The sequence below is a fragment of the Lissotriton vulgaris genome, chromosome 8 (genome assembly GCF_964263255.1).
Source record: "Lissotriton vulgaris chromosome 8, aLisVul1.2, whole genome shotgun sequence".
Lineage (NCBI taxonomy): Eukaryota > Metazoa > Chordata > Amphibia > Caudata > Salamandridae > Lissotriton > Lissotriton vulgaris.
Genome location: NC_141696.1, coordinates 18,291,775 through 18,363,863, shown reverse-complemented (window position 1 = coordinate 18,363,863; position 72,089 = coordinate 18,291,775). Strand labels below are relative to the sequence as shown.

The window sequence follows — 72,089 nt, the reverse complement described above, 5'->3', positions numbered from 1 at the left end:
AATGTTGATTTTCATTCATTTGCCCTTCATTATGTTTGATCAAACAAACCTCATCATGAGAATCTGACTTATTCACAACATGTTTTTGAACAGTTTGCATCCATTTTTCCGATTGTTCCAGAGACTTTGCAATAGCAATTGCCTCTGATAATTTAGGATCACCTAATTCCCATAATCTTTCTTGGGTTTTCTTATTTTTTACGTGAACTATAATCTGATCTCTCAACATCTCATCACGCATCGCACCAAAATTACAATGAATAGATAAAGATCTTAACGCTGTCATAAAATCATCAAAAGATTCTGATTCTAGTTTTGCACGAGTGTAGAATTTGTATCTATTAAGAGCAATGTTAGAAACGGGTTTAAAACGCTTTTCAATTCTAAGAAGAGCTTCTTTATATACATTAGTACCTTCTCCTTCACCCAACTCAGGTGGAATAGGAGGTAAAGCTCTAAAAGTCATTTGCCCCTCTGAACCAAGACAGTGTAATAAAATACTTTCCTTCCTTTCCGCACCCATGCGTTCACCATCTATTGCCTCCATATAGTTGAAAAACTCTTCTTTCCAACGAGTCCAAGGAATTGGTGGATCACCCTTGTTTTGTAAAAACTTTTCAGGTGGGTCAAATTGCATTTTTTTAAAAAACTTATAGCTCTCCTTTTTTTTAAAATAAAAACAAATCAAGCTTAAGAAAAATAAGTAACCAAGTTAATAAAGAGGAACTTACACAATGTCCTATATAAGTATTATTCAATGCTACTTAGATTTTTTTTTTATACAGCAATGCCTTTAACTGTATGTATAACTGTATGTATTTACCCAATTTTTTTACAGTAATACTTGTAACTGTATGTAACTTTTTTTTTGCAGTAATACTTGTAACTGTATGTATTTAAATAAAATAAGTTGGATAACAGTATCTTCAACTTCACGTTTTGTTCCTTCGAAATAAAAATAAATTTAAGAAGTACCAAATCTCCTACTATAGTTTTTCCCTTTCTTATCTTCAAAATTTCAGAATAACGTTAAAGAAAGAATCGTTTCCAGAAGGCAGCGAACCAAAAACGGCAATCCGCGGTGATTTGCTGCTATGGTAACAAATCCCAATCCAAAATGGCCGCTACGCTGGACGTTGCGCGATTACGTCATCACGCGAACACGTCCTAACGTTGTCGTCACTTTCGCCGGCTTTGTTGTTGACGGCGAGTAGAACGGACAAGAAGAAACGTTCTTCTGCTTACGCTTTGTCCTCCTCCTTGCAGCAAGTGGAAGGGAACAAGAAGAAACGTTCTTCTGCTTCGCTGAGGAAACGCTTAAATCCGCTCCTTGTTATTGCGCAAGCTCGTCCCACGCTCCACTCGATCTTGTGCAATGAACAGCTGGTTGATTCTCGTGCAGAAGTTACACAACGCCGATCCACCAGCCAGAGTCCGCGAATTTAAAGGTAAACATTAGTAAATTTGATCAAAACCATCAAAATTCGATATTCTTATGTCGGTAAGAGTTATCACACTCAGATTTTCTTCCTCCTTGCTGAAAATAGGCTGGCAAATCTTTTAAAAGAGTTTAAACGATGTAGATCTTCATTTAAAGTTTTCCAGCATTTTGAAGAAAAATCCAAAATAAACTCCACCTCTGTGCTGCTTCCAACAATCAATCCAAGGTCACCCTCGTCGCCAATTTTGTTAAATAATCCACAGGAACAGGTTTAGGAACAAGTTGATTTAATGAGCAGCACAGCAATATGTACATCAGTCTCTTGGATCCAGGAACAGTGCAACTGACCAGGAAGCAAGAATCTAGTGGTGTTCTAAGAACACTTAAAGAATAACATGCAGGAATTAAAGGTACAGGGAATATGCAAAGGAATGAAATGTAACAGGGCCTTGTTTACAAGGCAATGTTAAACCAAATTAAGTTGCTTTAAGCTGCCTTGTAAATAAGGCGCAGCCACTACTGCCACCACAACATCGATAAAAGTGACGTTGTGGTGGTGATAGAGGCTTCTACATGTGCCCCTCTGACTTTTCCCACTGCAAGTCTCCTTCGAGGAATGCGCTCACAACTCCCTTCGACGAGGCTGTATGGTACACAGTCACCATCTGTCTGCGCAGCTGTTCCATCCCAGGTCCCTGAACGTCTAGTTTCGGTTCTATGGGTTCACCTTTATTCCCTCTTGGGCCTCAGTTTGGGGACCTCTAATCCCAAGGGACTGACACACAGTAGGGCAGGAGCTCCTTAGAATCATGTTATGTGCGTGAGGGTTACTCCCGCTCCTTCCATTTTCACAGATCACCACTGGTGGCTGTGGTTTGTAGTTTTTCGAATGCAATGTCTGCGCCCATGAATATTGAAGCCAATGACCGGGGACAAGCAATGCCGCTTTGTGTTTTCTATGAAGAGCATGATTGCTCTTCAACAATACGTGCATGGCTTGGATAGAATTTTTGTGAGAATCCGACTGAGTGCACAGGTGCCCCGTTCTAAAGCTGCCCTTGGTGCTTCCATTATATGAAACCGCGAGCACAAGATGGAGGCGGCTGCTTTCTACAAGGACACTACAGGGTAGACTTCTCCTGTATGCTCCTGTCTCAGGTGCTGTCTGGGGTGAAGGAACCGTCGGAGCAGCCCCAGGAGGATGTACTGTGTGATGACACCTAAGCACCAGATCACACAGTGCATTGTAGGAGGAGGAGTCGCCCCCCGCTCTTCAGATACGTTTCTGAAGAAGAATACTGCCCCAACCTGGTTAACCAGGAATATTCCTCAAATACAGAGCCACTGATAGGTTAATGGACTGCTCCTCAGCACTGAAGAGTTGGACAGCTAGATGGAGGACCATTCCAGCTCCCTGAAGAGTGACCTCATTCACGACTGAGGTGCTTCCTGAGTATAGATTCATGGTGCCTGTCTCCTCAACGCGGGCACAAACCATGCCTCCCTGCTTAAGCTCAGCTTGCCTGCCGTGCATCTTCTGTGTACCTTGTCAGCTCAAGCCCAGAGACTTCAGTATACCAAGAACCCCTTTGTGCACCTCACCAGGGACTGGAAGAAACATTCATTCAAAACATGTCTACAGGTGAGCTTAGCGACGACTCTGCTGGTGAACATTCTCCCTCCTTTAGCCCATTTTTTGTTATTTTTCCTTCTGGCCTGGATCTATCATGCAGAGGTCTGGCTGGCTTGTGAACGAACTACTTCTAGGACCTTGAGGAGGACATGAGTGACTGTGTGCCCTTGTGCATGTCAGCTCACTGGTCAATGTTAGACCTGGCACCATTGGCGTGGGTCTCCCTTCCATTTTTCGCTGTTGTCTGCTCTGTTTTTGCTGTTATTAGATGCTCTGGGCGCTGTGCCACTGCCATTCAGTGCCACAGCACAAATGCTTCCTGTGTAAATATGACTGTAAATTGTTATATCCCAGATTGGCTTCTTTAGTTTACCTGTTAGCCCCTAGTAGCGTGGCTGGTGTGTGCCCAGGGCTGGTAACCTAAATGCTGCTGGTGGGCCTGCAGCGCTGGTTTGCGCCACCCACAGAAGCAGCTTGTAAAGTGTTCCTCAGACCTGCCGCTGCAGTGTCTGCGTCCAGTCCTGAACTGCCATCTTGGCTGTGAAGTGCCCCCACTTCCCAGCCCCTGAACCTTCTCTTAGCATCATGTCAGTCACCCCTATGGTAGGTGCATTGTGTGTGTACGGTAGGACATGGTTTGATATGTGTAGCATGTCCTGGTAGTGAATCACCCTTCATTTTGTTTTTCACTGCTGCAAGGCTACCTGTTCTCCATAGGCTAGAATGAGCAGACTGGCTATTACATCCTATAGTCTTATCTGACTCAGGGAACATGGTAAAAATTCGAGTTTAGTATGCCTGACTCAGAATGATGAAATACATCTTTTAGTGAAGTTGGTTTTAACATTCTGTGTTTGAAAATACCACTTATTTTCTTGCCTAAGCCTTCCAGTGTGCTCTGCTGTTATGTGTATTGGCTGTCTGGGTTCAAAGGGGCGAGGCAGGCTGAGTCAGACCTGGGTTGAAAAGAGAGTTCTGCATTGAGTACTGGCTCCTTGACCTGAATAGGGCTGTATCTGAATGCTGGCTCCACCTCCTACTGTGTGTCTGATGGCAGACCCCCTCTTTCTGAACGGAAGGATGCAGCCTGGTAAACAATGTGCTCCAGGCCTGAGCAGAACTGATTTTGGCTGGTGTTAGTGACTAGAGACTTTTTAGAACAAAAACTTTTCGGGTATAAATATCTGTGCCCAAACCCCTGATTTGGGTATTGCTCCTGGATGTCAGGAAGAACCTCTGTCCATTTCACTGAAGGAATCTGCAGGAGGGGACTGTCCTTGTGCTTGTGTGGTATTTCTTCAATTGGCCTGCAGTAGTTCCCCTTGGAATTGGAAGAACAGGGAAAAGGACTTCTGAGAGACTTTTATTTTGCTAAGCAATCACCCAAGGACTAGAAGAGAGCTAGCCTCCTGCTGGAGTCACAGGCACATCTGATTCCTCCCAGTGAGGATTTCTATCTGCAGGTGAGGCCCCTGTGAGTTCCAAGGCGTCTAGTTCTTCTACAGAGAGGAGAGTGCTGAAATCATTGCTAACGCCCGTTTGCGAGCTACCGCAGCTGAAGAGTGTAAGAAAAATCATTGCGCTGCTGCCGCCGAGCGCTCACAAACCAAGGATCATTGCATCGCATGCTTGCGGGCCACAAAGTGCTTGCTAACCCCAGAGATCATCGCATTGCACATTTGCGGGCTTTTTGAAAGCTCGCTAACACCGGATCATCGCATCGAGATCATCGCATCACGACATCACAGAGAGGGCCCCGTGCGTCCGCCATTTTCCTCGCATCGTACTCGGATTGGCGCTCCCTCTCAGGCGCCATTTTCTTTCATCACAAGATCGCACACGTAACAGGATCAGCGCATCATCCTCACTTGTGGGGAGGATTCTATGCATCGCTGGCCTAGCGTGAAGAAGTCTGACGCTTTGTCCCGCATGCACCCGCAGACCGGCGCATCATCCTCCCTTGCGGCAAGAATTCAACGCATCGTCAGCCTAGCGTGGGGAAAATCATCGCTACAGCTCGTTTGCTTGTTTAGCTATGAAATCCAGGTACATTGTAAGTAAAAGGGTCGCAGAGACCACTGCTTTGAACTGAACCCCTATTTGCACACTTTGAACTCTTTTTCCAGCTTTTCAAGAGTACCCCCATTTTTCAGTATTGTGTCTTTTTACCGTTATTGGTCTTGTGTTAAGTCTATATATAAAGATACTTATTTTTTATAACTACTTGTATGGTGTCCCTTTGTAGTGTCCTTCACTGTGTTACTGTGTATGATCATAAATGCTTTACGCACTGCCTCTGAGATAAGCCTAGCTGCTCGTGCTACGTTACCACAGGGTTGAGCAGGGGTTTTCAAAGGGTGTAGCCCCTTACTCTGACTTAGGAAGAATATTCCCTACTTGGAATGTGGCCATACACTGCCAACTAGAGACCCCCATTTCTAACAGTCGACTTCGATCAGACCGCCATCCGCCCTCTTCGACTTGGCTCTTTTTGCAGGGTCATCCCCGAACTTTTTGCCTTCCTCCTATATTTCTTCTGACCTGTTGTTGGTGGGTTTATGACTCTGGGCACTTTACTACTGCTGATCAGTGCTAAAGTTCATATGCTCTCTATTGTAAATTGTTGTAATGGATTAGTGACTCAATTATTGGCTATTCGATTTTCTTGTCAGTCCATAGTACAGTGCACCATGTGTGCCCAGAACCTGTAGCTCAAATGGTGCTGGTGGGCTTGCAGCACTGATTGTGCCACCAACAGAAGCAGCTTGTAAAATATGGCTAAGGCCTGCCATTTCAGAGCCTGTATGCAGTCTAGGACTGCCATGTTGGCTTGACAAGTGCAATCACTTGCCAGTTCCTAAATCTTCCCTTTTCTACATATTAATCACCCCTACGGTAGGCCCAAGGGCAGGGTGAATGTATGTAAAAGGTAGAACATGCCCTGATGTGCGTGGCATGTCCTGATAGTGAATTACAGCCAATTTGGGGGCATACTATCAAGGGCATTTATCGCTGCTTTAGCAGCACTTTTTGCCGCTAAAGTGGCGATATTTACATCACCCTATTAACAAGCTTGCGCTAAGCCTTGTTAGCACTGGTTTCCATGTTATTGCTCCCGTTTCATATCACCCTGCATGCCATCGCTAATGACTCCCAAAGTAGGCGCACCGGAGCAAAACAACATGGAAACAGTTGAAAACAAGGCTTCTCTGTATTTTCAAGCCAGCAGCAGATCTGCTTAGCAACAGGAATAACCACGCTAACCCCCTTATCGCAGACTTTTAACACCTGCTCAAAAGTGGACTTAGCCATCTACAAAATAGGAGGTGGATTGCAGGGTTAAGGTCACAGGGGCGTATTAGCAAAAAATCCGTTATCTCCAATATTTATCTCTGCTTTACAAGCGATAATGGCACTTTTTGTCTCTATTGCTGGATTTCATTAAGTCTCGGAGATAATCGTTGGTAATAATGTGCTATCTCAGCGTTGGAATCCAGCGATAGCTGGCGATAAACAAAATAGGGCTAAGCGTGCTTTGAGATATTTATCGCAAGTTGTTGATAATATGCCGATTTGTTTTTCACTATTGCAAGGCTACCTGCTCCCATAGGCCAGAATAGGCATTTTATAATCCTAACTGACCCAGGGAACAAGGTGGAAATTTGAGTTTAGTATGCCTGAATTCAGAATGTTAAAATACATCTTTTAGTGTGGGTGATTTCTACATTCTGTGTTTGAAAATATCACTTTCAGAAAGTAGGTATTTTCTTGCCTAGCCATACAGCATGCCTCTGCTAGGTTTGTGTATTCCATGTCTGGTTTGTGAGTGACAGGAGGCTGGAGAGGTTTGTGGCTCCTGCAGTCTGATGGGTCAGGGCTCGGCTGAGTAGGATCTGCATTGAATAGAGACTAGGGGGCAGAGATTTCCTTTTACTGACCTGAGCCCTCATTGAAGAGAGAGTAAGGGGAGGATATTTCCTTTCAGCTACCTGGGCCAGGTCTGCTCTCAAACAATGCTGTCTCCAACTCCTGCCAGGAAGATGCACCCAGGAGGACAGAACTGGTTTTGACTAGGTACAGATACTCTCTGCCTTCAGAGACAAAGGATTTAACCCAAACCCCAGAACTTTAGATCACTCCTGTGAAATCAAGAGGAACCTTCTCCAAGGAGAAGACACCGGAGAAGCTGAAGGAGAAGTACTGCCCCTGTGCTGTGACCTCTCTGGGGTTGTTGGCCTGTGGTGGTTACTTGTTTCCAAGGAAAGGAGAAAAAGCCTTTGGTGTTTGCTTTGTCATCTTGAGGAAGATATCCAAGGGCTTGAACTGAGCTTGCCTCCTGTCTGAAGTCTCAGGGACACACAGATTTCACCACCAGTCCCTCTGAACTCCCTTGCTGGGAATTCTACCTGCAGTGAGGTTCCTGCTGTTGTTTGGGCCCTCCGAAAGACTGCTTATTGCTGGGAGCTGGAAGCGCGGTGCAACGAAGAGAAGCGTGTCGCCGCTGCAGCAGTTGCCGTCGCATTGCTGAGGAAGCACACAGTAGCTGTTCGCTGTCGCAACACAGACGAATGTGTTGCATCACCGGAGAAGTGTGCCACCGCCGCAAAGGTTGCCTTCGCATTAAGGAGAAATGTGTCATAGGGCCTGCGTGCGGCTCCAAAGATCATCGATTTTGCGGCACGGCTGTCGGGCGTGTACGCATCGCATAAACATTGTCGCATCGCATCAAAGACGCCATTTTGTCACATTGCACCGGGTCGTCGCATCACATTGAGGAGCCATCTTGTCGCATCCCACCGGATCACAGTAAAAAAACAAAGCACCACCTCCTCTCCGGCAAGAAACCGAGGCATCACCTCCCCCGAAGCAAGGAACTGACGCATCACCTTCCCTGCGACCCTTTTGTTTGTTTTGCATGACGCATCCAAGGTACTTTGAGATTAAAGTGTCGCTTTTATCATCTACATTGAACTAAGCTATTTCTACCATTTGAAAGTCATATTTTTATTGTGGATTTTTGTTGTTTGGTCTTGTGTTAAGCTGGTTTGGTGTCCATTTGTAGTGTTTTCACTGTATCACTGTATGAGTTTCTAAATGCTTTACACACCGCCTCTGAGATAAGCCTGTCTGCTCATGCCAAGCAACCAAGGGGGTGAGCAGGGGTTATTCAGGAGTAAATCCCCCTTTCCCTGACTAGAAGCAAGGGTCCATATTTGGACAAAGGTGTATACTATTTCCAACTAGATACCCCAATTTCTAACATTGGTGGTCAATAGTGAGGATTTGGACTTGCATTTGTGACTCATATACAGTGAATTTTGTACACTACTAGTGAGTGCAGACCAAAACGCAACCACATACTGTTTATTCTGTTTCTGGTGTCCTCCTGGAAGTATTTTAGATACTAGGACTCTGGTTAGTTGTTGCAAAATTAACTTAACTTCTGGCACATGTGCATACGCCATCAACCTGTGGAATCTACTTGACACCATCTCTCCAGATGTCGCATTCCTAACAGAAACTTGGATGAACGCCTCTTCAGCTCCAGACATCACCATAGCCATCCCGGAAGGCTACAAAATCATCAGAAAAGACCGCCCCATCCAAACAGGAGGGGGCATCGCCATCGTCCATAAGAATTCCATCCGTGTCTCAACCACCTCAGACGACAGCCTCGCTATCGCCGAACACCTTCACTTCCAGATCCACACCAACCCCAAGACCACGCTCAGAGGCACACTCCTCTACAGGCCACCAGGTCCCCGCGCACAATTCAATGAAGACATCATCGACTTTATCACCCCACACATCCTCCCCTCAGAAGACTACATCCTACTGGGAGACCTCAACTTCCACCTGGAAAAGAGCAACAACAGCAACACCACCACCCTACTGGACAATCTCGCCAACCTCGGACTCAAACAACTAGTAAACATCCCCACCCGCTACGCAGGACACACACTCGACCCCATCTTCACCTCCAGTAATCACATCTCCTTCAGTCACACCACAACTCTCCATTGGACGACCACAGCTGCGTTCACTTTGAATACAAAAAGACCACAACCCACTGCCTCCCTCAACCCACTCTAAGAAGAAATTGGAACAAAATCACCATCGACCAGATCTCCACATCGCTTCTTCAAAACCCCCCTGCCTTTTCATCAAACCCTAACCAAGCAGCCATTAACCTCACACAATGGCTCACCAACAGCGCCGACAACCTAGCACCCTTGAAAACCCGTCAAATCAAACTAGGCAGAAAAAATGCCCCCTGGTTCAACGATGACCTTAAGAAATCAAAGAAACTCTGTCGCTCCCTTGAGAAGACCTGGAAAAAAGACCCAAACACTAGCACCAAGGAGGCCTTCAAAAACGCCACCCGTATACACCACCAACTGAACCGGACAGCCAAGAAATCCGCATTCAAAGACATCAACGCCAATAACAGCAAGGAATTATTTAACATCGTCAAAGAGTTCACCAACCCCACTGCTAACTCCAATGACATCACTCCCTCCCAAACCCTTTGCGACTCCTTAGCCTCGTTCTTCCACGACAAAATCGCTAACATCCACAACAGCTTCGACAACCAACCCGGAGACCAACCCACCCAACCTTCTGCCACGCCTTCACCCCCCTTGAACATCCTTCATGACTGGAACCCAATCTCCACTGAGGACACCGTTCGCCTGATGAACTCCATCTACTCAGGATCCCCCACAGACCCTTGTCCTCATCACATCTTCAACAAAGCAGACTCCATCATGGCACCACACATCCGTGACGTCATCAACTCCTCCCTCAACTCCGCCACATTCCCGGAAAGCTGGAAACATGCCGAACTCAGCGCACTCCTGAAAAAACTCACAGCAGACCCCACCGAACTCAAAAACTACTGACCCATCTCGCTCCTACCATTCCCCGCCAAAGTCATAGAGAAAGCTGTCAACAACCAGCTCGCCTCCTTCCTCGAATACAACAAATCACAGGACCCATCACAGTCCGGCTTCCGAGCCAAACATAGCACTGAGACCGCCCTTATCGCAGCAACAGATGACATCCGAACTTTATTGGACAATGGAGACACAGTCGCCCTTATCCTTCTTGACCTCTCCGCAGCCTTCGACACTGTCTGCCACAGCACTCTTATACAACGCCTCAACAACATCGGAATCCAAGGAAAAGCTCTGGACTGGATCACCTCGTTTCTTTCCGGAAGAACTCGGAGAGTCCGCCTCCCACCGTTCAAGTCAGAAGCCACCGAAGTCATCTGCGGCGTACCACAAGGATCCTCTCTTAGCCCCACCCTATTCAACGTATACATGAGTCCCCTCGCGACCATCGCACGCCAACACAACCTCAACATCATCTCATACGCTGATGACACCCAACTGATCCTTTCACTAACCAAAGACCCTAACACCGCCAAAACAAACCTACATGAAGGAATGAAAGAAGTAGCAGAGTGGATGAAGCACAGCTGTCTGAAACTGAATTCAGACAAAACAGAAGTCCTCATCTTAGGTACCTCCCCCACCGCCTGGGACGATTCTTGGTGGCCAGCCGCCCTAGGAAAAGCACCCATCCCAACGGACCACGCACGAAACCTGGGCGTCATCCTAGACTCCTCACTCTCGATGAACAAACAAGTCAACGCTGTCTCATCATCTTGCTTCAACATTCTTCGCATGCTCAAAAAAACATTTCGATGGATCCCCACCGAAACCAGAAAAACGGTCACCCACGCACTGACTACAAGTCGACTAGACTACGGTAACACCCTATAGGCCGGCACCACCGCAAAACTACAGAAAAAACTCCAACGCATCCAAAACGATTCAGCCAGACTTATACTAGACATCGCACGCAAAGACCACATTTCTGATCACCTGAGAGACCTCCACTGGCTCCCCATCAACAAGAGAATAACATTACGCCTCATCACCCACGCACACAAAGCACTTTACAAACTTGGACCCGATTGCCTCAACACACGACTCTCCTTCTACACCCCCACACGCCAGCTACGCTCTTCCAACCAAGCCCTTGCTGCTGTCCCTCGCATCAATAAAACCACCATGGGAGGAAGATCCTTCTCCTATCTTGCGGCAAAAACCTGGAACTCCCTTCCCATTCACCTCCGCCTCACGCAAAACCACCTTGCCTTCAGAAAACAACTCGAAACCTGGATATTTGACAAATAACTCCCCACCCTTCCTCAAGCGCCTTGAGACCCTCTGGGTATGTAGCGCGCTATATAAATTTTCTGACTTGACTTGACTATCTACACAATGGAGGAGCTACGTGTGTTCTGTAAGGAAAGGGTGCTGTCTGTGAGGAGAAGATCCAGGGAGGATCTATCGGCATCCCTATTTCATTATGAGTTACCTCGCTGGGCGCTAACACTGCCAGTTGAGTCTGAGGAGGAGGATTTCTCTGAAAGTGAGGGAGAAACTGAAAAAGATGGCTGGCTTCGGACTAGTGAGCAGAGGCTGAGAGAGCTTGATGAGGAGCTCAAGAGGGCTGAGGCCAAGAGGGTCTTAACCCAAGAAGAAGAAATGTGTGTAGCTCAGGAAGTGAACTTGGCTTGGTTGGAGGTGGAGTCCAGCTCAGATGATGGAGCAGGAACATTGTATTATCTAGTGCTGAGGGGGAAGTACACACACCCAGAGATGTGGCACCAGATTTGAAGGAGGGGGTTCACATACACCAGGGGGTTCAAGGATATGAGGTAGCTCCAGTGGTGCGCAGTGTCCCTGAGATGAATTGGTAAACTAACGCAGGGATTCGTGGTCCTAGCGGTGTGAGGGACACTCTACTGACTCTAGATGAAAGGTACAGGGAGAGCAGTTCCCCCATGGTTGAAATCCTGTTGTGTGAGTGTGGAGACCGCACAGAAGAGTGTGGGTTGAGTAACAGAGACAGTCAGTACTGTCTTGCAAATCTCAGGAGAGTGGTGTGGACCACATGTGCGAGGCACTGGATGGTGAGGCGAAGGAAAGTTTGGTTAACACCTGTGGGAGGCAGTGTAATCCAATTGTGGGAGAGCATATTGTAAGTCTCTGTTTTCCAGAGCAATCCCAAAACCTGTTGGAGTGTAAGCTCTTTGACCCCAGGGAGCTCACCCGGAAGGCAGACCTTTTAATGCATTCCAGTGACCCTAAGAGGCTCAGGTGTCTTCCAGCCCAGATTTGTGGGAGAGTAAAGAGTAGCCCAGTCAGGTCCTGTTGTAGTGGGAAGGTTGTAGGGCCTCATGTCCTGTCTCATAGGAGAAGGAGTGAGACTGGGATATGTCCCAAAAGTACCCAACCGCAGTCTCAGGGCTTGGATGGTTCCCTAAGGGAACACCAGGTAGGGAGCCTAAGCTGTACTAGTAGTCAATGTGAGGGGGATCTCCTAGTGTTAGGAGAACTTGGAGTGTCTGTCAGCAGACCTCCATCAGTTCTGGTGTCTGGTAGTGCCACTCCTAAGTGAAGGGTGCAGAAGTCCAGATTGATGGGTGAGAGGAGGAGAGAGTCCCCAGTGGAAGAACCAGTGGGTCAGGGACCATGCAGAAGGACTGAGTCTCCTAGGAGAGACCATGATTACACTACTTCTGTCCTGGGGGATCTTCACGCACTGTCAGCTGGACAGGGGTTGGGAGATCTGCACCAGGCAGACTGTCACACAACACATGAGTTATGTGTTACCCACGGGGAGGCCTGTATGCTCTCCAGGAAGTCCTGGTGCACCGGGCAGGTGCTCAGCCACAGGGGTTAGTCCCTCAATTAGGAAGCCAGGTTCAGGTGTTGCCTGGCATGGAGGGAAGGATACCTGTAATCAGTGTCCCTACCGGTTTGTGTTATGGGTGCACCACTCCAGGTGGGAGGATGTAGGACCCCTGTAAGGAGGGGAGAGGGCAGTCTCACCCCTGACCTCCGCCCAGTCTAAGGACACAGACCCTACGCTGGGATCCCAGTTGCAGGATAGCACCCCTGAACTGGTGGGCGAGTTGTGCAATACACATGCCATTGGTGCCCTGACAATTCTGGAAGGGGTACTGCTGCAGGTGGGAGGGTACAGAGCCCCGAGGAGGAGGAAGACCATATGTGGGAAAGCCCACCCCAGTCTCCTGTCCAGCCACTCGGTACAGACCTGGGGTTGGTGGGCCACTGTCAGGATGTCATACCTGACCTGACAGGAAGGAGAGTGGACCTAGGGTGCCAACCACCTGGGGCAAATGCCCCGCTCTCTGATGCCGCAGAGGTTGGAGAACCATGAAAGGCCTGGATCTCATCACTGACAGCTGTAAGTGGTCACTGTGGCTTGCTGTCCTGGTGGACAGGATTCACACACCAGGGGTGTTGGTCATTTGCGTACTGTCTGTCTGTTGGGACACACCTCTGAGCAAGCTATGATTAGGTGCTGCACAGATGGTGTCCACAGGTGAGGAGAAGAGTTCCCCATGGGTTATCTTAGGGGGCCCTGAGAGTATGAACAGCGGGATCCAAACAGGTTCAGATTGGCGTAGAATTGGAGTATGCCCCTGCAGTTGCGGGCCAGGGTCTATGTTCTATCGCGCAAAGCAGGGAAGCCCATAAAGGTAGTGATTTGTCTACCCTGCACTTTGGCTGGAAGGCGGTTGGTGCATGACTTACAGGCGCATGGGTCAGTACATGATATTATGTGGGGGTGGTGTGTGCATGACATACAGGAACATGGGTCTGTGCATGGCACAGTGTTGATGTTGTGGGTGGATGACATACAGGAGCATTGGTCTGTGCATGGCACACCATGGAGCTGGTGTGTGTCTGACATACAGGAGCCTAGGTTGGTGCATGGCTCCATGTTGATGTTGTGGCTGCATGCCATAAGGAGTATGGGTCTGTGCATGGCACACATTGAGGTGGTGTGTGTATGAGATACAGGAGCCTGGGTTGGTGCATGGCACAGTGTTGATGTGGGTGGATGACATACACGAGCAGAGGCCTGGGAATGATGTCTTGTGGGGGTCTTGTGTGCATGACATACAGGGGCATGGGTCTGTGCATGGCACACCATGGAGCTGGTGTGTGTCTGACATACAGGAGGCTAAGTTGGTGCATGGCTCCATGTTGATGTTGTGGCTGCATGCCATAAGGAGTATGGGTCTGTGCATGGCACACATTGAGGTGGTGTGTGTATGACATACAGGAGCCTGGGTTGGTGCATGGCACAGTGTTGATGTTGTGGCTGCATGCCATAAGGAATAGTGGTCTGTGCATGGCACACATTGAGGTGGTGTGTGTATGACATACAGGAGCCTGGGTTGGTGCATGGCACAGTGTTGATGTTGTGGCTGCATGCCATAAGGAATAGTGGTCTGTGCATGACACACATGGAGGTGGTGTGTGTATGAGATACAGGAGCCTTGGTTGGTGCATGGCACAGTGTTGATGTTGTGGGTGGATGACATACACGAGCATAGGCCTGGGAATGATGTCTTGTGGGGGTCTTGTGTGCATGACATACAGGGGCATGGGTCTGGCCATGATATTGTGTGGGGTGCTGAGTACATGTCATACAGGATCATTGGTCTGTGCATGGCACACCGTGGAGGTGATAAGTGCACGACATTCAGGAGCATGGGATTGTGCATGGCACATTGAGGCAGTTGTGGGTCCATGACATACAGGACATTGGGCCTGTGCAAGGCACACCATGGAGGTGGTGCGTGCATGACATACAGGAGCCTGGGTTGATGCATGGCACCGTGTTGATGTTGTGGCTGCATGCCATAAGGAGTATGGGCCTGTGCATGGCACACCGTGGAGGTGGTGGGGCATGACATACAGGCGCATGGATGAAAGCGTGGAATGGTGTGGAGGTGGTATGTGCATGACATACAGGCACATGGATCTGTGCATGGCACGGTTCGGAGGTTGTGTGTGCATGACACAGTGGAGGTGGTGGTTGGAAGACATACAGGAGCATGGGTCTGGCCATGATATAGTGGTGGGGTGGTAGGTGGATGACATACACAAGCATGGGTCTGGCCATGATATAGTGTGGGGGTGGTGGGTTTATGACATACAGGAGCCTGGGTCTGGCCATGATATAGTGTGGGGGTGGTGGGTGGATGACATACACGAGCATGGGTCTGGCCATGATCTAGTGTGGGGGTGGTGGGTGGATGACATACAGGAACCTGGGTCTGGCCATGACATTGTGTGGGGGTGGTGGGTGGATGACATACACGAGCATGGGTCTGGTCATGATCTAGTGTGGGGGTGGTGGGTGGGTGACATACATGAGCATGGGTCTGGCCATGATATAGTGTGGGGGGAGTGGGTGGAGGACATACATGAGCCTGGGTGTGGCCATGATATAGTGTGGGGGTGGTGGGTGGGTGACATACATGAGCATGGGTCTGGCCATGATATAGTGTGGGGGGAGTGGGTGGAGGACATACATGAGCCTGGGTGTGGCCATGATATAGTGTGGGGGGTGTGGGTGGAGGACATACAGGAGCCTGGGTCTGGCCATGATATAGTGTGGGGGTGGTGAGTTTATGACATGCATACACTCTTGAAGTACCCCTGTGTGCTTCCTGCCCTGCAGAGGAATACCTCTATCCTCTATACTAACTGCCAATGTCCGCAGTTAAACTCTTCCTTATTCCTTCTTCCCATATTTGTCTCCAGCACCCTCAAGTGCACAGAAATGTAAACCAGCCCAGGGCAGTGGAGAGGAGAGTGCGCCTGGCAGTGTACATGCAGGTGATTTCAGTCACTGGCAATGCCAGTAGGCCATGTTCTAAAGTGCTAGCACCTGTAAGCACACACATGTGCACATATGCATCATTGTATTTGCCCATGTCTGCACTTTGAAGCCAGACCTGCTTCCACTGCCTTGTTTGTATCACTATGTCTATGACTTTCCCTCTTGCTTGCTTACCAGTGCTTATTGACTAGTTTACTAATCGCAACAACGCGCAGCAGAATGGGATCTGCTTTGTAACTGCCTCACCCACTCCCCTGGTTACCCCTGGATGTGCCCACTTCTGTCTGGAGGTAGCTTTCTTTCAAATTCCCGTACACAGCAGTGGTGATGGCACAGAGCCTGCACACTACCCATGCACTGCCCCAGCTGGGCACCACTTTAATTATAGACTCATTACTCTTCACTTATATGAGTACAAAATTACACAATAAAACGAAAGTAGGCTGTAAATAGACCATATAATAATGCAGGGAGATTTTACTCAAGGAGGGGTGTCTCCAACCAAGCCTTGATGTTGAAATATTGCATGGGTGTGATGCCCTTTGGATTCACAAACCCACCCTTGGAGAGTTTAAAAGCTGGCTGAGGTTTGGCCTCAGAGCATTCACCACCTGTGTCCAGCATCACCATGAAGACTGCAGGCTGCCTCCTCCTCCTCGTCGCGGCGCTCGCCCTCTGGACAGCAGAGGTGTCCTCAACCCCACATGGTGAGATGTCTGCTCTTTCTTTTTATGTTAGATTGTATCTCCAGAGAGCTGTGTGTGACCACTGAAATGATCATTTGTAAAGCGCTTGTAGGAGTACTAGTCCATAACATTGTGTAGGTGTTGACAATGTCCTGAGTCCACCATATGAATATATATCACACTTTTGTTGCTATGACAAAGGCTCTTGTCACAAGATTGCGAAGCACCTGGAAACCTTTCCGAAGATTCTGTTCAGCTGAGGCATTCCAATGTAGGCATGAAGCTAAAACCCCTTTCCTACTCTGCAGAGAGCATTGGAAAATTGAGGAAAGTAGAACCACCATTTCTTAAAGGGGATTACTTCCATTGTTGTGCTAACAAGAAGATGTTAATTGGAATGATCCAGCATCTATTCACTAACATGATTTTCGCAAATGAAGCAGCCATAAACTTTGAGGTAGTTTAGCAAAACAGGTAAGAGTTTATCAACTCTTCCAATCAATAAAATGTTTTGGCTGACCATGGGAGTATTTCATATGTATCGTTATGTGGAAGTAAAATGCCAATGGAGGACAATGTACTGGCCTGCACACAGAAATACCAAAAGCATAGGCACAAGAAGATTCATTGAAAGGATAGAAGACTCCCCATATCTACACAGCAATGAAGCCAACCAGATCTTTATCCGGCACCAAAGGGACTAGGGTCATGCCGATAAGGTGGGATCGGAGTCCGGGCAGAGGAGGGGTGTTACCGGGTGTGGTTAGACGCACCACCTTTGATTCCTGATGGCTACAGTAACTTCCATTACTGGTCCCACCCGGAGTCCCGCCCACCCATAATGAGGGACTTAGTGCTATGGTTGTGACTGTTTCCTATTAATTGACAATGATAAGTTCATTGCATTCTTCTTCACTCTTGCTTTGTCATGAACACATGTTAAAGTGTTTGCATCTGCCAGAATGGCTAGAGCTCTGGCATTCATGGCTGTTCTTTAACTCCATTCTGTGTTCATTGAGCACATCAAAGAGAGCCTCTATCGGGCTTTATTATGAGATAATTCTCTGCCACATACGGTGAGCTGGAGTTAATAGCACATAATAAAGTGCATCAGGCAATTATTCCAATGTCAAAGTTCATTGAACAGTCAGTGACAAAGGGTGCCCTGATTTGTGGGTGCACCTTTAATGCCTTAATCAATGGATACTTTGAACAAGTGGCTGGACACTCCTGGAGATACTCACCCCCAGCTCTGTTGGCGATTGCTGCTAAGCAGCAGGCGCTGTTGTCTGGAAATGTCCTTCATATATTGGTGGTCCTGTCAAGCCTCAAGTGTTAAGCATCAGCTGTGGTGTGGTCAGTGTGGCTTGTACGGTCTAGGTGGTGATTTTTGTGTGGGGCATTTTTGATACGGACCTCAAGACGCCCCACTCCAAACTGATTTCTGAACTAATTTCTTGTAGTGAAACTAGAAAAAAAGGATGATCAGCCTGGAATCCGTTATCCAATCCTCAATAACTGTGTTCTTGTATGCTCTACTCAACCCAGTGCACAATCATGCGTTCAGAGAGTAGAAATCCCAAGGAGCAGCACAAGATGGAGGTAAGTCTGTACCTTCTTCTGGTGATGGTCACTCTGAGCTAGAGGACTCAAAGAATCAGGATACTGTACCTTCTTCTGGTGATGGTCACTCTAAGCTGGAGGACTCAAAGAATCAGGAAACGGTACCTTCTTCTAGTGATGGTCACTCTAAGCTGGAGGACTCAAAGAATCAGGAAACGGTACCTTCTTCTAGTGATAGTCACTCTAAGCTGGAGGACTCAAAGAATCAGGATACTGTACCTTCTTCTGGTGATGGTCACTCTAAGCTGGAGGACTCAAAGAATCAGGAGACTGTACCTTCTTCTAGTGATGGTCACTCTAAGCTGGAGGACTCAAATAATCAGGATACTGTACCTTCTTCTGGTGATGGTCACTCTAAGCTGGAGGACTCAAAGAATCAGGATACTGTACCTTCTTCTGGTGATGGTCACTCTAAGCTGGAGGACTCAAAGAATCAGGATGCTCTACCTTCTTCTGGTGATGGTCACTCTAAGCTGGAGGACTCAAAGAATCAGGATACTGTACCTTCTTCTGGTGATGGTCACTCTAAGCTGGAGGACTCAATGAATCAGGATACTGTACCTTCTTCTGGTGATGGTCACTCTAAGCTGGAGGACTCAAAGAATCAGGAGACTGTACCTTCTTCTAGTGATAGTCACTCTAAGCTGGAGGACTCAAAGAATCAGGATACTGTACCTTCTTCTGGTGATGGTCACTCTAAGCTGGAGGACTCAAAGAATCAGGATACTGTACCTTCTTCTGGTGATGGTCACTCTAAGCTGGAGGACTCAAAGAATCAGGATGCTGTACCTTCTTCTGGTGATGGTCACTCTAAGCTGGAGGACTCAAAGAATCAGGAGACTGTACCTTCTTCTGGTGATAGTCACTCTAAGCTGGAGGGCTCAAAGAATCAGGAGACTGTACCTTCTTCTAGTGATAGTCACTCTAAGCTGGAGGACTCAAAGAATCAGGATACTGTACCTTCTTCTGGTGATGGTCACTCTAAGCTGGAGGACTCAAAGAATCAGGATACTGTACCTTCTTCTGGTGATGGTCACTCTAAGCTGGAGGACTCAAAGAATCAGGATGCTGTACCTTCTTCTGGTGATGGTCACTCTAAGCTGGAGGACTCAAAGAATCAGGATACTGTACCTTCTTCTGGTGATGGTCACTCTAAGCTGGAGGACTCAATGAATCAGGATACTGTACCTTCTTCTGGTGATGGTCACTCTAAGCTGGAGGACTCAAAGAATCAGGATACTGTACCTTCTTCTGGTGATGGTCACTCTAAGCTGGAGGACTCAAAGAATCAGGAGACTGTACCTTCTTCTAGTGATAGTCACTCTAAGCTGGAGGACTCAAAGAATCAGGATACTGTACCTTCTTCTGGTGATGGTCACTCTAAGCTGGAGGACTCAAAGAATCAGGATACTGTAACTTCTTCTGGTGATGGTCACTCTAAGCTGGAGGACTCAAAGAATCAGGATGCTGTACCTTCTTCTGGTGATGGTCACTCTAAGCTGGAGGACTCAAAGAATCAGGAGACTGTACCTTCTTCTGGTGATAGTCACTCTAAGCTGGAGGGCTCAAAGAATCAGGATGCTGTACCTTCTTCTGGTGATGGTCACTCTAAGCTGGAGGACTCAAAGAATCAGGATACTGTACCTTCTTCTGGTGATGGTCACTCTAAGCTGGAGGACTCAAAGAATCAGGATAATGTACTTTCTCCTGGAGATGTTGACTCTAAACTGGAGCTGGGACGCTCACGGGCAGCCATGCGCTTTACAAATCTTATTTGATTTCATTTCATACATAAACAATCAGGATAGTGTACCTTGTCCTGGAGATGGTCATCCTAAGTGGGGGGACCCTAAGAATTAGGATAATGTACCTTCTCTGAGATGGTCCATCTAATATGGGGGACACAAGACAAGGGGCCCGATTCACAGAACTAACTTAAGACAAAATCCTAAACTTACTACCATTTTCGTATTCACAAAAGGCATTTACTCATTTTGGTATTCACAGAAGACACTTACTCATTTCGGTATTTACAGAAGTTAGGTCTCCAAACTTTAAGACTCCTAAATGCCTTCTGTGAAAACCAAAAGTCTTAAAATTAGGATTTTTCCCAGTTTAGTAGGTGTAATGTTAGGACTCCTAACTTTAGGTCTCCTAACTTTACTACTAATAAACTGAGAAAAATCCTAATTTTAAGACTTTCGGTATTCACAGAAGGCATTTAGGAGTCCTAAATTAGGAGTCCTAACTTTTATGAATACCGAAATGAGTGAGTGCGTTCTGCGAATACGAAAATGGTAGTACGTTTAGGATTTTGTCTTAAGTTAGTTCTGTGAATCGGGCCCAAAGTCTACAATCCTCTGATAACCTGAGATCTTCTATTTGCTTCCCAGGATTAAACTAATTTTATGCACTAAAGTATTATTGGCTGTCGCCATGAAAAAAACCTCAAGCATACGCCAAGGAGGTACCCTTTGTAGACGTCCTCCTTGCAGCTGGAAGCTGGGCAGGGTGAATCCTGGGTGAGCGGAGGGGTGCACACTTGTGAGTGTGGCATAGCCAGTTATGTGATAAGGCTGCTGGAAGACTCCATAGATGCAAATCAAGCATGCCTGAACAACCATTCAAAAGTGCAGGTGCAGTGTCTTTCATGATATATACTATAGGCTAAGGGGGAGGTCATCAAGAGAGCTTCCCCAGCACACCCGATGGGCAGAGACAGACCGTGCCATTTGCTCTCCCTTTCGCTTACCTTACATAGTCTCAATGTCAAAGCCCTGCAGTCTCAGACAATGATTTCAGAAACTATAGGTGCACTGAATCTACTAAAATAAGCATATGCCTGACCCCATTCACAAACCTATACTTGCCTCACTCTGGCACAGTCCCAAGACATATGCATAAGGCTGCTCCCATAGGGGCCTTTGAGGGTATTAATCAAATGAGGGATTTATATGATTATAATAGGTCTCCTCTGCCCTTCTCATGCTTAGCACAATTGTGTGATCTTCCTATCTTGGGCTTTTATCCTTTCCTGCAAAACAAGAAAAATCTTTCCAGGTTTGAACATGTTATCTCACCGTCCCTGTTGGATCGTCTAGCCACATGACTGCGTTATACGCCAAATGGGCTAGCCACTTTGATTCAGATGTCTTTGAACACATCTCAGGGGACAATTGGCAACACGTTAGCAAGCTCTCTCTGCACAATAACGTAGCTCCTTCTCTCCTCCAATCAATTTCTCCAGAATGACTTTAGTAGACTGGACGCCCCGTAGGCTACATAAACTAAATCTGTGGGCGAAGGACTCCTGTTGGAAGTGCAAGAAGGAGCCTGGTTCTTACCATCACATGTTCTTTCAGAGTCCACTTCTCATCACTACCGGGCCCTGAAACAAACTTATATCTGAGCTATTTTATTTAATTTTTTAAGTTTAGAATGCTTTATTGAGATGAAATACAAAGTAAAACATCAGGGTTACTGTAGACTTTCCCTTGGTGGCCTCGAAGACGGCCTTGAACCTTAAAGCCATTGACGCGGCTCTGCTTGGCCTCCTTCTGGAGATCGCTCTGAAAGTAATCCTGTCTGAATGGAAAACGTTGAACACATGGTGGGCCAGGGTTACTTTTGTGAGAGGAGCCCACGGTTCTCATTCCACACACCAGTCCTATCTCCAAATGTACAGTGAAGCCTGGTGATCCTGAGACAGTTTGTAGAGTGCGAGAGGACCGCAACCACACACCGACCATTACCAATCTTCATGGCCTAGACACTTTCTCACACCGTCTCACGCCTAATGCTCAGAGACCTCACTTCCCACTTCCATCCCACTCCTCCCTCCTCTATTGCCCTGTATAATCGATGTTGCTCTCCCGATATCGACCTCAGACACCTTGCAATTTTATGACACAAATTTTACATTCCAGCGTAGCATACCGCCCCGTGGAGTTCAGCTTCATTATATTTCCAGTTGCTGCAACTACATCCCCCATAATCCCCATGTCCCAATTTCTGTCTCTTACCTTTATGATGGCTGTCACTTACCAAGCTCAGCCATGCATGCATTCCCACAGCTCCACATCTTATGGTGTCTTGGGTTACACAGCCTCTGTATGGATCACAGAGCTTCGGCAACATTGGATGGTTTGTAGGAGTTTTCTTCTTCAAAATCAATAACATTGATAGAACAAATACAAAGGTCTAAAAAGTGCACATTTGCATTTGCAATGTGCATGAAAAGGAGAATTGAAAAAACAAGAAAGAGGTAGAGTAGGAGATTATTTCTTGTGGTTTCTCATCATCCTCATGTGTGTGTCCTTTTTTTAGATGACAATGATGGAAAAGACTGTGACCCTCGCGGTTGCCTCAGCGACAGGGAGTGCGGACAGTCCAAGATGTGCTTCAAGAAGATTGGGTGCAAGAAAGGGGATTGCAAGCCCCGCCCAGGTGAGTACGAACGATGCAGACATCATACATAGACCTTCCCTTCAGACTCGTGGGCGCATCTGCACCCCCATAGTTTTTTGTTACCAAGAGACAGCAAAATTGCAACAAAATATCAGTTCAGAAAAATGACCCTTTCTACTCTTGCATGTCGATTTAATAGGGAAAGTAGCAAGAAGGAGATGTTCCATGCCCTCTACTTGAGCGTCAAATTGGCACTCAGAAGGAGGATAGCACTTTAAAAAGAGTGAGGGCCTCATTCATCATTAATTGGCTTCTGGCAGTGCCATAGGTCTTCTTGCTGCGTTGTCCTACCTCAAAGTGAAAGGGTAGGAATGCACCGTATTTATGAAATAATACCTGTCATGGTTCTGCAGCAGTCCCATGCAGTCTTCTTCCTCTTTGCACCTTCACTCTGTTTGACAACCGTCTCTTAAGCTGTCACAATCATGGCTGCAGCAGGTGGCGTCAAGGCAAATTTGATAAAGGTCTGAACTGTTCCCTTAAATGTGCCGCAGTTTTTCAGGTTCTGGAGTTTGGGGGTTTTAGGAGTTCAATAGGCCGGGGGTGGACAATCCTCTGTAGGCAGTGTACAAGTGGTCGTTATTTCTAGGAATTGTCCTTTTTAAGTTTAAACGTACCTTGGGCTTCATCAAAGGTCACGAGTCTCCCTTCTATGACCGGCTGATTTAGTGTATTCACCCCTTTTCTAAAAAAATTATCTCATACCCGCTCTTTGTGTCCTGTATAGACCTCTCCGTTATCCCTTTAGCGGGCTTCATTGAGTAGGGCATGGAGCATCCGAATGTAAGGGTGCGTCTTGCACCAAGCTTCACTAGCAACTCTCAGCACGGGAGGGGCCCGACACTCATTCAAGAAAGGGTTACCTCACGTTTACACAACACAACCTGGTACATGCATGAAGCAAACCTCTAAATCTGATGTATTTTTAAAGCCATGAAAAGCCAGTTTTTGTTGCTCTGAGTGGCTTCAATAATCTGGAGTATTCCAACACAGTGCAAATCAATATGTCGCTGTGTTACTCTGCGCTGGGAGGCATTCCAGAGGCATTGCCATGGGTTTACTAAAGCAACTCCCATGGGTTTTGATGCATCCTCAGATTTACAAGAAATTGTAAACCTGGGCATGTGCCCAAACCTTAGACCTTACCAGGGAAGGCGCAGGAGGGAGAAAGACCTCTCTTTCACTTAGATGTTTTCCTCTTTCTACGTGTGCTGAATTCTGCAGCACACACGGAGAGAGCAGTATGCCTCCCAGGATAGTTTTTATGCAGGATGGTTCCTATTCTTTCACAGAACAATCGTGCATGCAATGCAGGCACCCGTGCAGTATGGTGCAGGAGTGCTTGCATTGCCGCTAGGCAGCACATTGTGCACCAGCGCTCCGAAAAGGCCGCCAGCACAAGGGAAAGGAAAGGGACGCCTTGTATTACCTTAAATAAGGTGCATTCGTGCCCTTTCCCTTTCACGCTGCTCTATGTGACGTCCTAATAAAGGAGGCCCTAAGTCCCCCTGCTTTCCCGGAGGCTTTTCTTCCAGTCGCGCCCATGTCAGCTTTTCTACTGTACCATCAATAGAGTATCAGAGTAGGGCTATGTGGAAAGAAATCTAGAACATTTCTAGGTTTGATAAGTAGAGCCCTACTCTTTGCACCCTAGCATAAACTTGAGCCATTTTCATTTGGGGTTTTCCCCTCCCCGCAGAAATAATCATGTCTGAGAGGTATGACCACAGGGGTTTGGTATTATTAGGAGCAGTGTCATAATAATTTAGTTTAATCTTGGCACTTTTTTCCTTTTAGTTATGTGAGCTTTACTCCATAGAGAAAAGTGTAAAGCTGCCCGCATGGCTCTATCTTGATTCTATTTGTGAGTGAGTGGGGTGAGGCTGGCCTCCTCCATGCTTGAGACTTATATCAAGGAAGATACCTAGAAATGCAAGGTTTAAATCATTCAAATGAAGCTGGAGGATCCCAGAGCAGCCATGGCGGCCACCCTCATCAGGGGCATGGCTTCACAATGTCCCCAGTTTACGCTGTACACAGAGAACAGGGCAAATTTAGAAATGAGATCCTTGTGGTGAGGTGAGTGGTGGACCTTTCAAGTATCGCTGTGTCGAGTGGATGTCATCTGCCTCTAGCGATGCCTTCAGCTCCGCGGCAGGCGTCAGAACCTGCTGGATCTTCTTGTCTTGTCAAATCAAGGCCTACAACGGTCTAGTGCCAGAGCGAGAAGTAAGGGGGACAGCGGGCATCCCTGGCACCTGCTGATCTTGATATGCAGGGGCTGTGATACATAACAACAGCAGCTGGGTTGCAATGGATTCAGGGCAGTTTAAAGATATAGGGATGATCTAAAGCTATTCTTCATAGGGTTCCCAACAAATGCTCCCATTCCACACTACCAAAGCCTCCCTGTGCATCTAGCAAAACCACCAGTTTTTCTTCATCACCACCATACCTCTACTGAGAGAGCACAAGCGCTAAATAATATATGTTATAGAACAGGAGCAAAGTCCGATGACTACAACCGTTAATAAAAAATAAAAAATGGCACCTCTCCTGCTTTGGCTAAGCGGACTTCATTGCTGCTACTCCGGTAGCCTGTTTCAGTCCACTGACCGTCCCCTGGCTTCTGCCGCCCAGTGTGGACTTTAAGGCTCTTGCAGCAGTTTCTTTGTCCATGGATGTCTGCTGGGAGCTATGACGCTTCTCAGTGCCTGCTAATATGGTCTCAGGATCACGACTGATGTTAGAGTCCTGATGAAGATCCTGGTATTTGTTAAGATTTAAAACACCTTCAACTAATTGCACTGCAGACCCACTTATAATATATGTTTTGTTATGACCGGCTGGGTTGTTCTTGTTATTTTGATACTCAAGATGGTCACATTTATCACAGGTGTGCAGCACTTATGAAGGAGCACCAAACACCTTGTTCTGCACTGGCGCTCACTGCACTGTTTTTATGACTTTTATTGTCTAATACATTAAAATAGAGGGTGCCCTGATTTGTGGGTGCACCTTTAATGCCTTAATCAATGGACACTTCTTCTGGCGATGATCACTCTAAGCTGGAGGACTCAAAGAATCAGGATAATGTACCTTCTTCTGGTGATGATCACTCTAAGCTGGAGGACTCAAAGAATCAGGATAATGTACCTTCTTCTGGTGATGATCACTCTAAGCTGGAGGACTCATAAAATCAGGATAATGTACCTTCTTCTGGTGATGATCACTCTAAGCTGGAGGACTCATAAAATCAGGATACTGTACCTTCTTCTGGTGATGATCACTCTAAGCTGGAGGACTCATAAAATCAGGATAATGTACCTTCTTCTGGTGATGATCACTCTAAGCTGGAGGACTGAAAGAATCAGGAAACGGTACCTTCTTCTGGTGATGGTCACTCTAAGCTGGAGGACTCATAAAATCAGGATAATGTACCTTCTTCTGGTGATGGTCACTCTAAGCTGGAGGACTCAAAGAATCAGGATAATGTACCTTCTTCTGGTGATGATCACTCTAAGCTGGAGGACTCATAAAATCAGGATAATGTACCTTCTTCTGGTGATGATCACTCTAAGCTGGAGGACTGAAAGAATCAGGAAACGGTACCTTCTTCTGGTGATGGTCACTCTAAGCTGGAGGACTCATAAAATCAGGATAATGTACCTTCTTCTGGTGATGATCACTCTAAGCTGGAGGACTCATAAAATCAGGATAATGTACCTTCTTCTGGTGATGATCACTTTAAGCTGGAGGACTCAAAGAATCAGGATACTGTACCTTCTTCTGGTGATGGTCCCTCTAAGCTGGAGGACTCATAAAATCAGGATAATGTACCTTCTTCTGGTGATGATCACTCTAAGCTGGACTCTAAGCTGGAGGACTCAAAGAATCAGGATAATGTACCTTCTTCTGGTGATGATCACTCTAAGCTGGAGGACTCATAAAATCAGGATAATGTACCTTCTTCTGGTGATGATCACTCTAAGCTGGAGGACTGAAAGAATCAGGATACTGTACCTTCTTCTGGTGATGGTCCCTCTAAGCTGGAGGACTCATAAAATCAGGATACTCTACCTTCTTCTGGTGATGATCACTCTAAGCTGGAGGACTCATAAAATCAGGATAATGTACCTTCTTCTGGTGATGATCACTTTAAGCTGGAGGACTCAAAGAATCAGGATACTGTACCTTCTTCTGGTGATGGTCACTCTAAGCTGGAGGACTCATAAAATCAGGATAATGTACCTTCTTCTGGTGATGATCACTTTAAGCTGGAGGACTCATAAAATCAGGATAATGTACCTTCTTCTGGTGATGATCACTCTAAGCTGGAGGACTGAAAGAATCAGGAAACTGTACCTTTTCTGGTGATGGTCACTCTAAACTGGAGGACTCAAAGAATCAGGATACTGTACCTTCTTCTGGTGATGGTCACTCTAAGCTGGAGGACTCAAAGAATCAGGATACTGTACCTTCTTCTGGTGATGGTCACTCTCTGCTGGAGGACTCATAAAATCAGGATAATGTACCTTCTTCTGGTGATGATCACTTTAAGCTGGAGGACTCATAAAATCAGGGTAATGTACCTTCTTCTGGTGATGATCACTCTAAGCTGGAAGACTGAAAGAATCAGGAAACGGTACCTTTTCTGGTGATGGTCACTCTAAACTGGAGGACTCAAAGAATCAGGATACTGTACCTTCTTCTGGTGTTGGTCACTCTAAGCTGGAGGACTCAATGAATCAGGATACTGTACCTTCTTCTGGTGATGGTCACTCTAAGCTGGAGGACTAAAAGAATCAGGATACTGTATCTTCTTCTGGTGATGGTCACTCTAAGCTGGAGGACTCAAAGAATCAGGATACTGTACCTTCTTCTGGTGATGGTCACTCTAAGCTGGAGGACTAAAGGAATCAGGATAATGTACTTTCTCCTGGAGATGTTGACTCTAAACTGGAGCACATAAACAATCAGGATAGTGTACCTTGTCCTGGAGATGGTCATCCTAAGTGGGGGACCCTAAGAATTAGGATAATGTACCTTCTCTGAGATGGTCCATCTAATATGGGGGACACAAGACATAGTCTTCATTCCTCTGATAACCTGAGATCTTCTACTTGCTTCCCAGGGTTGAACTACTTTTATGCAGTAAAGTATTTTGGCCGTCGCCATGAAAAAAACCTCAAGCATACGCCAAGGAGGTACCCTTTGTATACGTCCTCCTTGCAGCTGGAAGCTGGGCAGGGTGAATCCTGGGTGAGCGGGGGTGCACACTTGTGACTGTGGCATAGCCTGTTATGTGATAAGGCTGCTGGTAGACTGCATCAATGCAAATCAAGCATGCCTGAACAACCAGTCAAAAGTGCAGGTGCAGTCTCTTTCATGATGCAGTGTATGCCTCCAGTGGAAGAAGGTGGAATGGCAATGATGATGTCATGGGCGTATACTGAATTGTAGAGGGACACAAGTGCAGAGTGTGAGAAGCTGGGAATATCTGCTGCAAAGGGGTCTGGTGGAAACATCACTTGTTTGATGAGGAGAGCGAGGCAGTGGCCATGGGAAGGGCAAAGACCAACTTCAGGGCTTCTAAGTTCTGCAACACTTGGGCTGCCTGAGGACACAGCAGGAGAATTCAGGAAGCACAGGCGATAAGGAAAGATATATGAGATATATGTTCCTGGAGAGAGCACCGGTGATACTGTGGTGAGAGTAGCACCGAAGCTGATTTCATGCCATAGTGTTCATCTTTCAGGTATGAAAAGTGGACGTGGCGTGGCTTGACACACGGCTAAGATGGCGGCTCCCTCTTGAGGTCCTTGGAGCCTCGGACGTGTAAGCTGAGCCGTATGTCACTATACCCACTTATTCGTAAATTTTCACGTGGCGGAAGGTTGCTGATCAAGGGGGCATGCCTGACATGCCTGAGCAACAGTGCAACAAGGCATTTTGGGGCAAGAGATGCCCACGGTTTTAGTGACAGTGCTATCCAAAAACGTTGCATCCCTTTGTTGCCTCAGATCCCTGGCAACTTATCGTCCAATGTGAGGAAACAATATGTGGGACCCCACTGGTACGCGGACCATACCATGTTCATCTCTAACCCTGTGGCCAACTGATATTTTGTGGTGAACTCTGGTAAGAGCACTTGGAACAAGGTGGCCAGAATTGTAACATTTGACCGCCAGACTCTCTCTACTCGGCCCAAGGTCACTGGCCTGCCTATGCAGTAATGCATGTCAAGCAAGGGTGAGAGCCTGAGGTGCCTCAGGACCACTGGGGCCAGTGTTGCTGGCAGATCCTGTGAATGGGAGTGACTGGGAGACAGTTCTTGTGATTAAGAGTTTTAAGGTCTCTGCATTATCTGAGAGCTGAAATGGCGTCATCCTGGTGTCTCCTCAGTGTCCCTGTGACTTACCGCGCAGTGTGAGGGGTCCGGTGTGAGGAATCTCTCATGGGTCTAAAATGGCACAGCGGAACACAGCGTAGACCTCTTGGACCACAGGCAGCCAGGCTAGTGGCACTTTACTACAAGTCTCTCCTTGCCCAACCTAAGGCCACGAGGTATGTTGTCGCGGCTCACGCCTGCTACTGACCTGGGATCATTTGCAGGGCCCTCCAAGGTCTTTGGCTGCTGGGTAGTGAGGGCCCAGTATACATATGTTAATGGTGACTCTAGCACTCTAGCAGCTACTATACCTGAATGATTACAATAGTGGCGGTGCACACCTGAGACTCCTGCCCTGATCCACAATGCTATGTTATGTTATGTTATATGGTTTATAGAGCGCACAGCTGCCCCAGAGAAGAGGCGTCCCGTCGCTAATCCCAAGTGAAAAACAGAACTGAGGGCAGAAAAGACCGGTAGGGGAAATTATTTTCCAGGAAATAAAAGTGTTTTGACAGCTTTCCTAAATTGCAACATTGAGTACCGCAGACCTAAGTGATTGCGCTTCCTCTTTATCTCACTACCAGACTGGTGAGCTCTGGTAATATGATGACCACCCAGCTGATTGCAGGAGTCTGACTTTCCCATTTTTCCTCACAGAAGGGCCCTGGACCTATCAGTCGGGACAGCCACAGGGTGACGGCTACTACTTGCATTCAGTACATTTGGCTGATCCGGTCCTGGACCTGAAGGGCTGTTTGATAGGTCCTGCCTACTAAGGCTCCATACACCCGCCCTTCACCTAGGCAGTCTCTGGTCCTTGCACGTTTCACCTTCCTGGCTATCTTGGGAATACTCACTGTTTAAGGGCGCACACCACTAATATACTGTAGGCTAAGGGGGAGGTCATCAAGAGAGCTTCCCCAGCACACCCGATGGGCAGAGACAGACCGTGCCATTTGCTCTCCCTTTCGCCTGTCTTCCATAGTCTCAATGTCAAAGCCCTGCAGTCACAGACAATGATTTCAGAAACTATAGGTGCACTGAATCTACTAAAATAAGCATATGCCTGACCCCATTCACAAACCTAGACTTGCCTCACGCTGGCACAGTCCCAAGACATACGCATAAGGCTCCTCCCATAGGGGCCTTCAAGGGTATTAACCAAATGAGGGATTTATAAGATTATAATAACTCTCCTCTGCCCTTCTCATGCTTAGCACAATTGTGGGATCTTCCTATCTCAGGCTTTTATCCTTTCCTGCAAAACAAGAAAAATCTTTCCAGGTTTGAACATGTTATCCAACCGTCCCTGTTGGATCGTCTGACCACATGACTGCGTTATACGCCAAATGGGCTAGCCACTTTGATTCTGATGTCTTTGAACACATCTCAGGGGACAATTGGCAACACGTTAGCAAGCTCTCTCTGCACAATAAAGTAGCTCCTTCTCTCCTCTAATCAATTTCTCCAGAATGACTTTAGTAGACTGGACGCCCCGTAGGCTACATAAACTAAATCTGTGGGCGAAGGACTCCTGTTGGGAGTGCAAGAAGGAGCCTGGTTCTTACCATCACATGTTCTTTCAGGGTCCACTTCTCATCACTACCGGGCCCTGAAACAAACTTATATCTGAGCTATTTTATTTAATTTTTTAAGTTTAGAATGCTTTATTGAGATGAAATACAAAGTAAAACATCAGGGTTACTGTAGATTTTCCCATGGTGGCCTCGAAGACGGCCTTGAACCTTAAAGCCATTGACGCAGCTCTGCTTGGCCTCCTTCTGGAGATCGCTCTGAAAGTAATCCTGTCTGAATGGAAAACGTTGAACACATGGTGGGCCAGGGTTACTTTTGTGAGAGGAGCCCACGGTTCTCATTCCACACACCAGTCCTATCTCCAAATGTACAGTGAAGCCTGGGGATCCTGAGACAGTTTGTAGAGTCCGAGAGACCGCACCCACACACGACCATTACCAATCTTCACGGCCTAGACACTTTCTCACACCGTCTCACGCCTAATGCTCAGAGACCTCACTTCCCACTTCCATCCCACTCCTCCCTCCTCTATTGCCCTGTATAATCGATGTTGCTCTCCCGATATCGACCTCAGACACCTTGCAATTTTATGACACAAATTTTACATTCCAGCGTAGCATACCGCCCCGTGGAGTTCAGCTTCATTATATTTCCAGTTGCTGCAACTACATCCCCCATAATCCCCATGTCCCAATTTCTGTCTCTTACCTTTATGATGGCTGTCACTTACCAAGCTCAGCCATGCATGCATTCCCACAGCTCCACATCTTATGGTGTCTTGGGTTACACAGCCTCTGTATGGATCACAGAGCTTCGGCAACATTGGATGGTTTGTAGGAGTTTTCTTCTTCAAAATCAATAACATTGATAGAACAAATACAAAGGTCTAAAAAGTGCACATTTGCATTTGCAATGTGCATGAAAAGGAGAATTGAAAAAACAAGAAAGAGGTAGAGTAGGAGATTATTTCTTGTGGTTTCTCATCATCCTCATGTGTGTGTCCTTTTTTTAGATGACAATGACGGAAAAGACTGTGACCCTCGCGGTTGCCTCAGTGACAGGGAGTGCGGACAGTCCAAGATATGCTTCAAGAAGATTGGGTGCAAGAAAGGGGATTGCAAGCCCCGCCCAGGTGAGTACGAACGATACAGACATCATACATAGACCTTCCCTTCAGACTCGTGGGTGCATCTGCACCCCCATAGTTTTTTGTTACCAAGAGACAGCAAAATTGCAACTAAACTTCAGTTCAGAAAAATTACCTTTTCTACTCTTGCATGTCGATTTAATAGGGAAAGTAGCGAGAAGGAGATGTTCCACGCCCTCTACTTGAGTGTCAAATCTGCACTCAGAAGGAGGATAGCACTTTAAAAAGAGTGAGGGCCTCATTCATCATTAATTGGCTTCTGGCAGCGCCATAGGTCTTCTTGCTGCTTGTCCTACCTCAAAGTGAAAGGGCAGGAATGCACCGTATTTATGAAATAATACCTGTCATGGTTCTGCAGCAGTCCCATGCAGTCTTCTTCCTCTTTGCACCTTCACTCTGTTTGACAACCGTCTCTTAAGCTGTCACAATCATGACTGCAGCAGGTGGCATCAATGAACATTTGATAAGGGTCTGAAACTGTTCCCTTAAATGTGCCGCAGTTTTTCAGGTTCTGGAGTTTGGGGGTTTTAGGAGTTCAATAGGCCGGGGGTGTACAATCCTCTGTAGGTAGTGTACAAGTGGTCGTTATTTCTAGGAATTGTCCTTTTTAAGTTTAAACGTACCTTGGGCTTCATCAAAAGTCACTAGTCTCCCTTCTATGACCAGCTGATTTAGTGTATTCACCCCTTTTCTAAAGGAATTATCTCATACCCGCTCTTTGTGTCCTGTATAGACCTCTCCGTTATCCCTTTAGCGGGCTTCATTGAGTAGGGCGCGGAGCATCCGAATGTAAGGGTGGGTCTTGCACCAAGCTTCACTGGCATCTCTCAGCACGGGATGGGTCCAGATCTCACCAAGACACTCATTCAAGAAAGGGGTTACCTCACGTGTCCACAACACAACCTGGTACATGCATGAAGCAAACCTCTAAATCTGATATATTTTTAAAGCCATGAAAAGCCAGTTGTTGTTGCCCTGAGTGGCTTCAAAAATCTGGAGTTTTGCAAATCACTATGTCACTGTGTTACTCTGCGCTGGGAGGCATTCCAGAGGCGTTGCCATGGGTTTACTAACGCAACTCTCATGGATTTTGATGCATCCTCAGATTTACAAGAAATTGCAAACCTGGGCATGTGCCCAAACCTTAGACCTTACCAGGGAAGGCGCAGGAGGGAGAAAGACCTCTCTTTGACTTTGATTTTTTCCTCTTTCTACATGTGCTGAATTCTGCAGCACACACGGAAAGAGCAGTATGCCTCCCAGGATAGTTTTTGTGCAGGATGGTTCCTCTTCTTTCCCAAAACAATTGTGCATGCAATGCAGGCACCCGTGCAGTATGGTGCAGGAGGGCTTGCATTGCCGCTAGGCAGCACATTGTGCACCAGCGCTGCAAAAAGGCCGCCAGCTCAAGGGAAAGGAAAGGGACGCCTTGTATTACCTTAAATAAGGTGCATTTGTGCCCTTTCCCTTTCACGGTGCTCTATGTGACATCCTAATAAAGGAGGCCCTAAGTCCCCCTGCTTTCCCGGAGGCTTTTCTTCCAGTCGCGCCCATGTCAGCTTTTCTACTGTACCGTCAAAAGAGTATCAGAGTAGGGCTATGTGGAAAGAAATCTAGAACATTTCTAGGTTTGATAAGTAGAGCCCTACTCTTTGCACCCCAGCATAAACTTGAGCCATTTTCATTTGGGATTTTTTCCCCTCCCCGCAGAAATAATCATGTCCGAGAGGTATGACCACAGGGGGTTTGGTATTATTAAGAGCAGTATCATGATAATATAGTTTAATCTTGGAACTTTATTCCTTTTAATCACAAGGTGGGATATTCATCACATTTTATCCCTGCAGTCAAGCCCCTGACAGGGAGGGGGCGCCCTTCAGGGGAGCTCCTCATCTGGGTTGCAGTTTCCCTGGACTGCAGGGTGGAGGAGCACTCTACAAACTCCCCTGATATACCCAACATCATGCTTAAGGATTCCCGGGGTCGTATCCAGCTAGACATTTACAACGTCTACGCCAGAGGCACCAGGGGGGGAGTACAATCGGCCACCATAGCACTTCTGGAGGACCTCCTAAGAAAACGGCCTAGGCACTCGAACACCATGGTGACAGGTGACTTTAATTGCACGTTCGAGCCCCTTGGTCTTGATGATGTGCTGGGCGTGGAGGAGGAGGATGCGAAAAGAGGGATCCCGGCCCTGGCCCTGCCCCCCATCAAGAAATGGACCCAAGTGGCACTCCAGATCAATGCACTAAATTTGGAATTTGACCTAAGGGCGGTAAACGGGAGGTCAAAATCGGATGTGCAGGGCGCACACACATACAATAGGCCCAATCATACATCGAGAATAGATTATATTCTTCTCGATGTATGCCTGTGGAGTACCCTGCGCGACATGAGGATCATTGAAAGTATCGACAGTGACCACAATCTGCTGTCACTTGATCTAACCGCAGGGTGGCTTGGGGACATGGACAGGCTCAAACGTTCACTGCCGGCACCAAATATCCAGACATTCACGGTATCTAACTGTGAGAGACGGTTAAAATGGTCCAAAATCGCCCTGTCCACCGAGAAACTCTCTACTATAGGGGTACTCCTGGACGAGGCCCAGAGCAAGCTAAGCCTATTGCGTAGTGCACCGAAGGAGGCCACGCAGGTTTTTTGTGCCCTAACTGGTGCGCTGGGCAAACTCTTTGTTTTACCAAGTGGTGCCCGGACCACGTCCAACAGGAAAGACTCCGGGAGCAAACAGGGCTGGTATACAGCAAAATGCAGGCACAAGAAAAGGGTCCTGATAGAGGCAGTTAAAGCTAAGTCCCCAACTGCTGTTAGATCAGCCAGGAAAGAATATTCCCTAACCATAAAGGCGGCCAAAAACGAATGGGAGGAAAAGTTTTGGGATGATCTTCTGATCGCAAGCAGGGGTAAGGACGCAAGGAGCTTCTGGAGTATGATTAAGAACAAGAATAGGCCAGATGGGTTGCTTATAACTTGTAACATCCCCGCCCAGCTCTGGTTTACTCATTTTGAGGCTCTTTATTCCCAACCTTTAGGGGCTCTTAGCGATCCCTTTTCCCAGGCGAATGACCTAGCGGTTAGCAATACGGATGACTTCACTGAGAGCGAGGTAGAAGTAGTAATCAAGTCCGTAGTCCCACTAAAAGCTGCGGGGCCTGATAGGTTACCCGGTGATTTGCTCCGTGCCAATCCCAAGGTATGGGGCAAATTGGTTGCCACTCTACTAAATGCAATTATGAGGGGTGCATCAGTGCCTGATTCCTGGAAGGGGGCGGAGGTTGTCCCGATTTACAAGAAGGGATGTCGGGACAGCCCCGCCAACTACAGGCCAATAAGCCTGATTGACTCTTCTCAAAAGGTGGCAGGGAAGGCTATCCTGGGGAGGATCCTACAATGGGCTGAGGATCACAAGATATTGTCAGACTTCCAGGCGGGCTTTCGTACAGGCACGGGTACGATAGAACAAGCTTTTAGGTTGACCCTCCTGTACTGGAAGGTGGTGGTGCTGGGCAAGGGCAGTCTTTACTTGGCCTTTATAGACCTGAAGACTGCCTTTGACCTAGTACCAAGGGAGGAGCTTTGGAGGGTCCTGCAGGGGCTGGGATTACCCGCCTACATCCTGTCGCTTCTTGTCAAACTCCACTCAGATAACTACGCACAGGTGCGGTGGGGTAAGGATGGAGAGAAAACCAACAGAATCCCAGTGCAAAGGGGTGTCCGCCAGGGCTGTGTGCTGGCCCCCACACTATTCTCATTATATGTCAATGGTGTGGTTGAACATCTGCTTAAGGAGCCAGCAGACGCCCCGTCCCTGGCGGGCACCCGGATACCAACTTTGCTCTTTGCCGATGACACCTTGCTCATCGCCAAAACACCGCAGGGTCTCCAAAAGCTCCTCACTCGTTTCCAGGAGTTCTGCTCCCTCAGGGGCCTTATAATTAATGTGGATAAGACCAAATTTCTATCTATGAATCCCCCAAAAAACCCTGGTCCTCCACCGGTCCTAAATTCTGTTGCACTCGAAAGGGTCCTCGAGTTTCATTACTTGGGGATTCGCCTTAGCAACACTATGAGCTGGACCCCACACATCAATAAGATGTTACTTAATCACAAAAGGGTGGCGGGTGCTATACTCAGGGAACACCGTTCTTCCCCCAAACATTGCATCTCCCCAGCAATAGACATTTACAAAGCCAGAGGGGTCCCAGCGGCTTTGTATGGGGCGGAGTAGTGGGGCTCTAATAATTTAGAAGCACTGGGGAAAGCAGAAAACACATTTTTGAAAGACCTTTTGCTACTGCCAACCAGCACACCTACTATCCCAGTGCTCCTCGACACGGGCTGCAATTCAATCATGGACCAGGCACGATTGCGGCCACTGCTCCTCTGGGGCCATTTATGGAGGGTACCGGAACTAGCCTCCTATGCAGCTGGTCTGACCGAAGTACTTGCAATGGACGGATGGCATTGCATAAAATGGTTAAGAGACATCAAGAGCCTCCTGGTGGAGTTGGGTTTGGAAAATTGTTGGGTCACCCGTTCTGCCCCACCAAAAGCCACCCTGAAGAAGATATATTGGGACTGGGTAACCAACAAACTCATTTGCTACCCCCGCCACTGCAACTCAACCTCTGCATTTTTACAAGTTAAAGACACTGTAGCATTCGAGCCCTACCTGGATTTAATCTCCATCTCCATGGATAGGGCCCTCTATTTTAAATTCTGAGTGGGCACTTTACCCCTGGCCGACCTGGTCTCCAGGTGGAGATCAACAACGGCTCAGCCCTCTGCTTTTTGTGCGGCGTGTCCTACAAGGGTCGAGTCAGTGGCACACTTTCTGTTCGAATGCCCCGAGTACCGTGCCCCAAGGAAACGATGGCTGGCACCTCTATGCAGGCTCCTTGGCACCAGACAACATTTGGTGGCCCTCCGCATTTTTATAACTGACACTTCCCCTTCTACAGTTTGTGCTGTCTCCAAATTCCTAAAATGGGCTTGGATAAATAGAACAAAAAGGCTTTCCATTTCAATTTAATACTATTTTTAATTATTTATTGCATTTTTTATCTGACTGGTTCATGAAATTATAACTGTAAGTCCCTTTTCTTAATGCTTGAAATTGCTTGTTTGTAATGTATTGCTTTTAAGATATTTACGTATCGAAATAAAGCCTTTTCACATTCACCCTTTTAATTACGTGAGCTTTACTCCATAGAGAAACGTGTAAAGCTGCCCGCACAGCCCTATCTTGATTCCATTTGTGAGTGAGTGGGGTGAGGCTGGCCTCCTCCATGATTGAGACTTATATCAAGGAAGATCCCTAGAAATGCAAGGTTCAACTCCTTCAATTGAAGCTGGTGGATCCCAGAGCAGCCATGGCGGCCACCCTCATCAGGGGCATGGCTTCACAATGTCCCCAGTTTATGCTGTACACAGAGAACAGGGCAAATTTAGAAATGAGATCCTTGTGGTGAGGTGAGTGGTGGACCTTTCAAGTATCGCTGTGTCGAGCGGATGTCATCTGCCTCTAGCGATGCCTTCAGCTCTGCGGCGGGCGTCAGAACCTGCTGGATCTTCTTGTCTTGTCAAATCAAGGCCTACAACGGTCTAGTGCCAGAGCGAGAAGTAAGGGGGACAGCGGGCATCCCTGGCACCTGCTGATCTTGATATGCAGGGGCTGTGATACATAACAACAGCAGCTGGGTTGCAATGGATTCAGGGCAGTTTAAAGATATAGGAATGATCTAAACCTATTCTTCATAGGGTTCACAACAAATGCTCCGATTCCACACTACCAAAGCCTCCCTGTGCATCTAGCAACACCACCAGTTTTTCATCATCACCACCACACCTCTACTGAGAGAGCACAAGTGCTAAATAATATAATGTTATAGAAAAGGAGAAAAGTCCGATGACTACAACCGTTAATAAAAAAAAAAAAATGGCACCGCTCCTGCTTTGGCTAAGCGGACTTCATTGCTGCTACTCTGGTAGCCTGTTTCAGTCCACTGACCGTCCCCTGGCTTCTGCCGCCCAGTGTGGACTTTAAGGCTCTTGCAGCAGTTTCTTTGTCCATGGATGTCTGCTGGGAGCTATGACGCTTCTCAGTGCCTGCTAATATGGTCTCAGGATCACGACTGATGTTAGAGTCCTGATGAAGATCCTGGTATTTGTTAAGATTTAAAACGCCTTCAACTAATTGCACTGCAGACCCACTTATAATATATGTTTTGTTATGACCGGCTGGGTTGTTCTTGTTATTTTGATACTCAAGATGGTCACATTTATCACAGGTGTGCAGCACTTATGAAGGAGCACCAAACACCTTGTTCTGCACTGGCGCTCACTGCACTGTTTTTATGACTTTTATTGTCTAATAAATTAAAATAGAGGGTGCCCTGATTTGTGGGTGCACCTTTAATGCCTTAATCAATGGACACTTCTTCTGGCGATGATCACTCTAAGCTGGAGGACTCAAAGAATCAGGATAATGTACCTTCTTCTGGTGATGATCACTCTAAGCTGGAGGACTCAAAGAATCAGGATAATGTACCTTCTTCTGGTGATGATCACTCTAAGCTGGAGGACTCATAAAATCAGGATAATGTACCTTCTTCTGGTGATGATCACTCTAAGCTGGAGGACTCATAAAATCAGGATACTGTACCTTCTTCTGGTGATGATCACTCTAAGCTGGAGGACTCATAAAATCAGGATAATGTACCTTCTTCTGGTGATGATCACTCTAAGCTGGAGGACTGAAAGAATCAGGAAACGGTACCTTCTTCTGGTGATGGTCACTCTAAGCTGGAGGACTCATAAAATCAGGATAATGTACCTTCTTCTGGTGATGGTCACTCTAAGCTGGAGGACTCAAAGAATCAGGATAATGTACCTTCTTCTGGTGATGATCACTCTAAGCTGAAGGACTCATAAAATCAGGATAATGTACCTTCTTCTGGTGATGATCACTCTAAGCTGGAGGACTGAAAGAATCAGGAAACGGTACCTTCTTCTGGTGATGGTCACTCTAAGCTGGAGGACTCATAAAATCAGGATAATGTACCTTCTTCTGGTGATGATCACTCTAAGCTGGAGGACTCATAAAATCAGGATAATGTACCTTCTTCTGGTGATGATCACTTTAAGCTGGAGGACTCAAAGAATCAGGATACTGTACCTTCTTCTGGTGATGGTCCCTCTAAGCTGGAGGACTCATAAAATCAGGATAATGTACCTTCTTCTGGTGATGATCACTTTAAGCTGGAGGACTCATAAAATCAGGATAATGTACCTTCTTCTGGGGATGATCACTCTAAGCTGGAGGACTGAAAGAATCAGGAAACTGTACCTTTTCTGGTGATGGTCACTCTAAACTGGAGGACTCAAAGAATCAGGATACTGTACCTTCTTCTGGTGATGGTCACTCTAAGCTGGAGGACTCATAAAATCAGGATACTGTACCTTCTTCTGGTGATGATCACTCTAAGCTGGAGGACTCATAAAATCAGGATAATGTACCTTCTTCTGGTGATGATCACTTTAAGCTGGAGGACTCAAAGAATCAGGATACTGTACCTTCTTCTGGTGATGGTCACTCTAAGCTGGAGGACTCATAAAATCAGGATAATGTACCTTCTTCTGGTGATGATCACTTTAAGCTGGAGGACTCATAAAATCAGGATAATGTACCTTCTTCTGGTGATGATCACTCTAAGCTGGAGGACTGAAAGAATCAGGAAACTGTACCTTTTCTGGTGATGGTCACTCTAAACTGGAGGACTCAAAGAATCAGGATACTGTACCTTCTTCTGGTGATGGTCACTCTAAGCTGGAGGACTCAAAGAATCAGGATACTGTACCTTCTTCTGGTGATGGTCACTCTCTGCTGGAGGACTCATAAAATCAGGATAATGTACCTTCTTCTGGTGATGATCACTTTAAGCTGGAGGACTCATAAAATCAGGGTAATGTACCTTCTTCTGGTGATGATCACTCTAAGCTGGAAGACTGAAAGAATCAGGAAACGGTACCTTTTCTGGTGATGGTCACTCTAAACTGGAGGACTCAAAGAATCAGGATACTGTACCTTCTTCTGGTGTTGGTCACTCTAAGCTGGAGGACTCAATGAATCAGGATACTGTACCTTCTTCTGGTGATGGTCACTCTAAGCTGGAGGACTAAAAGAATCAGGATACTGTATCTTCTTCTGGTGATGGTCACTCTAAGCTGGAGGACTCAAAGAATCAGGATACTGTACCTTCTTCTGGTGATGGTCACTCTAAGCTGGAGGACTAAAGGAATCAGGATAATGTACTTTCTCCTGGAGATGTTGACTATAAACTGGAGTACATAAACAATCAGGATAGTGTACCTTGTCCTGGAGATGGTCATCCTAAGTGGGGGGACCCTAAGAATTAGGATAATGTACCTTCTCTGAGATGGTCCATCTATTATGGGGGACACAAGACATAGTCTTCATTCCTCTGATAACCTGAGATCTTCTATTTGCTTCCCAGGATTGAACTACTTTTATGCAGTAAAGTATTATTGGCTGTCGCCATGAAAAAAACCTCAAGCATACGCCAAGGAGGTACCCTTTGTAGTCTTCCTCCTGGCAGCTGGAAGCTGGGCAGGGTGAATCCTGGGTGAGCGGGGGGGTGCACACTTGTGACTGTGGCATAGCCTGTTATGTGATAAGGCTGCTGGTAGACTGCATCAATGCAAATCAAGCATTCCTGATCAACCAGTCAAAAGTGCAGGTGCAGTGTCTTTCATGATGCAGTGTATGCCCCAGGGGAAGAAGGTGGAATGGCAATGATGATGTCATGGGCGTATACTGAATTGTAGAGGGACACAAGTGCAGAGTGTGAGAAGCTGGGAATATCTGCTGCAAAGGGGTCTGGTGGAAACATCACTTGTTTGATGAGGAGAGCGAGGCAGTGGCCATGGGAAGGGCAAAGACCAACTTCAGGCCTTCTAAGTTCTGCATTACTTGGGCTGCCTGAGGGCACAGCAGGAGAATTCAGGAAGCACAGGCGATAAGGGAAGATATATGAGATAGATGTTCCTTGAGAGAGCACAGGTGATACTGTGGTGAGAGTAGCACCGAAGCTGATTTCATGCTATAGTGTTCATCTTTCAGGTATGAAAAGTGGACGTGGCGTGGCTTGACACACATCTAAGATGGCGGCTCCCTCTTGAGGTCCTTGGAGGCTCGGACGTGTAAGCTGAGCCGTATGTCACTATACCCACTTATTGGTTAATTTTCACGTGGCGGAAGGTTGCTGATTAAGGGGGCATGCCTGACATGCCTGAGCAACAGTGCAACAAGGCATTTTGGGGCAAGAGATGCCCACGGGTTTAGTGACAATGCTATCCAAAAACGTTGCATCCCTTTTTTGCCTCAGATCCCTGGCGACTTATCGTCCAATGTGAGGAAATAACATGTGGGACCCCACTGGTACGCGGACCATACCATTTTCATCTCTAACCATGTGACCAACTGATATTTTGTGGTGAACTCTGGTAAGAGCACTTGGAACATGGTGGCCAGAATTGTAACATTTGACCGCCAGTCTCTCTCTACTCGGCCCAAGGTCACTGGCCTGCTTATGCAGTAATGCATGTCAAGCAAGGGTGAGAGCCTGAGATGCCTCAGGACCACTGGGGCCAGTGTTGCTGGCAGATCCTGTGAATGGGAGTGACTGGGAGACAGCTCTTGTGATTAAGAGTTTTAAGGTCTCTGCATTATCTGAGAGCTGAAATGGCGTCATCCTGGTGTCTCCTCAGTGTCTCTGAGACTTACCGCGCAGTGTGAGGGGTCCGGTGTGAGGAATCTCTCATGGGTCTGAAATGGCACAGCGGAACACAGCGTAGACCTCTTGGACCACAGGCAGCCAGGCTAGTGGCACTTTACTACAAGTCTCTCCTTGCCCAACCTAAGGCCACGAGGTATGTTGTCGCGGCTCGCGCCTGCTACTGACCTGGGATCATTTGCAGTGCCCTTCAAGGTCTTTGGCTGCTGGGTAGTGAGGGCACCAGTAACATATGTTAATGGTGACTCTAGCACTCTAGCAGCTACTATACCTGAATGATTACAATAGTGGCGGTGCACACCTGAGACTCCTGCCCTGATCCACAATGTTATGTTATGTTATGTTATATGGTTTATAGAGCGCACAGCTGCCCCAGAGAAGAGGCGTCCCGTCGCTAATCCCAAGTGAAAAACAGAACTGAGGGCAGAAAAGACCGGTAGGGGAAATTATTTTCCAGGAAATAAAAGTGTTTTGACAGCTTTCCTAAATTGCAACATTGAGTACCGCAGACCTAAGTGATTGCGCTTCCTCTTTATCTCACTACCAGACTGGTGAGCTCTGGTAATATGATGACCACCCAGCTGATTGCAGGAGTCTGACTTTCCCATTTTTCCTCACAGAAGGGCCCTGGACCTAGCAGTCGGGACAGCCACAGGGTGACGACTACTACTTGCATTCAGTACATTTGGCTGATCCGGTCCTGGACCTGAGGGGCTGTTGATAGGTCCTGCCTACTAAGGCTCCATACACCCGCCCTTCACCTAGGCAGTCTCTGGTCCTTGCACGTATCACCTTCCTGGCTATCTTGGGACTACTCACTGTTTAAGGGCGCACACCATCCATTTACTGTAGGCTAAGGGGGAGGCCATCAAGAGAGCTTCCCCAGCACACCCGATGGGTAGAGACAGACCGTGCCATTTGCTCTCCCTTTCGCCTGTCTTTCATAGTCACAATGTCAAAGCCCTGCAGTCTCAGACAATGTTTTCAGAACTATAGGTGCACTGAATCTACTAAAATAAGCATATGCCTGACCCCATTCACAATCCTAGACTTGCCTCACTCTGGCACAGTCCAAAAGCATACGCATAAGGCTCCTCCCATAGGGGCCTTAAGGGGTATTAATCAAATGAGGGATTTATACGATTATAATAACTCTCCTCTGCCCTTCTCATGCTTAGCACAATTGTGTGATCTTCCTATCTCAGGCTTTTATCCTTTCCTGCAAAACAAGAAAAATCTTTCCAGGTTTGAACATGTTATCCAACCGTCCCTGTTGGATCGTCTGACCACATGACTGCGTTATACGCCAAATGGGCTAGCCACTTTGATTCTGATGTCTTTGAACACATCTCAGGGGACAATTGGCAACACGTTAGCAAGCTCTCTCTGCACAATAAAGTAGCTCCTTCTCTCCTCTAATCAATTTCTCCAGAATGACTTTAGTAGACTGGACGCCCCGTAGGCTACATAAACTAAATCTGTGGGCGAAGGACTCCTGTTGGGAGTGCAAGAAGGAGCCTGGTTCTTACCATCACATGTTCTTTCAGGGTCCACTTCTCATCACTACCGGGCCCTGAAACAAACTTATATCTGAGCTATTTTATTTAATTTTTTAAGTTTAGAATGCTTTATTGAGATGAAATACAAAGTAAAACATCAGGGTTACTTTAGACTTTCCCATGGTGGCCTCGAAGACGGCCTTGAACCTTAAAGCCATTGACGCAGCTCTGCTTGGCCTCCTTCTGGAGATCGATGTGAAAGTAATCCTGTCTGAATGGAAAACGTTGAACACATGGTGGGCCAGGGTTACTTTTGTGAGAGGAGCCCACGGTTCTCATTCCACACACCAGTCCTATCTCCAAATGTACAGTGAAGCCTGGGGATCCTGAGACAGTTTGTAGAGTCCGAGAGGACCGCAACCACACACCGACCATTACCAATCTTCACGGCCTAGACACTTTCTCACACCGTCTCACGCCTAATGTTCAGAGACCTCACTTCTCACTTCCATCCCCCTCCTCCCTCCTCTATTGCCCTTTATAATCGATGTTGCTCTCCCGATATCGACCTCAGACACCTTGCAATTTTATGACGCAAATTTTACATTCCAGCGTAGCATACCGCCCCGTGGAGTTCAGCTTCATTATATTTCCAGTTGCTGCAACTACATCCCCCATAATCCCCATGTCCCAATTTCTGTCTCTTACCTTGATGATGGCTGTTACTTACCAAGCTCAGCCATGCATGCATTCCCACAGCTCCGAATGTCTGACATAATATCGAAAGACAGAATATCGAACTACAAAAATATCGGAACAAAAATATCGACATCAAAAATATCGGAATCCTATCTTCATAAAGGTAAGTACAAAAATATCGAGAAAAAAAATATCGTAGTACAAAAATATCGGAATAAAAAATATCGTTTTTTTAAATGTATTAATAATAATGTAAAAATAATTTTAAAATACATATAATTTTACAAATATTAAATACAAATATTAAAACAAAATTAAAACTAATACATATACATTTAAAATAAATAAAACACTTAATAATTTAATGTAATTTTATTTTTTTAATGCTATTTAATTGATTTAATGTAATATTTTTTTGTTTTTACCCTGTACACCTGTACCCCAAAAACCCAAAACTGACCCTGAACCCTAAAAATATCCCTGTACCCCAAAAACCCAAAACTGACCCTGAACCCTAAAAATACCCCTTTACCCAAAAACTGAAAACTGACCCTGAACCCTAAAAATACCCCTTTACCCAAAAACGGAAAACTGACCCTGAACCCTAAAAATACCCCTTTACCCATAAACAGAAAACTGACCCTTATCCCTAAAAATACCCCTTTACCCAAAAACTGAAAACTGACCCTGAACCCTAAAAATACCCCTTTACCCAAAAACTGAAAACTGACCCTGAACCCTAAAAATACCCCTTTACCCAAGAACTGAAAACTGACCCTGAACCCTAAACATACCCCTTTACCCAAAAACTGAAAACTGACCCTGAACCCTAAAAATACCCCTTTACCCAAAAACTGAAAACTGACCCAGAACCCTAAAATACCCCTTTACCCAAGAACTGAAAACTGACCCTGAACCCTAAAAATACCCCTTTACCCAAAAACTGAAAACTGACCCTGAACCCTAAAAATACTCCTTTACCCAAAATTAATTAATATTATTTAATTACCAATTAATTATTAATTAACAATAACAATAAAGTAAATATATTAGCACATTAGCTGTAATTAATTTAATCTAATAATTAATATTATTTTTCCCAATTAATTAATTAAGAATAACAAAAAATATTATATAAAAAAATTACTAAAATTAATGTAATTAACTAATTAATATTAATTATTTACCAACTAATTAATACTTAAAAATATGTACAAAATTATATTAATTAATGAACTAATTAATATAAATTAATTACCAATTAATTATTAATTAAAATATGTACAAACATATATTAATTAATTAATTATTATTAAATTACTTCCCACCCTATTCCCCTATAAACCCATAACCCGCTACAGAACATATTTATCAATTAATCAATTAATTAAAATTAATTAAAAATTATTTCTCAATTAATTAATTAATAATTCCTACTAATTAATAATTAATTTAACATAATTAAATTACTTCCCACCCTATTCCCCTATAAACCCACAACCCGCTACAGTAGTAAAAAACAATATTTAATTAAATTACATTAAAAATAAATAATAAAACATAATAAATACAATATAATATACACTAAATTTATTTAAAAATTGATATTAGTAACATCGAAGTTATTTATTTCGATATTATTGACATCGATATTTAAAACTTCGATATTAATGATATCATACTAATATCGATATTAAGACTGTCGATATTACTTGCCTTCGATATTTTGTCCCATCGATATTTAAACTTCGATATTATTGTATATCGATATTTAAAACTCGATATTTTGTCTGTGTTCCCACAGCTCCACATCTTATGGTGTCTTGGGTTACACAGCCTCTGTATGGATCACAGAGCTTCGGCAACATTGGATGGTTTGTAGGTGTTTTCTTCTTCAAAATCAATAACATTGATAGAACAAATACAAAGGTCTAAAAAGTGCACATTTGCATTTGCAATGTGCATGAAAAGGAGAATTGAAAAAAACAAGAAAGAGGTAGAGTAGGAGATTATTTCTTGTGGTTTCTCATCATCCTCATGTGTGTGTCCTTTTTTTAGATGACAATGATGGAAAAGACTGTGACCCTCGCGGTTGCCTCAGCGACAGGGAGTGCGGGCAGTCCAAGATATGCTTCAAGAAGATTGGGTGCAAGAAAGGGGATTGCAAGCCCCGCACAGGTGAGTGCGAACGATGCAGACATCATGCATAGACCTTCCCTTCAGACTCGTGGGCGTATCTGCACCCCCATAGTTTTTTGTTACCAAGAGACAGCAAAATTGCAACTAAATTTCAGTTCAGAAAAATGACCTTTTCTACTCTTGCATGTCGATTTAATAGGGAAAGTAGCAAGAAGGAGATGTTCCACGCCCTCTACTTGAGCGTCAAATTGGCACTCAGAAGAAGGATAGCACTTTAAAAAGAGTGAGGGACTCATTCATCATTAATTGGCTTCTGGCAGCGCCATAGGTCTTCTTGCTGCGTTGTCCTACCTCAAAGTGAAAGGGCAGGAATGCACCGTATTTATGAAATAATACCTGTCATGGTTCTGCAGCAGTCCCATGCAGGCTTCCTCCTCTCTGCACCTTCACTCTGTTTGACAACCGTCTCTTAACCTGTCACAATCATGGCTGCAGCAAGTGGCATCAATGAACATTTGATAAGGGTCTGAAACTGTTCCCTTAAATGTGCCGCAGTTTTTCAGGTTCTGGAGTTTGGGGGTTTTAGGAGTTCAATAGGACGGGGGTGTACAATCCTCTGTAGGTAGTGAACAAGTGGTCGTTATTTCTAGGAATTGTCCTTTTTAAGTTTAAACGTACCATGGCTTCATCAAAGGTCACGAGTCTCCCTTCTATGACCGGCTGATTTAGTGTATTCACCCCTTTTCTAAAAGAATTATCTCATACCCGCTCTTTGTGTCCTGTTTAGACCTCTCGGTTATCCCTTTAGCGGGCTTCATTGAGTAGGGCGTGGAGCATCCGAATGTAAGGGTGCGTCTTGCACCAAGCTTCACTGGCATCTCTCAGCACGGGATGGGTCCAGATCTCACGAAGACCCTCATTCAAGAAAGGGTTACTTCACGTGTCCACAACACAACCTGGTACATGCATGAAGCAAACCTCTAAATCTGATGTATTTTTAAAGCAATGAAAAGCCAGTTGTTGTTGCCCTGAGTGGCTTCAAAAATCTGGAGTTTTGCAACACAGTGCAAATCACTATGTCGCTGTGTTACTCTGCGCTGGGTAGGCATTCCAGAGGCGTTGCCATGGGTTTACTAACGCAACTCCCATGGATTTTGATGCATCCTCAGATTTACAAGAAATTGTAAACCTGGGCATGTGCCCAAACCTTACACCTTACCAAGGAAGGCGTAGCAGGGAGAAATATCTCTCTTTCACTTTGATTTTTTCCTCTTTCTACGTGTGCTGAATTCTGCAGCACACACAGAAAGAGCAGTATGCCTCCCAGGATAGTTTTTGGGCAGGATGGTTCCTCTTCTTTCACAAAACAATCATGCATGCAATGCAGGCACCCGTGCAGTATGGTGCAGGAGTGCTTGCATTGCCGCTAGGCAGCACACTGTGCACCAGCGCTCCGAAAAGGCCGCCAGCTCAAGGGAAAGGAAAGGGACGCCTTGTATTACCTTAAATAAGGTGCATTCGTGCCCTTTCCCTTTCATGCTGCTCTATGTGACGCCCTAATAAAGGAGGCCCTAAGTCCCCCTGCTTTCCCAGAGGCTTTTCTTCCAGTCGCGCCCATGTCAGCTTTTCTACTGTACCGTCAATAGTGTATCAGAGTAGGGCTATGTGGAAAGAAATCTAGAACATTTCTAGGTTTGTAGAGCCCTACTCTTTGTACCCCAGCATAAAGTTGAGCCAATTTCATTTGGGGGTTCTTCCCTCCCCGCAGAAATAATCATGTCCGAGAGGTATGACCACATGGGGTTTGGTATTATTAGGAGCAGTATCATGATAATATAGTTTAATCTTGGCACTTTTTTCCTTTTAGTTATGTTAGCTTTACTCCATAGAGAAAAGTGTAAAGCTGCCCGCATGGCTCTATCTTGATTCTATTTGTGAGTGAGTGGGGTGAGGCTGGCCTCCTCCATGCTTGAGACTTATATCAAGGAAGATACCTAGAAATGCAAGGTTTAAATCATTCAAATGAAGCTGGTGGATCCCAGAGCAGCCATGGCGGCCACCCTCATCGGGGGCATAGCTTCACAATGTCCCCAGTTTACGCTGTACCCAGAAAACAGGGCAAATTTAGAAATGAGATCCGTGAGGTGAGCGGTGGAGCTTTCAGGTGTCGCTGTGTCGAGTGGATGTCATCTGCCTCTAGCGATGCCTTCAGCTCCGCGGCAGGCGTCAGAACCTGTTGGAACTTCTTGCCTTGTCAAATCAAGGCCTACAACGGTCTAGTGCCAGAGCGAGAAGTAAGGGGGACAGCGGGCATCCCTGGCACCTGCTGATCTTGATATGCAGGGGCTGTGATACATAACAACAGCAGCTGGGTTGCAATGGATACAGCGCAGTTTAGAAATATAGGAATGATCTAAAGCTATTCTTCATAGAGTTCACAACAAATGCTCCCATTCCACACTACCAAAGCCTCCCTGTGCATCTAGCAACACCACCAGTTTTTCTTCATCACCACCATACCTCTACTGACAGAGCACAAGCGCTAAATAATATAATGTTATAGAACAGGAGCAAAGTCCGATGACTACAACCGTGAGTAAAAAATAAAAAATTGCACCTCTCCTGCTTTGGCTAAGCCAACTTCATTGCTGCTACTCCGGTAGCCTGTTTCAGTCCACTGACCGTCCCCTGGCTTCTGCCGCCCAGTGTGGACTTTAAGGCTCTTGCAGCAGTTTCTTTGTCCATGGATGTCTGCTGGGAGCTATGACGCTTCTCAGTGCCTGCTAATATGGTCTCAGGATCACGACAGATGTTAGAGTCCTGATGAAGATCCTGGTATTTGTTGAGGTTTGAAACGCTTTCAACTAATTGCACTGCAGACACGCTTTTAATATATGTTTTGTTATGACGGGCTGGGTTGTTCTTGTTATTTTGAAACTCAAGATGGTCACATTTATCACAGGTGTGCAGCACTTATGAAGGAGCACCAACCACCTTGTTCTGCACTGGCCCTCACTGCACTGTTTTTATGACTTTTATTGTCTAATAAATTAAAATAGAGGGTGCCCTGATTTGTGGGTGCACCTTTAATGCCTTAATCAATGGATACTTTGAACAAATGTCCGGACACTCCTGGAGATACTCACCCCAGCTCTGTTGGCGATTGCTGCTAAGCAGCAGGCGCTGTTGTCTGGAAATGTCCTTCATATATTGGTGGTCCTGTCAAGCATCAAGTGTTAAGCATCAGCTGTGGTGTGGTCAGTGTGGCTTGTACGGTCTATGTGGTGATTTTTGCATGGGGCATTTTTGATACGGACCTCAAGACGCCCCACTCCAAACTGATTTCTGTAATAATTTCTTGTATTGAAACTACAACCAAAAGATGATGAGCCTGGAATCCACTATCCAATCCTCAATAAGTTTGTTCTTGTATGCTCTACTCAACCCAGTCCGCAACCATGAGTTCAGAGAGTAGAAATTCCAAGGAGCAGCACAAGATGGAGGTAAGTCTGTACCTTCTTCTGGTGATGGTCACTCTAAGCTGGAGGACTCAAAGAATCAGGATACTGTACCTTCTTCTGGTGATGGTCACTCTAAGCTGGAGGACTCAAAGAATCAGGGGACTGTACCTTCTTCTGGTGATGGTCACTCTAAGCTGGAGGACTCAAAGAATCAGGATAATGTACTTTCTCCTTGAGATGTTGACTCTAAACTGGAGGACTCAAAGAATCAGGATACTGTACCTTCTTCTGGTGATGGTCACTCTAAGCTGGAGGACTCATAGAATCAGGATACTGTAGGATACTGTACCTTCTTCTGGTGATGGTCACTCTAAGCTGGAGGACTCATAGAATCAGGATACTGTACCTTCTTCTGGTGATGGTCACTCTAAGCTGGAGGACTCATAGAATCAGGATACTGTGCCTTCTTCTGGTGATGGTCACTCTAAGCTGGAGGACTCATAGAATCAGGATACTGTACCTTCTTCTGGTGATGGTCACTCTAAGCTGGAGGACTCATAGAATCAGGATACTGTACCTTCTTCTGGTGATGGTCACTCTAAGCTGGAGGACTCATTGAATCAGGATACTGTACCTTCTTCTGGTGATGGTCACTCTAAGCTGGAGGACTCAAAGAATCAGGATAATGTACTTTCTCCTTGAGATGTTGACTCTAAACTGGAGGACTCAAAGAATCAGGATACTGTACCTTCTTCTGGTGATGGTCACTCTAAGCTGGAGGACTCATAGAATCAGGATACTGTACCTTCTTCTGGTGATGGTCACTCTAAGCTGGAGGACTCATAGAATCAGGATACTGTACCTTCTTCTGGTGATGGTCACTCTAAGCTGGAGGACTCATAGAATCAGGATACTGTACCTTCTTCTGGTGATGGTCACTCTAAGCTGGAGGACTCAAAGAATCAGGATAATGTACTTTCTCCTGGAGATGTTGACTCTAAACTGGAGTACATAAACAATCAGGATAGTGTACCTCGTCCTGGAGATGGTCATCCTATGTGGGGGGACCCTAAGAATTAGGATAATGTACCTTCTCTTTGAAATGGTCACTCTAAGCTGAGCACCCCAAGAATTTGGATAACGAGCCTTCTCCTGGAGATCTTAGCTCTAAACTGGGGACACAAACAATCAGGATAGTGTACCTTGTCCTCGAGATGGTCCATCTAATATGGGGGACACAAGACATAGTCTTCATTCCTCTGATAACCTGAGATCGTGTACTTGCTTCCCAGGATTGAACTACTTTTATGCACTAAAGTATTTTGGCTGTCGCCATGAAAAAAAACCTCAAGCATACGCCAAGGAGGTACCCTTTGTAGACGTCCTCCTTGCAGCTGGAAGCTGGGCAGGGTGAATTCTGGGTGAGCAGGGGGAGTGCACACTTGTGAGTGTGGCATAGCCAGTTATGTGATAAGGCTGCTGGTAGACTGCATCGATGCAAATCAAGCATGCCTGAACAACCAGTCAAAAGTGCAGGTGCAGTGTCTTTCATGATGCAGTGTGTGCCCCCAGTGGAAGAAGGTGGAATGGCAATGATGAGGTCATGGGCTTATACTGAATTGTAGAGGGACACAAGTGCAGAGTGTGAGAAGCTGGGAATATCTGCTGCAAAGGGGTCTGGTGGAAACATCACTTGTTTGATGAGGAGAGCGAGGCAGTGGTCATGGGAAGGGAAAAGACCAACTTCAGGGCTTCCAAGTTCTGCAACACTTGGGCTGTCAGAGGGCACAGCAAGAGCATTCAGGAAGCGCAGGCGATAAGGAAAGATATATGAGATAGATGGGGCATATTAACAAGGCAGGCGATTTGAAATTATCGCCACTTTTGAGGCCGTTTTCGGACAGAAAGCCGCGATAATTTCATCGCCCTATCAGCAAAGACACGCTATCGCGTGGTTTGCTGATTTTGCGCCCTTGTCTACAACACTCAGCTTTGCATCTCTAATGAGATGAAAAGTGGGCGTTCCAGGGCAAAATAATAGGAGAAATGTCGCTAAGCGACATTTCTCCTATTATCAAGCTGCTCGCTAATAAGCAGAGCATTAGGAAAAGTAGCGCTAACCACAGTTAACGCTACTTTCCTAACGCCTGCTTGTGACCTGTACTTAGACATGTAATCCAATGGGAGGTGGATTACATGGCTAAGATTGTCCAGCCCTATCAGCAAGGTTATCGCCATTTTCAATGGAATATCGCTGGAAAACCAGCGATATTCCATTGAAAACGGCGATAATCCCCGCTATCGCTGGGATTTTTATCTCCATGGCGTTAAGCGTTGTTAATACAACGCTACCATGGAGATTATCACCAGCGATAGCGGGCGAATGATTTACTCAAGCTAGCAGAGGTCAGCGATAATTATTGCTGCCGCTTGCTAATATGCCCCGATGTTCCTGGAGAGAGCACCGGTGAAACTGTGGTGAGAGTACCCCGGAAGCTGATTTCATGCTATAGTGTTCATCTTTCAGGTATGAAAAGTGGACGTGGCGTGGCTTGACACACAACTAAGATGGTGGCTCCCTCTTGAGGTCCTTGGAGCATCGGACGTGTAAGCTGAGCCGTATGCACTATACCCACGTATTCGTAAATTTTCACGTGGCGGAAGTTTGCTGACCGAGGGGGCATGCCTAACATGCCTGAGAAACAGTTCAACAAGGCATTGTGGGGCAAGAGATGCCCACGGTTTTAGTGGCAGTGCTATCCAAAAACGTGGCATCCCTTTGTCAGCGCTTCCAGGCACGGCGCTTCCGGTGGCAGGTTGGCACCTCGCAAATTATGGTGCTCAGGGCTTCACAGCGCTTCGGGGCCCTGGCGCTCAAGGGGCCTCACAGCACCTCAGCCAGCCACAGTTCCTCAGGGCATAATCTCCAAAACAGCGCTTTTGCAGCACAGCGTCTGGCAGGCACACCTCACAGGGGTGGAACAGTTGCACAGCCAGCCCCAGGGGCACTCTCCTCACCTCCTGGGTGCTTCTTTCGTGCAGTGCTGGCGTGGGTGAAGGCCCCCACAGCGTCAGGGCCCCTGGCGGCAGTAGAGGGGGGGGTTGGAGTTGAAGGCTTCCAATTCTCTCAGGTCACTGAAGATGGTCCCTGGGTTCCCCTACCGCTGGGCCAGATACGGGGGCTAGTCTAGGGTACCTCACTCAACTTAAGAGGCAGCACCTAAATCCTGTCACTGCCAGTGGCATAAGTCCCTGACTAGGCCCTCACGCCTAAATCTCCTGCGTGGGTCCCCCAGGTCAGTGATGCCCCAACTCTGTCTCTCCCTCTGGTGGCACTTCCCCCTTACTTATACCCTCCTCCCAGGCAGTGCCAGGACCTTCTAGAATGTTAGGGAGAACTGGTCTAAACTGGCTCAAGGGGAGGGGTTGAGCACCCTGGGTGTCAGGCTTCCCTCCAAAAGCTAGGGTTGGCTGGGTAATAATATCTAGACTGCTGACCTACGGCAGTCAGGTGGCAAACCCCATGGCCATGGCATCCATTTTAAATACATAACATTTCAGTCAGGTGCATTTCTAAAATGTGGGAATATTTCCTGCACACCATTTCTTGACTTTACAGTTTAAAATAGGGCAACTCTTACCACACATGGCCTAAACAGGTTTGTTACCATGGGGGAGACATCCGAGTCAAGGGGGTAAAAAGCGAAACATTTTGGGGGAAAAGGCCAAGTCCAACACAACTCCCCCCCAGCCAAAAGCCAGAGTAGGCCAATCATTGCCTTGATGGACTTCCCTGCTTGGGGCGGAAAAAGGTGGCCGCAGGCCCGCAACTACAGGAGCACCTGCAGTTTCTCCTCCACTCTGGAACCCGATGGTTCACTCTCGCATCCCTCCCTTCAACATCAAAACCACCCCACTGGTGTTCTCTAGTGGGGTGTGGCCAAGACGGGCCTCTGGGCTGTCCGTATGTCTCTGGCCCTTGTTCCTTCACAGAGTAGGAGGCTCTAGCCTCAGGCTCGTAGTACTCTTGAACCACTCTCCTCCTTCCAAATTGCCACTGGTCCACCCGCCTGGGTTCTACACCCTCAGGCTGACCAGCACTCAGGGGCGAGGCTCTCCTCCCCCTACCTCTCCTCCTAGGGTTCCACCATCTCCTCCTACGCGGATCACCCTCAGACAACCTCTCTCTCCCTAACCCAGGGCCGAAACCCTTAGGTTGAACTGGTGACAGGGGCGAGTCCTCCCTCCCCCTGCACTGCCTCCAAGAGTTCCGCACCCTCCTACCCGGAGAAGTACCCCTGGGAGTCAAACCGGTGGGGACCTTAATTACGGGTACCCCACCCTCCAGGCCAGGCAACCCCTGAACCTGAACCCCCAGTCCAGGATCTAAACCCTGCGACTGGTCAAACCCCCGAACCACTTGAGCTCTGATTACCGATGCTCTGGGTTATCCTGACACGAGGGGATCCCCTTTACTGGAAGGCACATCAGGACAGCCTCGGCTCCCCAACCTGGGGTTCTCTAAAAGAACTCTCCAGGCCCTGTGACTGCGGTTGGGGCACCTCGGGACACCTCCCCGTCTCACTCCCTCCTATAGATGGGATTTGAGGCCCTACCACCCTCTCACTATCCTGGGACCTAGCTGGGCTATTCCTCACCTCCCCCGCCTTGCTGGGTCGGAAGATCCCTGCACCACTCCCTTAAGGATCACTCCCTTCAGCCTTCCCAGACGCTCTGGCACTTACCCAGAGAACTGCCTCCCGTGCAAGTTCCCTGGGGTCTGAGAAGCCGCACTGCAACAGATGGTGACGCAGACTTGGGAAACAACTCCTCAGCATGTGCTCCCGGATAACGGCATGGCACAGCCCTTCCCAATCCTCCACTGCTCTCCTCACCACCCAATCCTCCAATGCGGTCCAACACTCCTCCTCAAACTCTCCCCAGGACTGGTGGTACAGCTTTCCCCTGCCCCTGAACACTAACCTGTCCCCCTCTTCCTGGGAATCAGGCACCTTCTCCTGGGCTTCGGGAGTGGGACTTCTTGCACTGGACCTACACTCGCTGCCACCACTGGATCCCACCCTCCCCGGTGTATCCAGACTCCTAAAACCACTCTCAGGGGACAACCTACCCACCTGAGCTGATCTCTGTCTGGCGAAGGCCCTCTCCGCCTCCGCCATCCTCTTCTGGGCTAGGACCATTTCTGTCTCTAGCCTCTGCTCCTCCAACCTCAGCTGCGCTAACTCCTTGGTCTGCTTCAACCTAAGCTTCTCCAGCGCTAGCTGATGCTCCCTTTCTTCCCTCCTATCTACCCACTCATCTGGGGACAGGAAAAGGGATGGGGTAGTGCCCCCGGGGCTGGACCCAGTGTGGGACTCCCAATCTCTGGTGTCCTCCTCTTCTACTGGCGTCTCCGCCCTCTCAAACTCTTCCTCCTCTTCATCGGGGTAATTACCTCCCAGGGTTCTGGATTGGGAGCCCTCCCTCTGGCCTCTACCAAACCTACCCTTCAAAAACTCGGGAGGATAATCAGACAAGTCCCCACCAATCTCTAAGGGCTCCTCTCTTGAGGGCCTCATAGAGAAATAACTTCTGTCTAATGTTTCCTACTGGGGGTATCCCTCTCTCCTTGCAGAAGTCTATCACTTCCTGCTCGGTGTACTCCATCAGTTCCACCTCCTCATAAACCAACCCCATTGTGGCGAGGTTTCCCGGGACCCACCCACAGTGGAACAAGGGGACACAATTCAAACACTTTTCAGGAGGAAGCAATACAGAAACATATTCAGCCAAACAATAATCCCCACAAAAAGACTGTGATTACATTAACTGCTCTATTTGCAGTGTAACCCGTGGCCGCTGTGGTACTTCGCAAACACAAGTCCTATCCCACCGCTGCCACCAATGTAAGAAATGGGGTTACCAAATCTCCAGGGGGTGTAGCATGGAGCAGAGCGGGCAGGCCAAACTACGGAGGACATGTGAAGCACTCACGCAGTAACCACAGACGACACACCAGGCACACTACAAAAGAGTCACAACACCACCTTTGGTTGGAAAAATAAGTTGTTTAGTATTGTCTCCAACCTGCAAGGCAAAAAGGAAAACAATGGTAATCACAACAAGGCGCCAACTGGCGCCAGAGCCAGGTATATCAGGGGCATTATTTACATGGGAAGTAGGGGTGGAGTCTGTAAGTCCATGGCTGAAATAAAGAAGAATATGATTAAGTTGACATCAAACCTGGGGTCAATATGGCGGGGCCAACTCAGGCTCTCATCCTTAGTGGTAGGCTGAAATTGTACGATCCAACATTAGCATCAATACATATCATGCATTAAAACTCCCCCACGACCCCTGTAAGGGAAAAACATCAGGACATCACAGCATATAATAGACAGGAGCACCTGTAACAAATCAGCAAGGCTTGCTCATTAACAATGGGCATAACCAAGGGCCTGGAATAACACGTCAGGCCAGCATAGGGGCACACCGGGCGACAACCTGTAAGAAAAGGCACAATCCCTTTAGCTTAGGCATAACATTAGGCATACCCCTTAGCAGGATAATCAGCAGCCAATAACCACTAGGGGCAGAAGCGCGTCACACCTGGACAGGTAACCTGAAAATACCAGGCCGGAATAAAACTACTTATGCCAGAATAAAACACTTCCTTCAGCAGGAATAAGCAGTGAGGTACATGAGGAAATAACATTTCGGTCAATGTAAAGCATTTCATTAGATGTAGACCATTTTCTCAACCATAAACCTTTTCATCAGTCATGCACTCCTCAGACCACATATGATGCCTGCCCCCATGTTTATATTCTGACATTCATAACTACATTGATTGAAAAGACGGCCACAAGTCTGCCATGGCGAATGCTTTTACTGAATGTTCACTTGAATGAACTTGTGCTTTTTTTTTTCAGGAGGGCACGGCCAGCCTCCAAAGTGTCCCCAGGAGTGTGGCAATAAACTCAAATGTCCGAATAACCAGGAGTGTTCCCGTGTAGAATGGTGCAACGGATACAAGTGTGTGCCACGCGGAGGTGAGCTGGTACAACGCAGAGCAGCCTGGTTGCGGGGTGTCCTCCTGCACCTAGGCAGGGTGGAAACTCACGCGAGAATACCACTGCAGACCATTTCTAATTGGAACCAATGTTGCCCACCTTTTTGTTTGTTTCCGAATATAGCAGTGGGTTGTGGCTCCTGCACTCATTTTTGGGGATCCAGACTTATTTTCAGCCTTAGAGTTTTACTCAGAGAAAGAGAGAACATAAGTTGGAAAGAAGGAGAAAGGGGAAGATCAAAACACTGTGCCAAAGTGAGAAAGCTGGGGTACAAAAGAGTTTGCCAGTATGTGTTTTATGAGGCGAGAAGTGTAGCGTGGTGGAGGAGGGAGGCCCAAGGTGGAATCAACCCTGGCACTCACGGTATTCATGAGATAAAGAGACAGGAAGTGGAGGATGGTGGAGGAAGGAGACATGAGGTGGAATAAAGACTGGGCACTCACAGTATTCATGAGATAAAGAGACAGGAAGTGGAGGATGGTGAAGGAATGAGACATGAGGTGGAATCAATGCTGGGCACTCACAGTATTCATGAGATAAAGAGACAGGAAGTGGAGGGTGGTGGAGGAAGGAGACATCAGGTGGAACCAAGACTGGGCACTCACAGTATTCATGTGATAAAGAGACAGGAAAAGGAGGATGGTGGAGGAAGGAGACATGAGGTGGAATCAAGACTGGGCACTCACAGTATTCATGAGATAAAGACACAGGAAGTGGAGGATGGTGAAGGAAGGAGACATGAGGTGGAATCAACACTGGGCACTCACAGTATTCATGAGATAAAGAGACAGGAAGTGGAGGGTGATGGAGGAAGGAGACATCAGGTGGAACCAAGACTGGGCACTCACAGTATTCATGTGATAAAGAGACAGGAAAAGGAGGATGGTGGAGGAAGGAGACATGAGGTGGAATCAAGACTGGGCACTCACAGTATTCATGCGATAAAGACACAGGAAGTGGAGGATGGTGAAGGAAGGAGACATGAGGTGGAATCAACACTGGGCACTCACAGTATTCATGAGATAAAGAGACAGGAAGTGGAGGGTGGTGGAGGAAGGAGACATCAGGTGGAACCAAAACTGGGCACTCACAGTATTTATGAGATAAAGAGACAGAAAGTGGAGGGTGGTGGAGGAAGGAGACATGAGGTGGAATCAGTATTGGGATTAAGAAAAAGGAAGAGGAGGATGGTAGAAGGAAATAAACACAAGGTAGAATGAAAACTACTCAGCCTCTGCATAATGAAAGAAGGAGTGTAGAATGGTGGATGAAGGTAGCACTAGAGACCGGTAGGGGAGGGTGGTGAAGTCAGGAGACACAGGGTGGAGTCAAGACTAGGCTGTCTCAGTAAAAAGAGCCATAAAGTGAAGAATTGTTGCGGCAGGATCTAAAAGAGGCAAGAAGTGAAGGATGGTGAAAGTAGAAAATACATGGTAGAATCAAAAGTAGACAGTCTTGGAATGAAGAAACAGGAAGTGGAGGGTGGCCGAATATGGTGGAGAACACAGTAAGTGGTATAAAGAGCAGACACTCTCAGTACTCATTTTATAAAGAGACAGTAAGTGGAGGGTAAAGGAAAAGTAAGAGGAGGGTGATTGAGAAAGGAGACATGAGATGGAATCAAGACCAGACAACTTAAGTTTCCCCCGCCCCCCATCCCCCACTGTTTTGCAGGACCATTGGAGCGCTCCTACGAAACACTTGTGTCCATGGCAGTAATTTATTTACAAATTAAGCAGTTATGACAATATGTGTTTATTTAGATACTCCATGTTTTTCTGCAACTTTACTAGAAGGCTTTGGTCCAACAATTAAAGAGTACTTTCTTTCTTTCTATAGGTCATCATTAAATGGTTCCTTTTCTAAAGATTCAGCCATGGTACTTGCTGACAGCTATTGTGATCTTGAACCTTTAACCAAGCATTTCGTGTACACGGCTGCGGTATATCTTCCTTTCACAATGCAAGATGTGTTCTTTGCTCACTACTCTGGGGCTTGCCTACTGTCCAACAATGTAGTGTTACAAATCAGCTTTTGGTGCAGAAAATATACATTGCTTCCTGAAGTAATTCTGTTGCTGTCTGCAAATATATCGAACAAAGCCCAGTGATGTAATAAATGGAGTTCACACTAATGTCCATTAGATGTCTCATTATTTATCAAATACTCTGTTTTGGACTTCAACTTTATTTAAATGAAGTAGAAGCAGCCACAGTGCCAGAGGTCTGAGCTGTGGATGAGTGGAAGGGTGAATGTGAAAATGAGTTAATGGAGGGTGGTTAGATGTGAGTGCTTATAAAGAGATGAATGGGTGAATAAATGATGAATGGGTCAAAGGGAACGAGCACCAATGGATGAGTGCATGGTTGTTGGAGTGAGTGAATGAGTGCATGGATGAGTAGTTGAGTGAGCTCATCAATTCATGAATAGATGGGCAGATCAATGAGTGAATACCTGTATGGATGAATAAACAAGTGAGAGAGTGCATAGCTCTAAATCCCACTATACATTCCACAAAGAAATGATTCCCCTCCTCCATTCCTCACTTCTGCCCCCCCTGGCATAAGGTCCATCATAAAACACAAGACACAGACCAACCCATGGCAACAATCATCACTACATATCTCCTGGACCTTTTTTACTATTACTGTCCTCCATTATTGTCGTACGTGTTCTCCCCTTAGCTCGCTATTCACCACACCTCTCCCATAAATCGATGACCCACTCATTTATAATAGGTCAGTCATCACCTTATCAGCTGGAGACTTTTAAGTGGACTTGTAACTTCAGGCAGCCTCACGAAGCCCACCTTGTATGCATTCCAATCAGAGGCGGTGATATTGGTATCTCCTGAAACATCAAATCGTGCTCTCTTCCACTGCTCAAGTGGCATCATAGACCAGACAAGCACCAGAAAAGTCCAGCTGACTCCAGAACATCAAATACTGCAAACCTCTGGATCTTAGAATCCCCACACACCCTAGTGCTTCACCCCCAATGTCAAGACCAATCACAAATACCTTCACCAACAATTTATTTGAAATCCTGATCTTCACCACACTTAAACTTCAAGTACAAATTTACAACCAACTCATCACTCTACAAAAACATGACTGAGGCCATAACTGCATCTTAGCTTCAGAGGAAATTATTCCAGTCAAATGAATCAAACCAATCAACTGGAGGGATCACCACATCATCAACTTCAACCTTAACCTGTCAACAGCGACAACACCACCGACAGCACCTAACGTAATATCCCCTCAGTGGCCACGGAAGACTTGAATAATGACGCCTGTCACTCACATACCTTGGCAATGTGGCACTAGAGCCACTGGTGATCAGCATCCATTTGCATCTCTGGCTCAGCGAGATCTTCCTCAAAGTATTTCCCTTGCCAGTTTCACAACATCACCTGTGACACAGGTTGTCTAAATGTGTCTGTTAAACTACAAAAAAGGGAACTTAGAAGCCTTAAAAGATAGAGAAGGAAAATACATGACCATAAAGAGAAAAAAATCAAATAGGGCAGCAATAGCTAATTTAAAAAACAAGTACAAAAAGCCAGCCAACTAGGTCATTACTGACAGCCCATCTGAGGTACTTCATATTTACAGGCATTAGACAACTAGTATCTAGAAAATCACTTGAAACTCAAACTCAAAATGAAGAAGAGGTCTTAAAATGTAGATATTGCAAGGTCTTTGATTTCTCCATAAGTCACCTATGAAGGTTGCATATTCCCAAGCAACTTTGACTGAAGTGAGTGTGATTGTCAACTCATAACTCCTGCCCCAGAAGCAGATGAACAAGACAAGCAAAAGTGCATCTTCCCTTACATGGGTTTCTCCCACAGGCTACGGGTCATAGTGTTACTAGTGCTTTCACGCCTGGACAACCCTACCATGTTATATATGGGACTTATGAGTTGACAAATCAAAAAAGTCAATAAATGCACATTGCCACTGCCCTGCCCCATCAACCTGTATGACATTTTTTTAACGTTTGCTATATTGCCTGTCAGACTACCGAATACTAGCATAATCATTCTACAGTCTAACCCCAGACATTTCACCCAAAGAGAGACCCTCAGATCCTTAATGGCAGTGCTCCCCATCATTCCTCCCTATGATGTAACTCACAAAGTGGTCAACTTCATCTTGGTGCAGTTTGCAAGCTATGGAAAACCCTATCCAAGAAAATGCAGATTATTACCATTCACCGTGAATCAAAAAAAGCTAGAAAGTCTAAGGTCTTTACTAAAATATGATGCAAGAGGCCCTGTGTTCTATAGGAGCCCACTCAGCTTGAAACTGCAGTATGGAACCTGTATTTAGTGTGAGTTAGACCATATACTCCTAGGTGGACTCTGAACTCCCCTTGTTTTCTTGGTAGTTTCACAACTAGGTTGATCATATTCACTTCTGTGTCCACACCACATGGAGTGTGTTATGTGGACTCTACTGTGTTAAACCTTCCTTCTGTACTGAGGGGCCTAGTAGGTGTTCCTGCGGTGTGGGAGCAGACGGTATGCCACCGCCATGCCCCTGCACCGTCGAGACTCACCGCCTCCTGCCCATCAGATTACGACTTTAAAGTAGTCTGGCGGGCGGGCAGCGTGGTGGTCCCGCAGCAGTGCCTCTGTCAAAGGTGGAGGTGCCTTTGAAAAAGGCACCACAATAGGACTGCACAGCAAGTTTCTAGAAGGCCTGGACTCAAAAGTGCATGCCGTATAGGAACTGGTATGCATGCACACATATGGACACAATGTATGTCTCTCTGTGTGCATCCACATGTGGTGGAGGCACAAGGGGCCCTGTAGGGCCTATTTTGTTTTCTCTATCCCACAGTGTACATGAAGGAGGAAGCTCCATGACACTGCCAGCAGACAGGAAACTCTTAATAAGCCAAAGGTAGACCAGCTGGAGGTTTAATTGTCTGAGGTAAAAATTCTGTAGATTGCAAAATCAAGAGGATATTTGGCCAAACACTCGATCTTCTGGGACTTTCACTGTGTAAAGACAATAAATGCATTTATATGTATAATGTCTACAATAGACCAGGAAACGTACATAGAGAATAACCAACCCTGTCACTTTTAGATGACCGGTTGAGACTCCTCCCCTCTGAAGCAATCACAATAGTTGCAGGGGACTTTAATGTGACATTTGAAGCATTGGTAAATGGTTACGGATCGCTAAATGACGAGGAAGATGAACAGTGGTTCATCCCAAAAATTGGTGTCACCCAGACAATTAGAAGCTAGACCTTTGCACTTCAATTATAGGATAGCACTTTAGGGGAAAGATTGAGAGCTGGCTGCTCCCACCTTCAACCGCCCGTATAGTAAGAGCAGCATAGATATGCCTTCCTATCATTACATATTTAGCCAAGTAAGATATTAGTGTTTTAGAAAGATGTGATATGGACACTAATGCTCTGGAACTTGAATTGATTGCCCTGATTATCCCCCCTCCAGAACTGGTAAAAACAGCCTTTTGGGCAATGTTGCTGTATCTAATAATAAAAAGGCCTTAGCCGCTTCACTGTGGGGCTAATTCCCTTGCTGTGCTGGGGGGTGGGGGGCCGCACAGCAACCCATGCTCACAACGAGCTCAGCTCGTCATGAGCCACGGTGCTCGTGTGCTCATGACGAGCTGAGCTCGTCACGGCCACACCCGTTTGTGTAGAATGCTCGCACAGCAGGGGAATTAGCCTCGCGTGTGAGTGTTCTAACGGTCATGACGAGCTCAGCTCGTAATGAGCATGGGAGGGGTTAAAGTGGGAGTTTATTTGTCCCACCCGCACCTCTTAAATAAAGTGTACACAAATGTGTGTGATGCACTGGAGAAGATGGGTAAATTGACGAATCGTGGTCCACCTTCAAATTTAATGATAAAAATTCATGAAGATCTGTTCATAAAATTGAGGGATATTCTACCTAAAGAGCCAAGGAGAGAAACACAAGCTAGATTTAACCCACACTCCATGTTAAATGCAAAATGCAGAGCAGCCAGAAACCTCCTCTTGTGTCTTATCAAATCGAACACATTTGGGTTGCCATTCATCAGGCACTTAGGAGCTATAAGAGAAAAATATATGACGTTACAACACAAACAATTACAAGGGATGCGTTTACAACGTGGTTTATTATGCATTGCAAATAGCATTACAATGCATTTTTAAAAACTACCATTACAAGGCATTCCATTACAACGCATAATACTTTTAGGGCAACATTGTTGGATAGTGTAGGGGTAGAAATTACTATTCCCATTCTAGTGAGTGCAACAGTAGGGAAAGTGTTGGATAGTGTAGGGGTAAAAATTACAATTCCCATCTACCCCAAAACCCATACCCGCCCTAAAACTAAAAGATCTCTGTCACTTACCTTATGATGCGTTGTAATGGCATGAGTTGTAATAACATGCGTTCTAATGGCATGTGTTGTAATGGCATGCAATGTAAAGGCAGTTGTGTTGTAAAAGCAGTGCAATGTAATGACTGCTTTGTAATGGATGTTTCCCATGAGAGAACGCTAAAACAAGCCAAAGTTAGCTGGGAAAAAGAAGTTTGGGAAGATCTACTGCATGCAGTAAAAACAAGAGAAGCCAAGGCATTCTGGATATCATTGCGCATGGTAGCAGCTCTGCAACAGACGAGGTTGCTTTTCATGTGCCACTACAATCATGGGTAGAACGTTTTGAAAAGTTGTCCTCCATGGCCAAAGTTGAGGGGAACAGCAAAAGGGTCGGTTAGTCTTACCTGTGGTAATGTACACCATCAAGTAGTCCCTCTTGCAATATCCTATACTGACTCACTGACTGTGCTCAAATCACTTGCAGCCAGAAAGACACCAGGCCCAGGCTGGGTACCAGTCGACCTTTATGACTCTAAGCCAGATATCTTGGAAAACTACCCAATCATCCTCTCTAGGGTGATGTTGAATGGAGGGCTGGTTCCAGAGTCCTGGCAAGGAGAGGGGCACGGATCGTTCTGATCGATAAGAAAGAGGCACCGAGAGGAACCAGGGAAATATAGAGTGATAAGTTTAATTGATGTGCTGCAGAAGATCTTTTGTAGGCAAATCTTGGCCCAATTGACTGACTGACGTCAAACTAATAACATTCTCTATGAACTGAAAGTTGGCCTTAGATTAAAAAAAACTGCAGTTTGGACCAAATATTGAGATTCAGCATTATGTACTGGAAGATGGCAATTTTCGGGGAAAGGTCATCGATATGTTGCTTTCGTAGATTAAAAATCTGCATTTGACATGGCACCTGGTAGCAAGATGTGGGGAGTCTGGAAAAGTATGAGTGTACCAGGAAATATCTTAGATATCCTCATAAGACTCCAGGAAAATACCCACGCTAGAGTAAACTATGGTAAATATTGGATCAATCAGACCTATTTAGTGCACAGAGGGGGGGTGGCAGGGCTCTGTTTTGGCCCCAACCCTTTTCTTTCTATTTATCCGTGATCTGGCATAGATTCTCAATTTTGAGAACAACAATGCTCTCAAAGCTGGCTCGCGAACTATACCAATCAATCAATCAATCATACTACTTGTATAGCGCACTACTCACCCGGAAGGGTCTCAAGGCGCTTCCGATGTCCCATGTCACTCTTTGCAGATGACATTGTCCTAATCTTGAAAAACACCTGGGGATCACTTTTTATTGCTCTGTGCAGATCATGGCTTAGAAATGAATGTCAGTAAAGCCAAGTGCATGGTGTTTAACCCTTACATGTCCTCGCATTTTAGGTTACATGTTAATAACACAAATCTTCACGTGGTCAAGGATTTTACATATTTAGGAGTGACCCATAATTTTAGCGGGAAGACCGAGATTAATAAAAGTTAATCTTCTGGCATAGGCTCTGGTCAACACCTGAACTGGAGCCTTATAGGGGTAATTGCTCTATGAGATGGTGGGTTGCCACCACTCTAAGTATGTATGTATGTATGTATGTACGTGTGTTCTTATATAGTGTTCGATTTTACCCTTGGGCATCTCGGCGCTTGCCTTGGAAACCCGTCCTGGTTTTTCCCTGTGAGATCACCCGTGCTGGGCATCCCCAAGGTGAAAGCCAGGCATCCCGCCGCCGAGGGCTACCCCACATATGCCCTAATTAGGATATTGTCAAAATAAAGAGTTTCAAGCAATTGTGATTCCCCCTTGGAGCTGATCCCCCTTTTAGAATGGTCTCTAGCAGTAAAATGGTATTTCCCTGGTTGGTATAGATAGAATGCAGAAAAACATTTAAATTTGTACTGTAAATATGAGCAAGATGCAATAGCTGATTATTATTAGTGGACAAAATGTGCATTTGTTTTTATGTATATTTTTTAAACAGTGCTATTATTATGTTCTATTGAATGTTTTATAGATTTCTATTTCGAAATAAACAATAATAATGTTGAGGTAACTCGTATTATGCTTGGTGGGACCACAGCAATCCTGCCAAGCATATTGTGGCCTCTGACCGTTGCAAAAGAGAAGGCGGTTCCCTGGCAGCCGCAGTGTTCCCAGGCGGTTGGACCACTCAACCTGTAATGGGGGCAAGCAGTCCACCGGTGCAGCAGTGGCTGGACCGCCACTGCTGCACCCCCACAGGTCTGGCGGTCCTTGGACCACCAGACTCCCAATCGGGCTGCAAGTGGACATCAAAATCTGAAAGGCTTATTGTCTGCTCCAGGTGGACACCATGCAGCACATACTCTGTTGACCCACTGGTGCACATAAAAGAGGTTATACTTTGTATGTATGACAGAGTCCACCCTAATGATTGCAAGAACCTATTTTGTGCACAATGTAAATTGATACTTGTATAGCGCTGCACTCGCCCGCAAGGGTCTCAAGGCACTTGTACGAATACAGCTGTGGAACCCATCCTGGCTTTCCCTGTGAGGCGTCCACTCCTGGGCACCGCCAAGGTGGAGGCCAGGCATCCTTAGCGTTGTGGGGGCCGTTGTGGAGATTAAGCAAGCTATTGCCCAGAGTTGCAGAGTGTGACTCCATGATTGGAATAGGCACCGAGGCGAGAATGATCAGGTCCGTGGAATTTTGAGCCCAAGACCCGCCGACGCGGGCAATTGAACCCTGGTCCCGGGCTAGACCTCTGCATCAGGGTCTGCCGCTCTAACCATTGAGCCACCTCTCCTCCACAATGAGGCAAGGGTACCTGCATTGGGGCCTGCAGCCAAAAGTGTCCTAGGACAGGAGAGAGCTGAACTGCACCACTTCTTCCGTTCTGCTCTCTCCATTCACACGTGACTTTCTACGCTGCTTTGCAGGAACTCAGTGCAAGTCTGGCGCTCATGCTTTTGTACAGGGAAGGTTCAAAGCACCATGTTAATATCTAACCTCCAAACCTAACTTATTCCAAAGAAGAAAAAAACTGTTTATTTATGTTAAAGTAACTCTCCACTGAAGAAAACAAAGGTTTTTCTTGTAAAACCCTCAATTCCCAGGGTTACCCCTTGTGGCATGCTTCATCATCGGGTTCATCCAGTTCGGCTGCGGATCTGGCGTGCTGTGACAAACTGCCTATGTGGGAGCACTTTTTGTTGTTATACACAATGAGAAAGAAGTTGCTCTAAAAAGGGAGGGTGACTGGGGGCTATTGGAGTATGGTTAAAATGACCTACCAAGTACGTGTCCCTTAATTTATTTTAACCTCTAGTTGGTATGGTTAAAAAATACTGGAGTTTAGGATAAGAGATTTGTAATGGATCTGTTTTCCTAAACAGTCGACATGTTTCAAGCCGTGTCTCTAGTAGGCTCTTCTTCAAGACCTCTGGAAACCAGCTCCCTGGTACCACACCCATCAGTTTATACTGGACGACCACAAATTGTATGCAGAAAAATATAAATATAAACAGTTATCACCCATCAGGCGTTCATTGTTTTGTAGATATAGGATAGTGTAATGTTGCATCATGGTATCTCCGGGGGAAGAGGGTGGCCTGTTGTCACACTTGCATGAAGGCAACACCTCTTCCTTTCCAACTACTTTGATTTTCCTCCGGGGCCCACATATGCAAGGGACAAGGGACATCTACTAATCCCAGGTATTTTGAATTCTACACCATCAACCCCCACTCCTCCTTCTTTTTTCAACAGCTTCTTTATCATTGTATATAACAACAAAAAGTTTGCCAACGTACAATGTAAGTCGAGGAACGCCCCAATATGCAGTGGAACGAGGTGGACCCTATGAAAAAGCACGCCACCAAGGGGTAAATCTTTGTTTTTCTTGAACATAACAGAACAGTTTTTTTTAAAAATAAGTTACGCGTAGTTGAGGTCAAATCCAGTGTATCCTCTTACTCCCCCCTTTTTCTTCGTTCACCTCCAAACCTAACACATTTTGTGCATCTAAAGGTCAAAGTTGAGCAGTCACCCTTTCCAACCATCCAGTCAAGGGGGACTTAGACATCCAGTGAAATTGGAGAGCACCTTGACCTCCTCATCAAGGTATGAAGAGCTATTTATAAATGACATCATCTTGGATATGATGATTCAGCATAGGGGCTAATGTATACCAAATGGAAGCAGGTAAAACATTGATACCCATCAAAACAAAGATACATACTTTTGAGATCAAGGGTAGATTAATCCAATGGGCAACATTTTCCAGTATCCTGATCCCCCCACAAAGTGCTTCCCTAGTCCCAACACCACCAGAAAGAGTGCAACCCTCACCAGCTACACTGCAGATGAGAAAGTAACAAGGAACAAGAAAGAAGCAAACATTGTTCACATAACAATGACCATTGAGGGACTGTGCTGGTGAATACTACAGCCCAACAATGATGACTGCTGGCACGATACCAGACTGTATTCAACATGAGATTCTGATCTACAAGGCAACGAGATGAACTCTGGGCGGGCCCCAGAGTCACATGGGTGGTTGGATTTCTAACCCTCTGATCAAAGGAATGTGTTCAATGCACCCACATGTAATCAGAAAGCCAGTTGGACTGCAGTCCTGACAGTAATCCACTGATCAGTCCTCAGTGGGTACTGTTTTCTGCTTGCTAGCAGTCCATCAGATGAGTTTAAGGGTACAGTGGCAATACAAACATTCTTGCTTAAGAATAGCACACTCCAAGAAAGAACCATAAAAGGGAGTGTAGCTTGGGGCCGGATGGCAATAGCGGCTCCACATAGAGCTCCGGCGAGCCAGCTGCACTTTCTTGTCTCTGGAGCCCTCCCTGCACCTTCCCTAGGGGCCCAATGAGGGACTCCTTTGCTGTGTGCAGTATGGAAGCTGTATTTGTGGCCAATTTCTCAAGTAACGAAAAGCTTACGGGGCTACGACCCCTACACCAAATATTTCCCAGAGCAGTAGTGGGTTATTCCTAACCTGCAACCTTAGACCAGCTAGCCACTCCAACCTTTGACTTGGTCTGGGTAGCGGAAATCCGCAAAGTGACCAAAAAACTCTGCAGCGCAACATGGATTTCTGCAAGCGACCGAGTTTCTTACTTCACACATTGGTGTCGATTTTTAGTGCAGAGTGTTTGTCCCACACTGGAAAATCAAGGCAAACACCTCAATGTGCAGCACAAGAGAGCCCTGCTTCTTTCTGCTGTTTGAATGGATTTTTTACTTGAGCAGCAGCTTCCTCAGCTTAAACGGATGGTTTCTCAATGCGAGTGGTTGCGACATCTGCGACCACCCATGTTGAGCAATCTCGCTGGGAGGTGGTCTAGCATTGGATTTTCCTGGCTCGCCAACTTAATGCTGGCGAGCATGACCAAGGAAAATAGTACTCTGCTTTGCGAACTCCGCGTGATCGATGGAGTACAGAAAACCCTGTAAACTCCAAGAACAGAGCAGAGTTCACCGCCCAGGCCTAACTTTGAACTAAAGCCAGGTGCTTCGGTGTGCAGACAAAATATAGAGTAAAACATATCGAGTTGCACAATTAATAAGTAATACATTTCGTGGTTCAGAAATATCGACAGCACGAATATCATGGTCAAGAATATCGATCTAAGGTAAATAATATAGATTATATAAATATCACAGTGTTTAATACCGTTTGCAAAAACTATTGTTAAAAATATAATTTTTTTAAATTAATATGTATTTTATTTTATTTTTTATATGTATGTGATTAATGTTTTTTCTATAAGAATTGTTTCTATTTTTAATATATGTGTTACATTTTTAGTAGTAATTAATTTTTTGTTGTTGAATTTTGCGTTTTTTGTTCCGTAGAGGGGTGTGGGTTTATAGGGGAATAGTGTTTGAAGTAATTTAATTATATTAAATTAAGTGTTTTTTTGTGTTTATTAATATTTGTTTAATTGAGAGTTTATAGTTTTAAATGTGTAAAGTAATGACTTAATAATGAATTGTTAATTAATTTTTATTTATTAATTGGTAATTAATTATGGTAATTGTGTAATTAATTTCAGGTGTGTGTTGTGGTGTTTACAGGTATAAAGGGTGGGAAGTCCGTTATTTTCAATTGATGAATTAATAATTGGTTGTTAATTAATTTTAAATAATTCATTGGTAATTCATTATGGTATTTGTAATTAATTTTAGGTTTGTGTTTTGGGGTTTATAAGGGTAAAGGGTGTTAGGATGTTTATTTATTTTTAACTATTCATTTTTTGTTAATTGATATTATTTATTTAATGAAAAGGGTATTATGATCAATGTGTAATTGATTTTAGGCGTGTTGTGGTGTTTATAGGAGTAAAGGTTGGCAAGTAATTTGTGTCTAATTAATTAATATATTGTTGTTAATTAATGTTACTTATTTGATATTCATTTTGGGTAATTGTTTTTTTGTGTGTGTTGTTTTTACTTTTAAATGGGGAAAGGGTTGCTATTAACCCTTTGTGCGCTCATGACGGAACCGTTCCGTCACGCTCCTCGGGTGAGCTGCGCTAGTGACGGAACCCCGCCACGGCCCGCTCGGAGCTCCTGCGCAGCAGCGATTTCGCGCCTGCGCTGGACGTTCCATTGAGCGGGCGGTGCCTTGACGGAACCGTTCAGTCACTAGCGCAGCTCACCCGAGGGCGTGACGGAGCAGTTCCGTCATTAGCCAGAACCGCTGCGCGTTCGCCCCACCCCCTTAGCGCTGTGGCGGAATTGCCGCCGCAGCGAAGGGGTTAAATACATTTTAAATACTTTATTATTAATTGTTGATTGTAATTGTTTTTAGTTTAAAAATATATTTTCATTTCGTTTTTTATTTTATAGTTTAATTTAGGTGGGTGTTGTGGATATTATAGTGTTAAAGTGTGTGTAGTCAATTAATGTTTATTTGTTTTTGTATCAATAATATTGTTTTGATTGATTAATAATTATGTCCATTATGGAAGTAAATCTTATTCGAAATGTTTAAATATTTTGTTTTTGTTGTCATGTTATAGGGTAGGAAATACAATAAAAACATGTATGTATTAATTCATTTTAGGTCTCGCCTATCCCATTCCATAAGGAATGAATAGGGGAGAATTTTAGTAGGCAAAATAATTTGTCAAACCATCGGCGGATTTCAAACAGTTCACGTGAACACAAGCACGCGCTTTTCCCCTACAGGCCGTCCACATCAAAGCAATCAGTCTCCCTCCCACAGGCTTCTGAAGCTTCCCCCAGCATGAGCTCGCTCGGCCTTAGGCATTTCTCCTCCGCGCGTCCTCAATTTCTCCTCCCCTAATTATTCACTGGCCACGGCCGGCCAGCGGTACTTTCACTTTCACGGCCGCTAGGCCGTGCCTCTGCATCATTGTAACATCAGGCACTATGCACTTTTAAAGATCCTGGCATACAAGGCGCTTATGCTGTCAATGCATTTTCTCCCTGTTTTTAACTTATTCACAAGCCTTCACTGCGCATCAGGCTCAGCGTGCCTCCCAGCCATGCATTTATTGAACCATCTTGCATACGGGTACATTGTGCCAGCCCCATCCGGGCATGTATTTACAAACGATTATCGGCATTTTCAACTGTACGGACACACACATGGACCTTGCTAGCCCCATCTAGGCATGTCTTTAAAAACTAATACCGGCACTATTTCACTTGACCGCATCATTGTAACATCAAGCACTCTGCACTTTTAAAGATTCTGGCACACAAGGCGCTTATGCTGTCAATGCATTTTCTCCCCGTTTTTAACTTATTAACGAGCCTTCACTGCGCATCAGGCTTAGCGCGCCTCCCAGCCATGCATTTATTGAACCATCTTGCATACGGGTTCATTGTGCCAGCCCCATCCGGGCATGTATTTACAAACGATTATCGGCATTTTCAACTGTACAGACACACACATGGAGCTTGCTAGCCCCATCTGGGCATGTCTTTAAAAACGAATACCGGCATTATTTCACTTGACCGCATCATTGTAACATCAGGCACTCTGCACTTTTAAAGATCCTGGCGCACAAGCGCTTATGCTGTCAATGCATTTACTCCCCGTTTTTAACTCATTCACGAGCCTTCACTACGCATCAGGCTCAGCGCGCCTCCCAGCCATGCATTTATTGAACCATCTTGCATACAGGTACATTGTGCCAGCCCCATCCGGGCATGTATTTACAAACGGATGCCAGCCTAATTCTCTGCCCGCACCAGGCACCCTGTAATTTGTTCACGAACAAATGCTGGCATAAAATACCAGCCCGCATTTTTGAAACATCAGGCACGCTGCATTTTAAGATCTTGGACGCAACGTTTGTCTCCTGGAAACAAACCACTGCCTATTCTTATCTTTTTCCATATGAAGTAGAGAGTCTTTTCCATCACTTTGAACTTCGTTACTTACGTGACACACAATATGTCTCATTGATTACCTTTACTCGCCACCATGTTTCTCTAACATGCCGCATTTGTTATACAGCGCTACTTTAGCCCCATCCGGGCATGTATTTACAAACGGATGCCAGCCTAATTCTCTGCCCGCACCAGGCACCCTGTAATTTGTTTACAAACAAATGCCGGCATAAAATACCAGCCCGCATTTTTGAAACATCAGGCACACTGCATTTTAAGATCTTGAACGCAACGTTTGTCTCCTGGCAACAAACCACTGCCTATTCTTATCTTTTTCCATATGAAGTAGAGAGTCTTTTCCATCTCTTTGAACTTCGTTACTTACGTGACACACGATATGTCTCATTGATTACCTTTACTCGCCACCATGTTTCTCTAACATGCCGAATTTGTTATACAGTGCTACGTTTTTCAACTGAGCGCCTTGACTTAGTTGATATCCCTTCTTCCCGCAGACACTTATTTGTTTTTCTAACTCATGTTCTTCTTTTCCCTCTCTCTATTTCACTCTCTTAGTATCTCACTTTTTCAAATCCATTCCATCGCTACGTGTCCCTCACCCTCCATTATTCATTTCCACCTCTTTCCTCCTGCCCATTCCCTTCTCCACTTCCCTCTCTCCGTTTCCATCTTCTCTAACCCCTTATCTCTGGCATCAACCTAATTTTCCCCCCTACTTCTATCCGTGTTCTCTCTTGCCAGCCTCTTCTATTCCTCTCTACTACTCACCCCTTCCCTGTTCTCGTTTCTCCATTGCTCGTTTACACCCTTTCTCCTCTCTCAGCCTCACTCGCCCCTTTTCTCGCCCCTTCATTCTGCATTGCTTTTCTCTGCTATTTTATTCTTCTGTCATTCTATACCTTTCTGTTTCGGTTGTCCTTCTCGCCGTATTTTCTTTTAC

At 46.0% G+C, this 72,089-nt stretch overlaps 1 protein-coding gene across 1 annotated transcript; it reads left to right on the top strand.

The window, feature by feature from the left end:
* Positions 1-16,297: 16,297 nt before the first annotated feature.
* Positions 16,298-58,515, top strand: LOC147693248 (uncharacterized). The gene is made up of 6 exons (XM_086933645.1): positions 16,298-16,525; positions 22,454-22,573; positions 31,537-31,656; positions 45,767-45,886; positions 56,241-56,360; positions 58,221-58,515. The coding sequence occupies exons 1-6, from the start codon at positions 16,447-16,449 to the stop codon at positions 58,229-58,231; spliced, it is 570 nt and encodes a 189-aa protein (XP_086789771.1). The 5' UTR covers positions 16,298-16,446; the 3' UTR covers positions 58,232-58,515.
* Positions 58,516-72,089: the final 13,574 nt, after the last annotated feature.

What these genes read in the sequence shown, in the direction of transcription:
- LOC147693248 (XM_086933645.1), top strand. Translation starts at nt 16,447, where the DNA reads ATGAAGACTGCAGGCTGCCTCCTCCTCCTCGTCGCGGCGCTCGCCCTC. An exon ending in GGTGTCCTCAACCCCACATG is followed by an intron (nt 16,526 to 22,453) that starts GTGAGATGTCTG and finishes TCCTTTTTTTAG; the next exon opens with ATGACAATGATGGAAAAGAC. An exon ending in GGATTGCAAGCCCCGCACAG is followed by an intron (nt 45,887 to 56,240) that starts GTGAGTGCGAAC and finishes TTTTTTTTTCAG; the next exon opens with GAGGGCACGGCCAGCCTCCA.